Below are 72,089 nucleotides of genomic sequence, written 5' to 3'. Positions count from 1 at the left end.
GAGTCATCTAGTCAGCATAAAATCATCTAGTCATCAAATGCCCACTCTGAGGCACCTCATTAGAAAACTATCAGACAGCGGTCGGAGCGGACCACCATGAATAACAAAGATACTCCTATCACTCAGGAAATCCAAGGATGTGGAGGTTACCTCCCCAGAACTGATAACAAAGATCGGCCAAATTCTTTATTACACACCCCTAATTGGAATCCTTCCTTGGCTTCCTTACTTTGAAAATGCAGACTACTTAATAGGATATTCCAGGGCCTTCATGAGAAGCAGGCAGATAAAATGGGAATTAAAAAAAAAAAAAAACCTCTTTGTAAAGAATGGAAGAGCTAATGCTCACTACTTAACACATAGTAGAAACTCCATAAATTCTTTTAAAAGTAATTATTGATTGAGAAGAAAAAAGGAAAAGGATAAAACAAACAAAAAAGGTAAGTGGCTTAGCTAGAAATCTATTTCCCAGAGTACTAAGAAAATATGAATTTTGCAGAGATGTTGGGAAGAGAAAAACAAAAATAGCATTTATAAACTAAAAAGGGATGAAGACTTTTTTAAGAACAAAGAGGAAAAATAATAAAACTTTGGTCTCTTTTCCATGGTTCTTGGAGATTGAATGTTTTGATTAATAGTTTTTTATTCTGGCTTTTGGATTTAGCTTAGAATCTAAAGATTTGTTTCCTCATTTCTAGACCAACAAATCAGTCTCTCTTGTTTTGGTCTTTTTACGAAGTTACTATATCTAAATAGCGTGAAGTAACATCACTGTAAAATATTAAAATAGAAAAGTTGATTCTTGAAATAGTATCCAGTGTGTACAATGGAGACAGGAGTTAGAAATGTGTATCGTGGGCTGCCTGGGTGTCTCCCTCAGTTAGGTGTCTGACTCTGTATTTCAGCTCAGGTCATGATCTCGTGGTTTATCAGTCTGACACTGACATTGGGCTCTGCGCTGACCGTGCACATTCTGCTTGGGATTCTCTTTCCCTGCCTCTCTGCTCCTCCACTGCTCATGCTTTCTCTCTTCCAAAACAGATAAATAAACTTAGGAAAAAAGTGTGTTGCTGAATACACTGCTAATTTGATATTCTAGATGTCCTACCAAGATATGAGAATAATGTATATAACATAATAAGACTTTCAGATGATACTGTCTTTGCAAAAAAAAAAAAAAAAAAATTGATGCAATTCCCGTTTCTTCTTCCTATTACTTGAACACGAACAGGAAGATGTCAGCTTATTAGTTTTACTATAATCACGGTTACATTGTTTGATTCTATAACTTTGTGTAGAATACAAAGATATAACTATGGAATACATGAGTACTAAAAGAGGATGTATACCTCTTTATGTGACTTTAGATTTAGAGAAAATGAAATCAGGAAGAGCAGTCTCCGATTTTTTTTCATCTCAAAATACCCTAAGATACTTAACCCAAGATGAAATTACATGGCGTAGTTGTTGTAACAAGAATACCATCTATTATTTTCTCCTGTCTTAGAGTTAAAGGATTTTTATTTTTAAAGGAAGTATTTTTCTGCACAATTAATAGTTCAAAAAAAAGTGACTTTCATATTTTAACAAAATATGAATTTAAGAAATTCCCTTATAACTCAGACCCAGGTAGGGTAACTACAAATGCACCATGCATAGATTTGACAAAATTACCTCTTCTTATCTTAATATTGGAAGAAGAGGCAAGACAGGAAGCCAGCCTTGTTAGTAGATGGAAATGAAGGAGACAGGATGAACTCCTATGTATTATACCAGTTTCTCCCCATCAGATTCCTTTACAGCTCCATCCAAAACATGTAAACCTGATGTCAAAATAACATAATATGAACTGATTTGGGCAAATGATTGCAACTACTTTATAATTAAACATCTAGGGAATTATATATATGAAATAGATATCTCTGCACATACTAGGGATTTAATTACATCCTGGATTAAAAGAAATGTTGACCCAAGATTGAAAACAGATGGTCAATCACCTCATGTCCCAATGGTTGCTTTGTAAGCAAGTGACACTGGATTCTGGGCCTCAAGAACGTTTTCCCCCACCTCATTGTTTTTGCCAAATACTCATTAAATAAGAAACACAAAGCACTCCACTGTTAGATTTCTCCTGGGTTTCTTGAATGGTAGAAATCAACAGGATTAGCAATGTTTGATTGGAAAATTGTCTTAAGCATTTACCCTTGTGATTTGTCTCTAATCTGAAAGGAAACAGCAGATTTATTAAATCACCATGTTACATTTTATCCTTCCTACATGGGAAAACCCCAAATCTGGAATTTAGATTGTGGTTTGTCTCATTTTCTACCTTTATGTTTTTAACTTTATTCAAATGAGCAAATAATGTGAGAAAGAAGGGGATATAGTAGATATATATACTCCTTATTTTGTTGATGGGACAATGAGCCCCCCGCCCCAGAAGATGCAAAATGTATTTGAATGGAGAAATATACAAACAATTCTTGTTAATACTTTGTTGATTTCATTGTCATAAAAAACAGAAGTAATTTGAATTTCCCCCCTTAGTCAACGAATTAGATTTTTCCTGTGAGAGGGAGATCCTTTGTTTAATTGCACAAATACATGGACTGAGCCTCAGGCACTATATGGATGTTGGGGATATAATGGTGAACACAACAGGCACATCCTGCAGCCTAACAGTCTAGAAAGAAAGACAGATTTTAAACAAAGTATTCAAAATAAAAAATAATTACAATTGTGTAAAATTGTTCAAGGAAGTACAGTATGTTGGAGCATCATATAACTGAAGGAGAAAAATTATGCAAGGCTTCTGAGGTTAGAGAAACCCTGGCACCTTCGAGGAACTGAAGGAATTCCAATGTGGCCACAGCATAGAGGGCCAAGGTGTGGCTGAAGAGAGAGACAGGGGTCAGTTCACAGAGTAACCTGAGACCATGTTACAAGTTGAGATTGGAGGCTGTGGATAAGGAGAAACAATTGAAACGCTTTTATGTTAAAAAAAAAAAAAAAGTAATCAGATTTGTGTTTTAAGAAGATCATACTGGGGGTAGCATAGAGGCTAGTTCCAGTAAGAGTTGATATGACTTGTGCTGGGGTGCCAATGGTGTCGCTGGAGGGAAGTGGAGGGTTTAAGTTGGGTATAGGAAAAAAAACTGACAGAGCTTGGTGATTAATTGGATATGAGTGGGCAGAAAAACTTTTGATTGGAGCGGGTGGAAGGATAGAGCTGGCTTTTTACAGAGATAGGAAATGCTAGGAATGAATGTGAATGAGAATGTAAAGGGGATAATTGTAGGTTCTCTTTCTGAGTTAATGAGTTACAAGTGCCTGTAAGACATCCAAGTGGAATAAACCTTTATCTTTATGGGTCTGGTGCTCAAAAGTGAAGTCCAGGCTGGAGATATTTGGCATCATTTGGATAAATATGATAAAGAAGCCATTGGAGTGGTTGAGATTACTTGGGGAGAGAGTGTGGAGTGAGAAAAGACTGGCCCAGGAATAGGATGACCATAAATCCCAGCTTGCCTGGGATGGTTCCAGTGAACACGCATTGCCCCAAGGTAATTATTAATTGCAGCCTTTTCATTCTCAAAAGTTGACCCAGTTTGGATAATAAATATATAGTCACTCTATTTAAAGCAGAACCAGAGGAATGCCAACATAAAGCTTGAGTGAAGCAAAGCAAAAAAAAAAAAAAAAAGAGCCAAAAGGAGAAAATGATGCTGATGCTGATGCTGAAGCCAAGGGAAGACAGTGTCTCAAAAAACATTGCATATAGAATTGTACAGGGTTTTCTCTTGGATTCCATGATGATGGAATTGAGGGAATTGTATGACAACCAAAAGCTCTGATAGGATAATAGAGTGGAACAAATATTAGTTCAGGAATTCAGGCAGAGATGGGGGCAGGGGTGATCAGTTCTGGAGCAAGATAAGTGCCACTGGTACTGGAAAAAATGTGTAGGGCTTAGACACTAAAAGTACAAACCAATTTTCTCATCTTGGCAAATATATTGGGGAGACTATTAGGAATGTTAAAAGCAATTAACTGGAATAATACTTAACTGCTTCTAGTTCCTCACTCAAGCCATGCCATTTCTTATCCACATGAGTTTGTTATGATTTTTACCCAGCCTGTGAATCCCTTTCCCTCCATCTTCTTCTCTACTCTCAGGATAATGTTCTGGTGTCACCTTCTCCAGAGATCTTCCTTACCGAGGCAGTTCTCTGAGAGTGGGTTCCCTTCTCTGGTCTAGTGCCCATAGCTCTGCTAAGGTTCCTGCTATTTTGCTGTGAAATTTGTCTCTCTTGTTTACTAGATTATAAATACTCGTTCTTAGACTTTAAATTCCTTAAAGTCAGGGACAGTGTCTTATTCTTATTTATCTTTGTATCCTTGGTCTCTAAACAGGGTTTCTAAGTAGTATAAACTCAATAAATGTTGCATTAAAAAAATGTAGGAGAGAACTCAGAATCATTTTCTTTTTATTGAGGTAAGGTTTACATATAATGAAATGGCTTTTGGATTTTAAATGGGCTTAATGGATTTTAAATGTGTGATTATTGTGTGTGATTACACAAATGTGTGATTATTAAGTGTGATGATTACATAAAAGTAATTCAGTGTAACTGCTATCCTAATAAATAGACCACTTCTGTCATCCCAGAAGGTTTCCCTGTGCTACATTCCCCGTCAATCCCTACTCCTTATCATAGGCAATCAGTGTTCTGATTTGTTTATAGATTAGTTTTTGCCTGTTTTCAGAACTTCATAAAAATGGAATCATATGGTATACTTTTGTGTGTCTGGCTTATTTCATTTAGCATTATATTTGTGAAACTGATCCATTTCGATGTGTGTATCAGTATTCCATTCAATTTTATCGTTGAGTAGAATTTCACTGTTTGAATATGCCACAATTTATTTATACATTCTCTTGTTGGTGGGCATTTGGGTGGCTTCTAGTTTGGGGCTACTATGAATAAAGTTGTTATGAATAATCATAATATATTGTTATGAATAATCCTGTAGAAATCACTTTGGGAACATATGTTTCATTTTTTTAAGAAAACACCTAGGAGGAGACTTGTTGACTTGTAGGGTCATAGGGTGAGTGTGTGTGTGTGTGTGTGTGTGTGTGTGTGTGACTGTATAAAAAGCTGCCAAACTGCTTTCAAAAGTGATTGTACCATTTTTATGTTTCCATCAGCAATGCATGAGCATTCTAGTTGCTCCACTTCTTTACCACCGTTTGGTATTGTCAGTCTTTTATAACCAGCCATTCGAGCAGATAAGAAATTGTATTTCTTTGTGGTTTTATCTCCATTTTCCTGATGAGTAAATGATGTTGAACAGCTTCTTGTGAGCTTGTTGGCCATTCATATATATTCTTTTGCTATGTATTTTAGTCTTTTGACTATTTGAAAATGTGGTCATTTGTCTTTTTGTTATAGGTTTATATATATAATTCTTTATATATTCTGAATACAAGTCAGATTTATGCATTTCAAATACTTTATCCTAGTCTGTGTCTTGCCTTTTTATTTTCTTAATAGTGTCCTTTGATGAGAAAACTTTTTTAATTTTGGCGAAGCCCAATCTACTTTTTTTTTGCATAGTAGTTTTTGTGTCCTTTCTATGAAAGTATCACTTTTGAGAGTTCCGGAAGATGGCGGCGTAGGAGGACGCTGGGCTCACCGCGCGTCCTGCTGATCACTTAGATTCCACCTACACCTGCCTAAAGAACCCAGAAAACCGCCAGAGGATTAGCAGAACGGAGTCTCCGGAGCCAAGCGCAGACGAGAGGCCCACGGAAGAGGGTAGGAAGGGCGGCGAGGCGGTGCGCGCTCCACGGACTGGCGGGAGGGAGCCGGGGCGGAGGGGCGGCTCGCCGGCCAAGCAGAGCCCCCGAGTCGGGCTGGCAAAAGCGGAGGGGCCGGACGGACTGTGTTCCGACAGCAAGCGCGACTTAGCGTCTGGGAGGTCAGAAGTTAACAGCTCTGCTCAGAAAGCGGGAAGGCTGGAGGACAAAGGGAGGGAGAGCTGCTGAGCCCCCGGACGGCAGAGCTCAGCTTGGCGGGGAACAAAGGCGCTCGCCAGCGCCATCTCCCCCGCCCATCCCCCAGCCAAAATCCCAAAGAGAACCAGTTCCTGCCAGGGAACTTGCTCGCTCCGCGCAAACACCCAACTCTGTGCTTCTGCGGAGCCAAACCTCCGGCAGCGGATCTGACTCCCTCCCGCTGCCACAGGGCCCCTCCTGAAGTGGATCACCTAAGGAGAAGCGAGCTAAGCCTGCCCCTCCCGCCCCCGTGCACCTTGCCTACCCACCCCAGCTAATACGCCAGCTCCCCAGCACCACAAGCCTGGCAGTGTGCAAGTAGACCAGACGGGCCACACCACCCCACAGTGAATCCCGCCCCTAGGAGAGGGGAAGAGAAGGCACACACCAGTCTGACTGTGGCCCCAGCGGTGGGCTGGGGGCAGACATCAGGTCGGACTGCGGCCCCGCCCACCAACTCCAGTTATACACCACAGCACGGGGGAAGTGCCCTACGGGTCCTCACCACTCCAGGGACTGTCCAAAATGACCAAACGGAAGAATTCCCCTCAGAAGAATCTCCAGGAAATAACAACAGCTAATGAACTGATCAAAAAGGATTTAAATAATATAACAGAAAGTGAATTTAGAATAATAGTCATAAAATTAATCGCTGGGCTTGAAAACAGTATACAGGACAGCAGAGAATCTCTTGCTACAGAGATCAAGGGACTAAGGAACAGTCACGAGGAGCTGAAAAACGCTTTAAACGAAATGCAAAACAAAATGGAAACCACCACGGCTCGGATTGAAGAGGCAGAGGAGAGAATAGGTGAACTAGAAGATAAAGTTATGGAGAAAGAGGAAGCTGAAAGAAAGAGAGATAAAAAAATCCAGGAGTATGAGGGGAAAATTAGAGAACTAAGTGATACACTAAAAAGAAATAATATACGCATAATTGGTATCCCAGAGGAGGAAGAAAGAGGGAAAGGTGCTGAAGGGGTACTTGAAGAAATTATAGCTGAGAACTTCCCTGAACTGGGGAAGGAAAAAGGCATTGAAATCCAAGAGGCACAGAGAACTCCCTTCAGACGTAACTTGAATCGATCTTCTGCACGACATATCATAGTGAAACTGGCAAAATACAAGGATAAAGAGAAAATTCTGAAAGCAGCAAGGGATAAACGTGCCCTCACATATAAAGGGAGACCTATAAGACTCGTGACTGATCTCTCCTTTGAAACTTGGCAGGCCAGAAAGGCTTGGCACGATATCTTCAGTGTGCTAAACAGAAAAAATATGCAGCCGAGAATCCTTTATCCAGCAAGTCTGTCATTTAGAATAGAAGGAGAGATAAAGATCTTCCCAAACAAACAAAAACTGAAGGAATTTGTCACCACGAAACCAGCCCTACAAGAGATCCTAAGGGGGATCCTGTGAGACAAAGTACCAGAGACATCACTACAAGCATAAAACATACAGACATCACAATGACTCTAAACCCGTATCTTTCTATAATAACACTGAATGTAAATGGATTAAATGCGCCAACCAAAAGACATAGGGTATCAGAATGGATAAAAAAACAAGACCCATCTATTTGCTGTCTACAAGAGACTCATTTGAGATCTGAGGACACCTTTAGATTGAGAGTGAGGGGATGGAGAACTATTTATCATGCTACTGGAAGCCAAAAGAAAGCTGGAGTAGCCATACTTATATCAGACAAACTAGACTTTAAATTAAAGGCTGTAACAAGAGATGAAGAAGGGCATTATATAATAATTACAGGGTCTATCCATCAGGAAGAGCTAACAATTATAAATGTCTATGCGCCAAATACCGGAGCCCCCAGATATATAAAACAGTTACTCATAAACATAAGCAACCTTATTGATAAGAATGTGGTCATTGCAGGGGACTTTAACACACCACTTACAGAAATGGATAGATCATCTAGACACACAGTCAATAAAGAAACAAGGGCCCTGAATGATACATTGGATCAGATGGACTTGACAGATATATTTAGAACTCTGCATCCCAAAGCAACAGAATATACTTTCTTCTCGAGTGCACATGGAACATTCTCCAAGATAGATCATATACTGGGTCACAAAACAGCCCTTCATAAGTTTACAAGAATTGAAATTATACCATGCATACTTTCAGACCACAATGCTATGAAGCTTGAAATCAACCACAGGAAAAAGTCTGGAAAACCTCCAAAAGCATGGAGGTTAAAGAACACCCTACTAACGAATGAGTGGGTCAACCAGGCAATTAGAGAAGAAATTAAAAAATATATGGAAACAAACGAAAATGAAAATACAACAATCCAAACGCTTTGGGACGCAGCGAAGGCAGTCCTGAGAGGGAAATACATTGCAATCCAGGCCTATCTCAAGAAACAAGAAAAATCCCAAATACAAAATCTAACAGCACACCTAAAGGAAATAGAAGCAGAACAGCAAAGGCAGCCTAAACCCAGCAGAAGAAGAGAAATCATAAAGATCAGAGCAGAAATAAACAATATAGAATCTAAAAAAACTGTAGAGCAGATCAACGAAACCAAGAGTTGGTTTTTTGAAAAAATAAACAAAATTGACAAACCTCTAGCCAGGCTTCTCAAAAAGAAAAGGGAGATGACCCAAATAGATAAAATCATGAATGAAAATGGAATGATTACAACCAATCCCTCAGAGATACAAACAATTATCAGGGAATACTATGAAAAATTATATGCCAACAAATTGGACAACCTTGAAGAAATGGACAAATTCCTAAACACCCACACTCTTCCAAAACTCAATCAGGAGGAAATAGAAAGCTTGAACAGACCCATAACCAGCGAAGAAATTGAATCGGTTATCAAAAATCTCCCAACAAATAAGAGTCCAGGACCAGATGGCTTCCCAGGGGAGTTCTACCAGACGTTTAAAGCAGAGATAATACCTATCCTTCTCAAGCTATTCCAAGAAATAGAAAGGGAAGGAAAACTTCCAGACTCATTCTATGAAGCCAGTATTACTTTGATTCCTAAACCAGACAGAGACCCAGTAAAAAAAGAGAACTACAGGCCAATATCCCTGATGAATATGGATGCAAAAATTCTCAATAAGATACTAGCAAATCGAATTCAACAGCATATAAAAAGAATTATTCACCATGATCAAGTGGGATTCATTCCTGGGATGCAGGGCTGGTTCAACATTCGCAAATCGATCAACGTGATACATCACATTAACAAAAAAAAAGAGAAGAACCATATGATCCTGTCAATCGATGCAGAAAAGGCCTTTGACAAAATCCAGCACCCTTTCTTAATAAAAACCCTTGAGAAAGTCGGGATAGAAGGAACATACTTAAAGATCATAAAAGCCATTTATGAAAAGCCCACAGCTAACATCATCCTCAATGGGGAAAAACTGAGAGCTTTTTCCCTGAGATCAGGAACACGACAGGGATGCCCACTCTCACCGCTGCTGTTTAATATAGTGCTGGAAGTTCTAGCATCAGCAATCAGACAACAAAAGGAAATCAAAGGCATCCAAATTGGCAAAGATGAAGTCAAACTTTCGCTTTTTGCAGATGACATGATATTATACATGGAAAATCCGATAGACTCCACCAAAAGTCTGCTAGAATTGATACATGAATTCAGCAAAGTTGCCGGATACAAAATCAATGTACAGAAATCAGTTGCATTCTTATACACTAACAATGAAGCAACAGAAAGACAAATAAAGAAACTGATCCCATTCACAATTGCACCAAGAAGCATAAAATACCTAGGAATAAATCTAACCAAAGATGTAAAAGATCTGTATGCTGAAAACTATAGAAAGCTTATGCAGGTAATTGAAGAAGATATAAAGAAATGGAAAGACATTCCCTGCTCATGGATTGGAAGAATAAATATTGTCAAAATGTCAATACTACCCAAAGCTATCTACACATTCAATGCAATCCCAATCAAAATTGCACCAGCATTCTTCTCGAAACTAGAACAAGCAATCCTAAAATTCATATGGAACCACAAAAGGCCCCGAATAGCCAAAGTAATTTTGAAGAAGAAGACCAAAGCAGGAGGCATCACAATCCCAGACTTTAGCCTCTACTACAAAGCTGTCATCATCAAGACAGCATGGTATTGGCATAAAAACAGACACATAGACCAATGGAATCGAATAGAAACCCCAGAACTAGACCCACAAACGTATGGCCAACTCATTTTTGACAAAGCAGGAAAGAACATCCAATGGAAAAAAGACAGTCTCTTTAACAAATGGTGCTGGGAGAACTGGACAGCAACATGCAGAAGGTTGAAACTAGACCACTTTCTCACACCATTCACAAAAATAAACTCAAAATGGATAAAGGACCTGAATGTGAGACAGGAAACCATCAAAACCTTAGAGGAGAAAGCAGGAAAAGACCTCTCTGACCTCAGCCGTAGCAATCTCTTACTCGGCACATCCCCAAAGGCAAGGGAATTAAAAGCAAAAGTGAATTACTGGGACCTTATGAAGATAAAAAGCTTCTGCACAGCAAAGGAAACAACCAACAAAACTAAAAGGCAACCAACGGAATGGGAAAAGATATTTGCAAATGACACATCGGACAAAGGGCTAGTATCCAAAATCTATAAAGAGCTCATCAAACTCCACACCCGAAAAACAAATAACCCAGTGAAGAAATGGGCAGAAAACATGAATAGACACTTCTCTAAAGAAGACATCCGGATGGCCAACAGGCACATGAAAAGATGTTCAACGTCGCTCCTCATCAGGGAAATACAAATCAAAACCACACTGAGATACCACCTCACGCCAGTCAGAGTGGCCAAAATGAAGAAATCAGGAGACTATAGATGCTGGAGAGGATGTGGAGAGACGGGAACCCTCTTGCACTGTTGGTGGGAATGCAAATTGGTGCAGCCGCTCTGGAAAGCAGTGTGGAGGTTCCTCAGAAAATTAAAAATAGACCTACCCTATGACCCAGCAATAGCACTGCTAGGAATTTATCCAAGGGATACAGGAGTACTGATGCATAGGGGCACTTGTACCCCAATGTTTATAGCAGCACTCTCAACAATCGCCAAATTATGGAAAGAGCCTAAATGTCCATCAACTGATGAATGGATAAAGAAATTGTGGTTTATATACACAATGGAATACTACGTGGCAATGAGAAAGAATGAAATATGGCCTTTTGTAGCAACGTGGATGGAACTGGAGAGTGTGATGCTAAGTGAAATAAGCCATACAGAGAAAGACAGATACCATATGGTTTCACTCTTATGTGGATCCTGAGAAACGTAACAGAAACCCATGGGGGAGGGGAAGGGAAAAAAAAAAAAAAAAAAAAAAAGAGGTTAGAGTGGGAGAGAGCCAAAGCATAAGAGACTGTTAAAAACTGAGAACAGGGGCGCCTGGGTGGCGCAGTCGGTTGGGCGTCCGACTTCAGCCAGGTCACGATCTCGCGGTCCGTGAGTTCGAGCCCCGCGTCAGGCTCTGGGCTGATGGCTCGGAGCCTGGAGCCTGTTTCCGATTCTGTGTCTCCCTCTCTCTCTGCCCCTCCCCCATTCATGCTCTGTCTCTCTCTGTCCCAAAAATAAATAAAAAACGTTGAAAAAAAAAATTTAAAAAAAAAAACAAAAACTGAGAACAAACTGAGGGTTGATGGGGGGTGGGAGGGAGGGCAGGGTGGGTGATGGGTATTGAGGAGGGCACCTTTTGGGATGAGCACTGGGTGTTGTATGGAAACCAATTTGACAGTAAATTTCATATATTAAAAAATAAAAAAATAAAAAAAAAAAAAAAAGAAAGTATCACTTTTCACAAGATCATGAGGATATTCTATGCTTTCCTCTAGAAGCTTTATAAGGCTAGCTTTCATATTTATATCTATCTTGATAAAATTAGAATTGGAGACATTTTTAATAATTTAAAAAGTGCAACTGAGTCACACTCCATTTGGTTGACCTTATGAAAAAAAGAAATGCTATTCTCTTATAAAGAGACTCTGGTATCATTTTGAATACGGTGTAGGCTTTATAAGCAACAGACTGGAAACTCAATCATTGTGGTTTTTTTCTAAACTTTTGTATTAGTTAAAGCTCACTGAATTCACCTTGATTCTTATATCTGAGTTTTTAACTAAAATGTGATGGTATAATCAGCTTACTTCATAACACTGGAATGAGCGTATAAAGTGATCATAAAGCTGTCCTGAAACATCAGACTGTATTATAAATCTGCATCAGGAAATGATAAGTTGTGAACTGTGTACAAGTTGCTTAAATTACAGACTATCCATAAATGTCCACAGAAATCCCAGTTTTGTGCTGGATATCTCTTAGGACTCCAATGTAGACGAAACTAACATCTTTTAAACCACCATAACTGCATAAACTTTCTATGGCACTGCTACGTAATGAACAGTTTCAACCCATAGTCTCCTTTAATGAATAAGGATTGCTACAGTGATGTATGTTCATGATCTTTACTGTCACAATGAACTGAGTGGGAGCCCAATTGGTGATGTTTGCACAGGGCCTTATAAAAATACACCCATCAAATGGCACATTGTCATGGAGTGCAGGACCACTCATTAATAACACTCTTACTCCAGGATCGAATTCCCTGTATAGTATAAAAAAATCTCATTAATCTCATTAATTCAGAACCTACTTTGTAATAATTCAGACCTGGTATATGTGATTCTTATTCAGTAGAAAGGTCACAGTTAAAAATAGAAGGCAGAACTCAGAATGACTGTATTAAATAATTATGGGACAAAAAACAACTGTGAGTTTGTTACTCTTTTTCGATCTTTAGTTTTTAATATGGAATGTGCAAGACATAAGCCCAAATTTATTCTTAATTATAATTTACTGTTCAGCTTTTTCACTAGTTAAGACACCCCTCTCTCCCTTTTCCTGCATTTCTTTTTGTCTCTCCTTTCCCTCCCTCACTTTCTTCATTCACAAACCCAAAGCCCCAGGCCGCATATGACCACACAGACTGACATGTATCAGAAAGAAAGAAAATTAATGTGGCAAGGAGGCTAGTTCTCACTGTATTAATGAGACTTTCTGTGTAAAATTAAAGGCAAAGCTTGAATAAGATGTAAATTCTTCACTTTAAAAAGGAAACCCCACACTCATTTAAAAAACATCTTCTGACATTTGTTTTTTCCTCATTTTTAATATTTTACTTGGTATAGTCTTTTTATTCAACATAAATCCCTCAGAGGTAGGAAATACTTCTTGTGTGACAAATCATATAATATAAAACATTTCAAGGCTAATGCAATGGTTCTTCTGAATGCTGAATAATTTTGCTTTGGTAAGAATGCCAATCTCTCATTGGCAATGAGAGATGGGAGAGGAAAGATCTATATATTATGGGGTTGCTGAATATTCCATTTTTTTATCACATTTTCATAAAGATACAACTAGTGGCATGGCATAAGAGAGAGGGCTTATACAATGTACTTTTTAGTCAGAAAAAAACACAGATTTTGCATGCATTTTAGTGCCATGTGGAAAAAAAATTTTAAGTGGTTCATGATTATTATGTTTGTGTGTATATATATAAGGCTCTTTTGGTTATATCTGTTAAATGGTAAGAAGGCTAGCACATTAATTACTGAGGAAAGAAGTCACTCTAGGGATTGTAGGCCATACTCAGGTACGTTTCATTATCAACTACCTAGGAACCATATTTCCTGTATCTGATTATTAATGCTGTCCTGTTTCTTACACTTAACCTTTGTGTGTGTGTGTGTTTGTGTGTTGGGGGTGCAGGTTAATAAGGAGAAGAACCCCTTTCTTTTTACTTCTACATGTCTCTTGATTGAAACCTTCTGATCGTTTCCTGTATTAGGTCTCACAAAAATAGTATTGAATTTAAAGGTAGATTTGGGATCTTAAGAAAATTACTTTAACCACTACCATGCACATGTGCACAATGGACCCTAAATGGGAATAAAGTATCTTTAGAAGTGTGGGTCATGCTTGTGATCTGCCATACAAGCACAAATTCCCTATGATGGGCCAGGCAAAAGATATAGGTATATAGGAAAAACCAGAGGAGCCAAATCCTCAGATACATGCTCTTTGATGTGAGAAATTTGCTGTTACCACTGACATCATTGTTTCCACTACACGTGGCTTAGCAAGCAGGGTTGGAGGGTAGCATCAGGCAAGATAGTGAAAATCAGTCTCATGAAATCTTGATACCAGAGTTGAGATCCAGTACCATGAAAATCTGTCCTTTTTCTTCTTAAAATTTGGAACTGGGATATTTAAGTAAATTATACTATATTCTTACAGTGGTATATTAGTATTTATTTAGTGTTTTGGACAGTTTTTAGCTAGTAGAATAAAGAGCTGGTGTTCTGCAGTCAAGTCTATTTTCAAACCTTAGCTGTGCCACTTGCAAGGTGGGTTTTTGTTTTGGGTACATTATTTAATATTTTAGAGCACCAGTGTCTTCCTCTGTAAATCATAATACTTAACTGATACAGTTTTTGTATGGATTAAAAGAGATGATGCATCTAAAATTCTTAGCAAAGGGATTGTCACACAACAAGCTCATGTATGTAATCTATAAATATTATGGATTATCATAATTTTATAACAAAACAGCAGGAAACAAACTTTTACATCCATTTCCATCTCATTATGTAGACACATCAGAAAATTTGCACAGAGAAAAAAAAACATCTGCCATCATTCTGTGTTTTTCCACTTCCATTTTGTGTATAGCTAACCGTACTTTGTTTTCTGTCTTCAGGTATGTGTGGTTATCTGCTGTGCTTGTTTAAGAAATTCCTCTTCACTTAAACTTCTCTCACAGTCTAACCCAGAATAAGATGTGCCATTCCTCACTTCTCAGTCTCTCCCCTGGATGATGGCAGAGGCTTCCTAGTGACTGAGAGCGATGATCTACTCTGCCTCTCCATCCTCTTCACTACTGACAAGATGATCTTTCTCATGTTACTCCTCTGGTCATGCACTTTCAACTCTAGAAATGGAATTAAAGCAATGTTGTATGAGCTGTCTTTGGGGAGTCCTCTTCCCCCACTCCATCCTTGCTTCTTCAGTGCAATGCCACCTTATTTCTCACATATTTCGGAGTTTCAAAAATAGATCACTGCTAAAGCAAGTTTCAGAGTCACTCTTTCACAGGATAGCAGGCAGTTTCTTTACAAGGCAACAGAGTCCCTGTGTGCTCTGATCTCTGCTTTCCTACCCAGCCTTCTCTTTATCTTTTCCACCTCCTTACTTTCTGCTTTAACAACTTTGACTTCCTGAACATATTCCCTGATTATTTCACCCTTTGTGTCTTTGCACACATATTTAGCTCTTCTAGAAGGCCTCCCTCTGTTTCCTCCCCTCCCCCGCCCCAATTTTGTTTCCTATCCAACAAATTTAAGCTTAATGTGCCCTTCTCTGTGCAGCATTCCCAGTTCTCCCAGGCATATATCCATGCTATATTTATTAGGATTATTAGTTGTAAAGAGCAGATACTAAGTCAGGCCACCCCAATAAAATATGGTAGAAAGAGAAATACGGGGGCACCTGGGTGACTCAGTCGGCTAAGCGGCTAAGCGTCCGACTTGTGCACAGGTCATGATCTCACGGTCTGTGAATTCGAGCCCAGCGTTGGGCTCTGTGCTGACAGCTCAGAGCCTGGAGCCTGCTTCAGATTCTGTGTTTTTCTCTCTCTCTCTGCCCCTCCCCCACTTGTGCTCTGTCTCTCTCTCTCTCTCTCTCTGAAAAATAAACATAAAAAAAATTAAAAAAAAGAAATATGAATATCATGAGAAAAAGAAAGAAAGAAAGAAGGAAAGAAAGAAAGAAAGAAACCACTGTATAGCTGAGCTGCCTTAAGAGCCAAGGAGCTTTGGGATCAACAGTAGGCTGGTGGCAGATCTTCAGTGACACACGCCCTGTTAGTACAGCAATTCAGCTATCCCATCCTTTCTGGTCTTCTTTTCTTTCTACCAACCAACTCCCTCACCCTCCATATACCTGGGTTCAGATACTTGCACCACCACTTGTCAACTGTATAATCTTGGGCAAAATACTAAACCTCTTTGTGCATCATAGGTACAAAGGTTAGATAAGGAAAGCATTAAGATTCCTGTAAAGATAAAATGCTAGCCACTTTTATCCAAGAGGCACATTTTCAACCGCATTTTAATACTTCTGTAATTGGGTTGCATTGTACAATTACTGTCTACCAGGCACGAGACAAGTGATGAGGTGGTTATTGCCTGACCGTGGGCAGACGTGGTGTTATTCCTGGCTGCATGAGTAGACAACTACAACCTCTTCATGTTTGACTTGGGAAACTATTTAAGGACCAGATGAGGTAGAGCTATGAGTTCTATTGTCTGAAAACCTTCTATTGGCACTTGTGATAAGATAAAAAAAATGCTCCAGTATCAAAACTTGCAGAGTAAGTGTTAGTGGCTTGGAAGAAATTCTGAAAATAATGATGCAGTGTTCCTTGAAGAACTGTTGCATCTTTTAAGAACTTCTGCCCAGTGTTCTTGATGGCCAGAACATTATGTTGTATAGAAAAACACTAGCACTGATGACTGAATCTATAGTGATTCAGAAGAATTAGACTATGAAGAAGTTTTAGGAGCCCTAGTCAACTTATTCTGCATATCTTTTCTTTTCCTGTGTGTATAAGACTGACATATGATAAAAATCTATGTACAAAAGAGCATTAAAAGCCCTATCAATAAATAGAAAACAAAACTCTAAGTGATAAGAAAGCATTGTGTCTTATATTAATCAGCAGTATTTTTTCTTTCATAGTAGTCCATAAAATAAAAGTGTACCATACAAATAATGACATCTTAGATTTGATTAGATGTGGTATTTTGTTTATTACCTAATGATACTCATTTCTCCTAAATTTTATTCACTTATAGTCCTTCATTGCCTTTTGCCTCATGACATCGTAGCTCTATTTCATAAAAATAACTGTCTTATTCTCTCCATAACTACCAGGCTTATAATAGCCCAGCTCTTCTTCTTCTTCTTCTTCTTCTTCTTCTTTTTTTTTTTTTTAGCTATATTTAGGTCCTGAGCCCACCTATAATCCAATCAGCTGTGAGGCATAGTTTCATGGTAGAGAATGTCACTACTAGGGCTTCTGCAGGAATTTGCATCACCAGCACTTAGCACTATACCAAGCACACTACTAATGTACATTTGGTAAATGAATGCACAAACTAAAATGGTCTTGCAAGAAAGGGAAGTCCATGACTTATTTATTGCATACAGTTTCACAGTGAATTGTAAAGTTTTAAATGTTTTTTTCAAAAAATCACAAGAGTATCACTAACTTGCTGTTATAAATCTTTGATCTCAATTTTTTATATAGAATTTGAGATCTTTTATGGCTTTGTTTTCTAGTATTTACACAATCTCCTGACATGGGAGAATTTTTCAAGTAATCTTTTCTATGCCTGAATTGATTAATTCTGGAGCATATATACTGCTTGATGTCTCTGAGATAGGAGCATAATATAATCAAATTGTCATTCCTTGGGTTGGCCAGATATTGTTATAAATATTAGTGATCTCTTATGAACATATCTCTCCCTGAAATTCTTTCTCTTCCCTTTTCTTCCAAAATTGAACAGAAGAAAATGGAAAAGAGTACATAATACCTTTCTAAGTTCTCTGATGAATTATGAATTCTTTCTCTCATTCTTGAAGGTTCATAACATTGGAGGAATTCTGTAAACTTTATGAGCTCAAATATCCTTATATGACTGGTTTAATTAATTAAGTAAGTAAGTAAGCTCTATGCCCAATGTGGAGTTTGAACTCGTGACTCCAGGATCAAGAGTCACACCATCTGCTGAGCCAGCCAGCCACTCCATTACTGGTTTATTTTCAGTAAGTGTCCTTAGTATAACTGGCCAAATTAGGTATATTTTACCATTCTTTAAGGTTTTCTTAAAACCTTGTGGGCAAAACTTCTATCTATTGTTATCATATCATTTAATGACTAGGCGTGCAATAAACCTTCATATTAAGTTAGATCTTGTCCTCTCTCCTCTTTTTTCACTGGTACTCTGGTCCAAGTTCTGTTTACCACTCATTAGGTTACTGTACTCATCTCTAAGGCAGTTATGTGACATTAGCCTTTTCTTGCTGCAATCCTCACAGTCAGACAAATCTTTTAGGAAGAGACTCTTTCATCAGGTAACTCCTTTGCTCTTGATTTCCTTGAGATCAAGTCCAAATCCTCACTGTGGCATTAAAATCCCTCTGAAATTTGTCCTTGCCTTACTTTTCCAATTTTGACAATTATGATTTTACAAAAGAAGCTTTGCTTTCCAGTAACACCGGTCTTGTAAAATAATTGTGATCATGATGTGCCTGTTGCCTATTTTCTCCTTCTGGTGTTTCCTTCTGCCATGACCTAAAGATCGATTTGTCTTTTTCTTTGCCTCTCTTATGAATCCTATTTATTCTAGAATGAGATTCAAGTTCTTCTTCCTATAATAACTAATATCTTTTATAGCAATATATACTTCATGTTATGTGTCAAAGGAATAATTACTTCCTTTCACTGTTGATTCTTCCCACAGTAGCCAGTGATCCTTTAACATTTTGAACAGTTTTGTAATTTTTATTTTGGTATGTTGTTTTTCTTCTGAGACTTCTACTCAGCTTGAGCACTCATCCTACTCCGTATACCGGCTCCTATTGATTTATGGGTTAACAAAATCCAAATCCATCTTCAAAAGGGAAATATTTTTCTAATACTGATATTATTTATAATATATGCACTATATGCACTATACCATATACAGCATTGATATACAAGATTGAGCTTCTTCAAAAGAATGTGATGTGTAGGTCCAGATGCTATTTGTAATCAAGGATTTTAAAGAAAGATTTATCCAATTGTGGCATTGCTGGAAGAAGTATATACCTTTTTTAAGTAACTACTTTGAGTGGGAAAACATCTTTTTGAATATATGTGTTGGTTAAAAGTCAATATCATTATTTTATGATCTTCTCCACTGATATTATAACTTCATACAGGTACAGTAGGTTATTTTTTATCTTTCAGATTCTTCAAAAAGCATCCAATGTATACAGTACATTTTTTGCAGTTTTATTGAAAACTAACACCTTAAATCATAACATAATATGGTAACTTAAGGTAAAAAAGACTATAAAACACTGATCAGTATAAACTGATGGGTCCAACTGCTAGACTAAAGCGCAATATTCAAGTTTTGATTGAAATTTGAAATGACTTATTTTCAACAATAGGTGGCGCTTCACAGGTTTTTTGTTAGTTGAAATTCATTGGCTCCATGACATACCTCTCTGCTATCAATTTTAGAAATTAATACAAACATTAGATTCGTATAGTACTTTGGTAATTGGCAGAAACTATCTGCTACCATATCCGGCATACTTATTATCAAATTAAACATTCTAAGAGATTATCAGAAAGAAGCAAGAGTATGAAAGTATATAGAAGGTTATCTGCTTTCTACTTTTCTATTTATGTTCAATTTTTAAAATGCTATCCAATTACGTTTTTAAAACATATATTTGTTTGTTTAATCCAAATGATCACAAAGAGCTTACAAATTTCATAGAAGATGTTTTTATTATTTGCAATGAACTTTATCTTAACTGAAAGTAAAATGTAAATGATTAAACATTCCAGATAAATGTTAAAGTTATCAGGGTCATAAGCTTTATTATTCTGAAATTATTAGCAGATAGCTCTTCCAAAATCTCAGTTAAAACACACACACAAACTCACACACATACACACATACACATGCACACACGCAGAAATACAATTACTTAAAACTGAGTTTAGCCTTAGAAAAACAAAAGCAAACTGAATTGAAACAATTATAAGATAAATAAATTCATTATTTAGGGATGAAGCACCTAGAAAGAGGAAACCTGAAACATTTCATCATACAGTGTGTCTGAGACTGCTAACTTATAGCTAACTTACAGCATTTATACAGAGCTATAAATTTTACAAAGTACTCCATATACACACATTAAGCCTACAGTAGTGCTACAATTTGGGAAGGTGAAGGATTGTTATTAACTTCAGGTTACTGATGAGAAAGCAGGCTAAGAGAAATTAAGTGAAGGTCACCAAGCTAGAAAGTGGCAAAGCTGAGACCTGAACTTCGTATCATCTGACGCTACATCAGTTATTCTTTTCTCAATATCATGCCATTTTCACACTTGTTGGAGTATTGGACATAGGGACATTATGGGCAAATACGGCATATTAGCTAAAGTTATAGATCATGATATAGAAGAATGATATAGCCAAAACTCAGATTTTCAACACATGTAGCCTATCAATTATTGTTACCACGTGAAATGTATTTGTACGTGGAATTTTTTAAATGCTCCAAGAGAACTGCAATTTAAAGAAAACCAGAGTGTTCAAAAATTTTTTCTTGTAAGTTTTTTTGCATTTTCTTTTTTCAGTATAGGAAATAAGGATTAAAGTAGCCAAGCCCCAGGAGATGTTTTAAGTCGTTTTTATTTTAATGAAAACATGACTTTGTTGTTTTGCTGTTTCATCTCTGGGGACAGTTATAGGTTTTGAATTAACCTGTGTTCTTATGCATTTGTCTCTGAAGATGAAGATAGCAGTAAATGGTTATGGAAATGAAAGATTAATAGCTTTCGCTGACCAGAATCAAAGATGATACCAGATGATCACTATAGGAGGCATTCAGAAGTCAAATCAGGAGAAGAGGCAGATTTTCTTTTCTTGTGAGAAAGAAGAACAAGGCAAGGTTTAGAAGTGAACATTTAATATTACAGAGGAGGAAAGAAGAGAGGATTTATTCTTCAATTGACTAGATAAGAAATGAAGACTGTTTTGTACTGGGGCAAAGATGTTTCCTTATACAACCTTACCATGTGGATTTAGTTACTAAAATCTTTAATATGTAGTAGTGATGCCATTTGTCTGAACTCTTGTCACTTTGATTCTCTGTAAAGGAATATGATACTTAAGGAGTAGAGGGCAATTCAGAGCCCTTCCATGTGCATTTCTTTTTCCTTCTTACAACTTGTGAAAAATAGAATCACTTGTGACAAAGTATACAAATGATTAGTTGTAGAATTATAGAGTGGACAGAAACTTTACAAATCATTCAGTATAATTTACTCAATGTATTGTTTGATTTGCCCACTTCCAGAATTTGAAGCCAATACAGAACATTTGTGTTTCAAATAGGGCAGAAGAATGAGAATTGAGCTTATGAAAATAAAGAGAATGTTTATGGAAAATTTACAGAATAGGTTGGTCTATTTCTGTCAACTACAAAGACTGTTTACAAAAGGAAACTGAAAATAAAATGGCTATCCTTGCCAGTTTTTCTTGGGAAGTATAGTAATACAGTGACTATTGCCCTAAAAGGAAAGTAGAGACTTAGTTTCCATTCCTGGTTCTTCATTAATTTATTAGATACTTATAGGCTAACTTACCAGTTTATGGGATTATTTTGTTTCTCAACAAGATAAAAATTATATTTATAAATATGATTAATTCTTGGAAGAATTAATAAGGAATTATTTTTCAAAAGCTTGGAACACGTTATGATTCTGCTACTTTGGCAAATAAAGTAGATAAATAAGTTAAGCTTCTCAGTACTACACCGTTTTTTGTTTTTTGTTTTTTTAATTACTAGCGGTTGTGAGGAGTTATCAGATTGTTTTTTCATTTTATTTTACTCTTTCTTTCAAAAATCAAATCAGCAGAAGAGATGGCTTCTCTTGTTTCCACACGAAAGTGAACAAGACATCCGGGTCACTCTGCATTCCACTTTATTCTTTTACACATATCTTAATAGTGAACTGAACATTATCGTAAGACTTTCCCATGGATATTTACATTGTTTTTCCTTTCCAGGAAAATTCCATACTTCAGCTATCCATTCCTAGGTATGGTAAACAGAAATTAAACTTACTAAATAAAGAGCAATGTCTATTTTAAACTAAAAGTTTAGAATGCTTACAAATTCTTATGAGTTGTAGGTAATCAAAAAGAGAGGCAGGTTTTATTAAATGTCTTCTAAAAGAGAGGCAGGTTTTACTAAATGTCTTCTAGATCAGGTGGCAAGACTACACCTGTATTTATTTGTAATGTAATAGAGAAAAACATACTGATGTATTTTATTGCTAAATGATGTAAAGGGTCATTGGTCAACCTGTGCAGCCTAATATTTGATTTCTAAATAGAACATGACCCATGATGATGCTGTTACAGTTAAAATTTCATGGATTTAACTTATTATTGTAATTCAAAAATACTTAAATCTCGTGCAAATTGTAATTTAATACATCTGTGGTTGAGTTTGAAGCTTATTTGTTACAGAAATCTTTCAAATATATTTTTATAGGATTTATGGAAGTAGAATGTTCAGTGCTCCCTCTCCTGGTTTTATCATATTGGTGAACTGACCTCTCATCCTAAAATTGTGGTAATAGCTGAGAAGACAATTTTGAAGATCCAAACAGAATACTCTGATATGATTCTATTTCTGATTTGACTATTCCAAGTCCATTCATAATGGTCAAGAAACCTATCCATCATTGGTTAAAGTTCATTACATCCCAAAGTATGAAATCTAAGAAAAAAACCAGAAAGTATGTACAATAATGTTGATTTTATCTTTTTTAAAAGCCCATTTTAATACCGTTTATATTGAGTGAATATGTAGCTTTTTGGCTTCATTCTTGTTCTATATTATTGTCTAGTGATGCTTCCTTCCTTCTTGTTGATGGTCTTAGCAATGCCCTAGGTTCCAAAGAGGTTAATTCCAAATACAACTTCTAATTTTTTTAAGTGCTCAAACATTTGAAAGTCTAGAAAAAAACAGCTTCAACAGAATCACTTGTTATTGTAAAGGAGCTTAAGAACTGAAAATTTCCATATCCAAATTTATACATGTTCTAGATTTTGAGGTTTGTTTTGTTTGCTTTATTTTGTCAGAGACTTTAAGCTACTTCTGATATCTAGTACCTGGAAAACGTACTTCCTCTCCACTTACTATATGTTTTTGGTTTTTAGGTATCTTTTAAGAGTCTCTGTGGAATTTTAAATTTCACATATAGTTATCCTCCCTGAAGCATAAAGTACACAATTTTGATAATAAAGATCTAAAATCCCATAGGTTGTAAGAAACAAAGCGAGTTTCCTACTGATTAAAATATCTTTTTTTTCCAGTAACAAAACATGTATCATTAAGAATTATAAAACTTCCTGGTAATCTATTTTAATTGATTTCCAATTAACTGATTTTTAAAAATAAATTAGTTGGTTCTGGATGGGTTTTTTTTTTTTTTTTTTTTGCAAAATGATACAAATTAATTACAAAATTGAAGAAAGTTGGGGTTTTTAATTTGAGTTTTAGGAAATCATATCCCAAACCAAGACAGAGCACTTGTTATAAAATCTACAGCAGGAAATTTCACCTTTATGAGGTAATGTTATATACGTTTGCAGTAAGTAGTGCTACCTTCTGAACCTTCAGATTGCACATATTGTGAATTTTGCTTCAAATACGAACTGTAATGTTATATTATCATCTTTTACCTGTCAATATACTTTTTCTCTCTAGCTGATCAGAAGTGATGGCTTGGCATACAACTTTTTAATCTTCTTTTATTCAAAAGTATTTTTTAATTCAACCTTAAAAGTTGTGTTCACCAATACTTTCACAGAGATTGATAACTCAAAGGATTCTTCTGTGACAAACTGCATTTGTAGGAATTTTAGAGGTAATCTCAAAGTTTCAGAGGATGTTTATCACAGAGAGTACAGGGCAACATTTCCAAGTTGGTACACATAAACGAAAGAGAAAACGACTGTTGGAGAAATCCTGTTCCAGGTTTTCAGGCAGCCCGCGTGATTGACACATGATATCACTGGAGGCGTGTCCTGGAGTGGAGGTGGAGGTGGAGGCGAGCTGCTGAAATTCTGCGGAGCCGGAGTGGGATTGCTCTGTAAGGCACGCAGTGGTTTGCAGAGTGATAGCAGCAGACCGAGCTCCTTACCCTGGATAAGGAACTGCTACAGTCGCTGTAAATGTGCCTGAAAAGCAATTTCCAATCTTTGCGTTAGGTAAGAACTGTTTCCTTCCTTTCATTCCGTAGATATTTTAGGAAAGATTAGGTGAGAAATGTTGGCTTTTACAAGGACTTAAACATTTCTTTGAACTCGCTTTGGATGTAAGATTACTGGTTGCATTTCAAATTACCAGTAGTATTCCCACTGCTAAAACTAATGCTCTTAAATGCTACTGGTAAGAGAAAAAACAGGGTCCCTTTTTTTTTTTTTTCCCTTATCCGAAGGGTAACAAGTTTAAAGTCTGAAACGGTCGGTTGTGTGAAAAACAGAGTGGTTAATGCCGAAGAGGGTCTGGCACTCGGTGTGTGGACCAAATACATGTTTGTTTAGGCATTGTTGGCGACCGAACCCCGAGCGAAGCAATTGTTTAAAACCTGAATTTCCCGTCTCTGTGTATTGATTTCCAATGCGCAGAGGCGTTGCTTGAACGTTGTTTGAACTCCTAGGCATTCCAAGGGGCAAAAGCACTTCGGCAAAACGTGCAAGACTGCATGTTACTTTGGTTCGCTGCTGACACGCCGACTGTGCGCCGGCCTGTCAATCACTGGAAGCAGCAACAGCCAGCACATGGCAGCGGGCTGCGGGCGGCGGGCGAGCTGGCGAGCGGCCCACCCCGCTCTACTCTCCGCCCGGGCGGCTGAGCGCGCTACGCGTCCAAGTGCCTCGAAAGAAAAGGAAATTAATGTTTTGTTTTGTTTTATTTTCCCATCGATAATCCTCTGTAGCAGGCATTTCGGCCGTAGAACAGGAGGGTCGGAGGACTGGGAGTGAGCGCTGCCCCGGAGAGGCTGACCTGCCAGGACCGGAGTTCCGGGGGACGCTGTGCCCCCCACTTGCCCAGCGTGCAGGACCGGTTAAGTGCCTCGACCTGCGCCGGGGCCAAGAAACGACGCCCCGCCTCTTCCCTTGAGAAGAACCCCCCCCAGCCTCAGTCCTTCCACCGCTACCCCTAAAAAAGCGGGTAAAAAAAAAAAAAAAAAAAAATCCCACCCACCCCCGCCCGGGGAAGCGGCAGCCTCCGCCTCGCAGGCGTGCGCTCCCGGGTTCCGCCGGGGCCTGCGCGGTTCCGTGACCCGCCCGCAGACGCAGGTTCGAGCCCCGTCCCGGGCGCCGCAAAGTCTCGAACGTCCGTGACGTGGATTTTCAGTCGTGAGGGGGCCGCCACTCCTTCCTTTCGCGCGAGGAGCGTTCGGAACCGGAGAAGAACTCACGCGGAGCACGGCGTACCAGCCTGTGGGCCCGTCACGAACTCTTCTCTCTACCGCTCCCCAGCTCGCTTTTCTGGGAGACTCGAGGGCCCCCCAGAAGGGATTTTTTTTTTCTGGTTCGTGGAAGGGGGCTGCAAGAGAAAAGCCCCAGAGGTGGATGTTACTGAGCTGCGCGGCAAACACGAGCTGTGAGAGGTCTGCTGCGCCGGGCCGCGCGCGGAGACTCCGGAGAATTGTCCTCCGCAGCCGGAAGGGGGCCGCGGGGAGCGCTCCTGCCCGGTGGGGGCGGGGGAGGCCGCGGGCGGACTCGCCGCAGCAGGGGCAATGCCTCCTCGTCCTCCCCGCCGCGGTTGATGCGGCGTGAGCACGCTGCCGCCCACACCGGGACCTGGGCCGGGTCGCACGGCTTGGTCCCCAGCTACCGCTTCGACCTAGGTGAGTGTCCGGCGGCCGCTCTCAGCCGGCGGGGGCGGGGGGGCGCGCGCACCCGGCTGGCTCTGCGCGGCAGGTGCGGGCTCCGGGGCTCGGAGAGGGGGAGGGGAAGTGGAGGGGCGACCCCAGCGCGCGGCGCCGCCCCTCCGGCCGCCTCTCTCCCGGGGCGCTCGGGGCTGGGGAATCTGGTGGGCGACCTGCGGCCGCGGCCGAGGACGGTGAGGCAGGGTCTCCCATCCCCAGTTTCCTGCAGTGCTGGCGCGGTGGCCGGGGTTGTCCTCTTGAAGGAGCCCTCTACGCGAAAGATGGATTCTGGGAGGCTTTTGAGGTGTTCCCCGGAGGACTCTGAGGAACTTCGTGACTTGTGCCAACGGCGGGCTTTCTGTGAAGGAGTTTCCTCAGACCGGGGGCCGGGAAAGGGCGTGTGTGTGCGCGCGCGCGCGGGCGCGCGTTTAGGGAGGCAAACCTCGGAATTCGCGGGTAACCCCCTGGACGGAATTAGTCTGCGCCAAAGCGAGCTTCGACTTTATTCTTGTTTTGAGAGCGGTGGAACGGCGAGGGGAGGGGAGAGGGCGCTGCCACTTTAAAAATGGGAAGTCCGCCCTCCTGAGGTAATGGTAACCTCAGCCTCCTCCCCCTCCTCCTGCCCAAACAGAGGGAGAGAGAGAAAACTTGTTTTCATTCATAACTTTTTCCTTTTCCTTCCTCTCCGTCAACTATTTATTCACCGCTTCTCCCAGCTCGGATTGCAGAGGGCGCAGCTCCACCGTCGTAACTTGCAGTGTGGGGACGCTTCTCTGCTGCCCCTGCCCCCGGCTCATTTCTTCCCGGCTCTTTAGGAATCCGGCTTTTCCTTTAAAGTGTAGACAGATCTTTATTTCTGACTCTCCATGCCTTGGGCTTGCTTTTGGCGCCTGCATTAGCTCTCAAGGCTCTCCACGATCTGTAAGAAATCTTGGCGAGATACGCAAAAATGGGTCGGAAATCCACGGTGATCCTTAGGATGTGATGGGACTGTACGAAAAGGTATTGGACTTGGAGTCCTGTTTCGGTGGGGAAGACAGGTTGCCGAGAGCGTGCGAGCGTGTTTGGGGCTGGATCCGAGAACTGTCAGTGCTTGAAAAGGGGCTTTGCTTCAGATCAGAGGTGGCTAATTTTCTTTTTATCTGCTAATCTGATTTACCAGGCAGCCTGAACTTCGTTACGACCATCATTTAAAACGCAGATGAAACATGTGCCTGGTGTTTTTACTACACTCTTCAAATCCTGCACGCCTTTTTCTTAACTGTGGGATCTGACTTAGGACTTGGAGATACTCTGCTTTTAAAGCACTGGGTGAAGAGTTCTTTGCAAGGAGGAATGATCTTGTGTGTGCAGAGTATCGAAGGGGTATTTGAACAGTCCTTAAGGATTCCAGGACTAAACCAGGCAGATCATGAATGTGTTTCTTCTGTTGTACAGAGAAAGGCAGAGTAAAGGAGCAACTTGGGAGATCTTCGTTGGGAGAATGAGAGAGGGCAACTCCAAGAAGTTAACATAGAAGACATAGTCTATAGACAATCTGTTTAGTTAACAGAATGAAATGGACTTCTGTCTGCCTTATTCCTTCAGCTGGTGTTTTGGCTCGAGGTGGCAGTTGAGAATGGGCATTTTTTTCTTTTCATTCTTGACTCGGAAGGGATCTGTAGACTTTAGAAGGAATTTGTGTGATTCCATTGATTGAAATTGGAAATGTTCTTACGTTTGGTGGTTTTTTGGTGTGTGTGAAGAATGCGTTATAAATTAGAAATAACTTACTATTAGTGCGGAAATACAAATGCTTACTTTTATCAGGATATTACTGTACTTATCTTATTTCAAGAAGCACATTGATTCAGAGTTGGAAGTGCTCTTGAGAATCAAGATCTGTCATGTAAATACAGATGTTTAAGTTAGAGGAAATGTGGTGATTAAAATGGCCCAGATTTCTCCATACTGCCTTAAAGGCCTAATACTTATTTGTACATGAAAGTTGTCTTGTTATGTGAGTGACCCCTTAATTTAAACTTTAAAAAAATCCTTTCATGATTTCAGATGAGAATGCTTTTTAACATCACAGCATTGAGTTTTGTGTGTGTGTTGTAGTGGCTGTAAAATACCAAGAGCTGTTGTATTCCTCTATACTCATTTTTTACATCTTGTAGATTAAATAATGGGTTACCTTTATAATCTTGGTTTCTAAGTAAAATGCCCTCTTACTTTGAGATTCCATTTTAGTTTGATGTCTCTTGGATTTTTTGTAATGCGTGAAGTATACCTTGACTAATTTCTCATTGTTAATCTAGTGCTTATAACAGTAAACAGCAGAAAGGCCATTCGTAATTTTTAGAAAGTGGATGTTTTCCTGTAAGGAAAACACTGATGAACTGATACGAGCTTTCTTTAGATGAGAGCTGTTCCAGGGCTTATCCTCAATATTCCCTATAAGGGCATACTCCATTTTAATTATTTGTTAGATTGACAAACAGGAGGGCATTACTTCTTGATTCTGCTTTTTAGAAGTTGAAAACAACGTTTCACTTTTATGGCATGGGGTCTCTTGCCTGCATTCTTCATCTGTGATGTGGTCCTCAGCCTCTTAGAATTGGACTCTGGCCAGGACCCCAGCATCATTGTAATCCGCTGATGAAGGAGATCATTACCAGGTGGTTTAGGCAATTTGTGACTTGACAGGATTCCCCCCCCCCCCCAAAATGCTTCCTGTCATTTATTCTTTCTCTCTCTCTCTCTCTCTCTCTGTTTTGTTTTTTTATTTTTTATTTTTTCATCTTTGATTTCCTTTTAGGATTTCAGATGCATGCCAGGTTTCCACTGATTGCCAGAATTCGAGATCACTACACATGGATCCCCAAAATCAGCATGGCAGTGGCAGTTCATTAGTTGTGATCCAGCAGCCTACATTGGATAGCCGTCAGAGGTTAGACTATGAGAGAGAAATTCAGCCTGCTGCTATTTTGTCTTTAGACCAGATCAAGGCCATCAGAGGCAGCAATGAATACACAGAAGGGCCATCAGTGGTGAAAAGACCTGCTCCTCGAACAGCACCAAGACAAGAAAAGCATGAAAGGACTCACGAAATCATACCAATTAATGTGAATAACAACTATGAACACAGACCTACAAGCCACCTGGGACATGCAGGACTCTTAAATAATACCCGAGGCCCCATTTTGAGCAGATCGACCAGCACTGGAAGTGCAGCCAGTTCTGGGAGCAACAGCAGTGCCTCTTCAGAGCAGGGACTGTTAGGAAGGTCACCACCAACCAGACCAGTGCCTGGCCATAGGTCTGAAAGGGCAATCCGGACCCAGCCTAAGCAACTGATTGTTGATGACTTGAAGGGTTCCTTGAAAGAGGACCTGACACAGCACAAGTTTATTTGTGAACAGTGTGGGAAGTGCAAGTGTGGAGAATGCACAGCTCCCAGGACCCTGCCATCCTGTTTGGCCTGCAATCGTCAGTGCCTTTGCTCTGCCGAGAGTATGGTGGAATATGGAACCTGCATGTGCTTAGTCAAGGGCATCTTCTACCACTGCTCCAATGACGATGAAGGGGATTCTTATTCGGATAATCCTTGCTCCTGTTCACAGTCACACTGCTGCTCTAGGTACCTGTGTATGGGAGCCATGTCTCTATTTTTACCTTGCTTACTCTGTTATCCTCCTGCTAAGGGATGCCTGAAGCTTTGCAGGGGGTGTTATGACTGGATCCATCGCCCAGGATGCAGATGTAAGAACTCCAACACTGTCTATTGTAAGCTGGAGAGCTGCCCCTCCAGGGGTCAGGGTAAACCATCATGATTTCTGGAAGTGCGTTGGACCTCCTGAACTTCTAGCTTTCAAGCTGTGGCTGTTGAAAAGATTCTATGACATACTGGTTTTATTTTCTCTACAATTTTCCCACCTTTCTTCCCCTGTTCCTAAGGTTTGACTCATGGATCTTACTCTTCTCTAATGGATGATCTTCAGTAAGAGTGGACTGTGAAACTGCACCTGGCTCCCACTTACGACAGGAGCCTCTGCCATCCACGCAGGAGGGTATTGAGAGCCAGTGGGCTTTTGTGTAGCCGTTTTGTTCTGCAAGCAACTTTTCAAAAAGTTGTTGTATAAATGAACATACCCACACACATACCCAGTCAATCTGCAGTGATTTAGAGCTGTTTTTGATTGGGTACTCTGGGAGCAGGGAAACTGGTTTTTAAAGAAACAACATTTTTATTGCTTAATTAAGCTATGTGTTAAGTTTGTCTCCAGTTAGGGCTGTCTTCATAGCATTGGCCCCTTAAGAAGCATGGGGGGATATATTTTTGTTATAACATAAAAATTTTCGTTTAACCACTGCCCTCTCCTTGCCCCTCAAAGTTCTTTCTTTTTTTTTCTGGAGATGCCAGGTATTTTTCTTTTCCTATGTAATTTTAGATTTGCTTTACAATATAAATCTTCACATTGGAGATAAATTGGTTGTTTCTTGCTCATCTTTATTCTAGCTTTCATGTTTGTGAAGGACTCAACTACCTTCCTGCCACACCCCACACTTTTTACCAAATTTCTCATCATTGAGGGCACTTGGATAACTGAAGTTGATATTTACAGCTGATCAATCTATGGGTGTCACAGAACTATGCTGCCTAAAGTGATCTTGGCCCTTTAATGGTCCTTTTGGCCCTTTGGTTAGCTAACAGCTGGGTAATTCTAATTTTTTCTGTGTTTTCATTGCCTTAACCACAAATTGTGGTGCTTTTTTGTATATTTTATGTATAAATCACAAAGTTGAATTCTGACTATTTTTAAGACAAAAGTCTGTTAAACTTTTTTATTGTAAAGAATATTTATTATGCGAATCTATTATTTTATGATATTTATTGCAAAAGACTGTTGAAATGTACTCATGTCTGAATATAACAAAATATCAATACGTAACGGAAAGTAAGGTGACACGAAGAAAGTACCTATGTTAACTATAATGCAGAAAATATATTAATTAATGAAACCGTCTCTTGATTTCTTCATTTATTAGCCTGTACTATTATGGTGATTTTTGTCATTTGCTTTGACTCTTCATGCACACCCATTTTATCTCTTAGGTGAGCTCAGATTTAGATGTTTCCTGGGAAATGCATTAATCAAAATTTTGTGATCCAAATTCTCTTTCAACGGATGCCCTAATGAATCACTTTATAAAGTGAACTTTTTTTTTGCAGTTAATATTTACAGTCACTCTCTACTTTGGCTGTTTTGTAAGCAAGAGGTTTTGTGTATATCATAATTTCTTGGAAAATGGAACATATCTGTAATTTATGAAAATGTTTTATTTTCTTGGGTTAGTCAAAAATTAATCTTTATCAGTAAAACTTAAAGAACTTAGTTCTGTATGCATGCTATGAGTCTCTAGCTCTGTCACTTTAGTAAAACACGCTAGATGTTAGAGTGTACCAAGGGAAATAGCTCACATTATCAAAGAGAGGCTTTAAAAACATTTCTGTCCCTACCTTTTTATTTTAATAAGTGTTTAGTATGGCCTGATCAAATGACATTTTGTCATGTTCTGTGGAATAAGATACCTCAGGGCCTGAAACTTTATATAGACAAAATAAATATTTTTATTTTTTGATCTGCTGAAACCACTCATAGCTAGACTCTTTGATCTGATAAAATTTCGTTTATGTGAATCTTCAAACTCAGTTTTACCCAACTCCCCATGCCTAAGTGCTATGTCAAACCTGAGTAATTCTCTGCATTTCAGAATAAGATGCTGACAAAATTTGAACCTGTGATTTAGGCTACCAAAACTCTTTCTTACCAGCTTTTTTGTTTTGGTCATTATCTTTTAGATGATTTGGCTACTTGTTTTAGTACTTCTTTGTAAATGAGCCTTGATTTTGTTTTAATTGGACAAGGCATAAGTGATAGAAACTTGTTTTAATCCTTTCCCCAAGCCAGTAAACCTATTAGTTGGCATTGTGACGTTTGATATAATCAAAAATTTTCTCTATGGTCTGAAAACAGGAGCATTTTTATAAGTGAATATTTGTTTTGGAGGCTACTTCGTAATCTATAGTATTTCAAAATGTGAAGTTATTTTCTTTCATACTCAAGTTATGTAATGTTATCAGTGGTCCCTTAGTATTGGGTTTTTGTTTAAGATTGGCTCCTTAATGAAGTATATAAACACAGACTCCCTCAAAATACTGCATAATTTTTTTCTGTTATTATTCAGACTCTTGGTATAATTAGGATCTGGTGTAAGAGCTGTCTGTAGCTATAATACCCAGACTAAGAAGCTGTAGCTTGTATTGAAAGAGGTTTATAGTGTTAATGAGAATGCGGTATGTTTTGGATTTTTAACTTCTGGCTATATGCAGAATACATTAAAATTATAATATTAAGATGGTGGTCTGCTGCTGCTAGGGCTTTATGTGCACTCTTGCATGATTTGGAAGTAGCAGTATGTTAGACTTTCAGACTTCTGACAGGCTTGTTAGATGGCAAAGCATAAACACTTTGATTCAAAACTTCCTCCTTTGTAAAGGTTTACACCTAGAAGAAAAAAATATTAGGGTGTGTCCTTATAAGTGCTTATGAATTCTAGGCTTTCCAACCTAATACTGATCATCATTTTAAAGTGCTAAGTCTTTGAAAGCACCAGCAAAGCTGAAATTTTTTACAGTGCCCACTACTATTTATTTGATACTTCTTTCTTTTTTAATGTTTGTTTGTTTATTTTGAGAGAGACTGTGCGTGGGTGGGGGGAGGGGCAGAGAGGGAATCCCAAGCACGGGCTCGATCCCATGAGCAGTGGGATCATGACACACAGACTGAGCCAGAGCCACCCAGGTGCCCCTATTTGATACTTTAAATGAAAATAACATACCAAATAGATGGGCTAGCTTTCTTTCCTTATTCCATGATTTTGTCCCTTTCCTCAGCTACTACAGCTTGACAGAAATAGTTCCTTTCCAGCATATTTTCTGACTGCCAATTTTTTCATTTCAGAGTTTTATTTAGATAATTGTGAATAAAACCAAAATGGGATTTCTGTAATTGAGTAGTTTCCTGTCAACAGTTTATAACCCAGCAGGAAAATGAAATGTGAAAAGCAGGTATGATTCTTTTTGTGAAGGCCTAAGGTGAAACCTTAAATTATAGTCTGTAATAATGATTATATGGTTTTCAAAATCCAAACCATAGAACATTCCAATTATTACTAAGAAAAGTGAAATGTAAAAAACAATGTTCTTTAAAGTGAAAGGAAGTGAGTTAAAAACTAGTCATGTTTTTACCTTAAAATTGATATTGGAACCAACTCAGAGGATTCAGTTCCAGAAGATTGATTTAAGTTTTGAAATTGCCTCCTTTTCCTAAATCTACTCTCTTTCCCATCTTCAGAATGATGTATTTCATGGCAGTTTTATGTATAGTTGTTTCGTGAAAAAGTACGATCCCTTTTTGAAACATTGATATAGTAAAACAAAGAACAGAGGGTCTAGACAGTTCTCATCTTAAACCCTACCCTACCTTTTTTTTTTTTTTTTAATTCCAAGAGTTTCATGTCTTTAAACATCTGGATAACAAATCTTTAAATCCTTAAATCCTCCTTTTGGCCAGTTGGAGGTTTTGACAATTGGAGGATTTTTTTCCCCATTATTTCACTGATTTGATATAATAAAAATAGCCAAGTATTTAATAAACAACTTACTGATTCTTCCAATATTCTCTCAGACTATTACCAAGCCATTTTGCTCTATTTATTGAACATTTACCATGTACATTATTCTATATGCAGAATAATTCTAGAGCTAGAAGTAGGTTTGAGTGTATCTTGCTTAATACTTCTCAACCATGTATAAAACCAAATAGGTCACTAGTTAAAAGTTAAAAATTTGTAGGTCTCTTAATAGTTCAGACCTACTATATAAGGAAAATCTCCAGGGGAGTAGCTTTGTATTCTGTATTTTTAAAAACTTCTTGAGTGATTTTATCAGACAATTTTGGAACTGCTTTTTTAGCTTGATGTCTTCATTTTGAGGATGTAGAAACATAAGCCCACCTTGGAAGATAAACTGTTCATGATATCTAGGGTATAGCCAGGAATCTTATCTGATACAGGATTTTCCTCATTTCTTAGCAGCAAGCCAGTACCTTTATGCTGCACATTAGCTTTTGCTGTTCCATTCTCTACTAGGAAGTTTTTACTTCATTATTAATGTATTTGACTATAATTTAGGAAGTGGAATGTTTTTCAGCATATATTCTTTGCCCTTAGCTATCAGGAATAAGTAGCAAATGACTTCATTACCGTGATTATTTTTTATACGTTAATATTAAAGTTAACAACTTCACTTGAAAACTGAGCATGTGTGCTTCCTCTGGCCAGGTTTATATGGTAATAATATGACAAATTGATTTAATCCATTTGTAAAAGGTAATAGTAACTTGGCATCTAGATTAAAGGATTTATGTGATGTTACTTCGTACCATTGTTCTGTTTGCATTAGGATTATAGTAATCAAAGGCAATTTAAATGTTCTATTTTGCACTATTTAAAAAAATTTTTTTTAATGTTTATTTATTTTGAGAGAGAGAGAGAGAGAGAGAGTGTGAGCAGGGGAGGAGCAAAGAGAGAGGGAGACACAGAATCTGAAGCAGGCTCCAGGCTCTGAGCTGTCAGCCTAGAGCCTCACACAGGGTTCAAACCCACAAGCGAGATCATGACCTGAGCAAGTCGGGCACTCAACCGACTGAGCCTTCCAGGAGCCCCAATTTTGCACTATTTAAAAAAAAATAATTTTGTTTAAGTTCATTTTGAGAGAGACAGAGTGTGAGCTGGGGAGGGGCAGAGGATGAGAATACCAAGCAGGCTCCGCAAGGTCCATGCAGAGCAGGTTGTGGAGCTCAAACTCATGAAAACATGAGATCATGACCTGAGCCAAAATCAAGAGTCAGATGCTTACCCAACTGAGCCATCCAGGTACCCCTCTATGTTGCACTATTAAAAAGATTGATGTTGTTAGTCAAATCATAGTAGATATGTTAATAATTCTAATTGCAAAACCTACCAGAGAACCTAGGACTTTTTTGAATTGTATATATTTGAGAAAATATACAAGATTCTATCATTCACTAGTAAGCCAAGAGTTAGTTTTGATAAACTAAATCATAATTTTAGTGCTAGGAAGAAACTTAGAGGTTATCTAATCCATCTTTATTTTTTTTTAAGTTCATTTATTTTGTTTTGAGAGAGAGGGTATGCATGTATAAGTGGGCGAGGGACAGAGAGAGAATCCTAGACAGGCTCTGCACTGTCAGTGCAGATGTGGGGCTTGAACTCATGAACCATGAGATCATGATTTGAGCCGAAGTCAGATGCCTAACTGACAGAGCCACCCAGGCACCTAATCCATCTTTAGAGATGAGAAGCCTTATTCAGATGTTAGTTACCTAAAGTTGTGATCTAGTAGCCAAAAACAAAAACTTTGTAGAAAACTACTTACTGTATATGACCATGTGGTAAATGGTTGGAAGGAAGGAGAGGTTGGTTGGAAGGGGAATTTGAACAAAAGTTTCAGGTTAATTTATAAGTTATAAAAATGAACAAATGTGTTAAAGCATAATGGATGAATGTCAGTCCAAGGCAGAGAAATACATGCCAAAAGGAGGGAGTCAGACAAAACTAGCTGAATAGATTTGATGTAAGAAAACAAAGTGGGTGTTAGAAAACTGAGATCCAGTTTGGCTAGCAGTGGTTCTCAAATTTAGCTGTGCTTTAAAATCATCTGAGTAAAAACAACAACAAACAAAACCTGTGTCTAGATCCCATCTCAGGCAAGCTCAATCAGAATCTCTGGGGGTAAGGCTTTGGCATTTGTTTTTTTTAAAAGCATTGAGATGATTCTAAGGCACGTCCACAGTCCAAAACTTCTGAATTCGATTATAGGTATGTGGGGAATTGTGGGAGATTAAAATGGGAGGTATTAATATAAGCAGGCCAATTTAGAAAAAAGAAAGCCAGAGGTATTAAGAGTCATAAGTGGCTTGGAGGTTAGTAGGCATGGAAAAAGGGGTCAATGTGAAAAATAGTACAAATGTTAAATCCATAGTAGGACTTTGCAGTTATTTATAACATGGGTTTGGGATAGAGGAAAGAATTGAAAATGATTCTGAAGCTTTGGACCAAGGTGAATAGGCAAATGGTATTTCTGTTAAAAGAAATGGTTGGTGGGGCACCTGAGTGGCTCTGTCAGTTGAATGTTTGACTCTTGATATCGGCTTAAGTCACAATCCCAGGGTCGTGGGATGGAGTCCCCATAGGGCTCTGTGCTGAGCGTGGACCTTGCTTGGGATTTTCTCTCTCCTGCCCCTTCCTCTCTCTCTCTCAAAAAGAAAGGAAGGGAAGATGAAGAAAGAAAGAAAGAAAGAAAGAAAGAAAGAAAGAAAGAAAGAAAGAAAGAAAGAAAGAAAGAAAGAAAGAAAGAAAGAAAGAAAGAAAGAAAGAAAGAAAGAAAGAAAGAAAGAAAGAAAGAAGAAAGAAAGAAGGAAAGAAGAAAGAAAAAAGGAAAGAAAGGAAAAAAGAAAAGAAAAAAAGAAAAAGAAGGGAAGGAAAGAAAGAAAAAGAAAGGAAAGAAAGCAAAGAAAGAGAAGAAAAGGAAAAAAAGAAATAAAGGAAAGAAAGAAAGTAAAGAAAGGGAAGAAAGAAAAAGAAGGAAAGGAAGGAAAAGAAATGGGTGGAATTAGTTTCGGAGGTATGTGGTGAGGGAAAAGTTATGAGTTATGTTGGGATAAACTTAAAGTGTGAGTGAGTTGCCAGCAGGTTGTTGAATAAAAAGTCTAGAGTTTGGGGTGCTTGGCTGACTCAGTCTGTAAAGCATGCAACTCTTGACCTCGGGGTTGTGAGTTCAAGCCCCACATTGGGCATGGAACCTATGTAAAAAAAAAAAAAAATGTCTAGAGTTTAATAGAAGTGGGTGATGGCCTGTCATCCACTGTCATCCACATGGGGTTGATGGGGAATCTGTAGCATAAATCCCTAAGGAAAGAATGGCTAGAGACAAAACCTGGAGGTACATACCTATATTTAGGGGATGGAGGAAATAAAGCCAACAGTAAGAGGGGTTGTCAAAGAAGGATAGGCAGCAAGAGATTGATGTGTTTTAGAATCTAAAGGAGACTTTCAAGATGGAAATTAGTTAATTAGATGTCAAAAGCTGTGGAGAATCCAAACTGAATTTGGTGGGTGGTATCTAGGTGAAATTGTAATCAAAGGATTGCAAGGGATTAAGAAACAAATGGGTGGAAATACAGTAGGTAACGCTTTAAGTCTATTCATTCTAGAAATTTTGAGATGATAAGAAAGTAACTAGAGGCAGGTAACAGCTGAGGAGGATTTTTAGAATAACAAAAACCTAAGCCTTTGTAGAAAGAGAGGAAGGGTATTTGAGAGAGCAATGGAGGGAAATAGCTGGAGGAAGAGTGAGCACAAAGGGGTGCTTTAACACTGCAAGAATGGTTGTTCTAGAGTAAAGAATAAAAGAAGAAAGAAAAAGATATAATGGAATTTTAAGAGGGAGAACAAGGAAGGAATTTTGATAAATCAGTAGTGAAGACCATCTGGGACTGAAATTGGTTCTTGAGGGTAGAGGTCTAGAATGGTTAGATATGGGGATGCTGTTGCACAGTCAACAGAACCGATGAGGTGAAGAACATGCACAGAGCTCAGCTCAGATTGAACAGAGACTGTTTTTGTGGCCTTCTAAGCATTTTCATATTTCATCTAGATATTGCTTGCAGCTGGTTAAAGGGGCACTTAAGCCAGAGAATAAGTGGCCAATAAGAAATGGTGAATTTGGAAGAGGTTAGGAATTTTAGGGCAGTAGTTGCTGAAATGACTGACCAGAATAATTGAATGAAATTTCCAATGAGGATGAAATATGGGTTTACAGAGAGCACCTAAACAGGAAAGGTTGACAGCTAAGAACAGAGGTGAATTTTCAAGTCAAAACGTTAGAAGGTAGGCAGTTTTTAATTCCTGAAGAAATCTGGGGTTTCTTTGTGCTGATGAGTAGCTGAGGTAGAGAGGAGATTTTTGAAGCTGAAGATGAAGAGAAGCAAACAGCCAATGCATTAAAAGAGTTGTTCATTTAAGTATTAAAAGGCCAGAGGTAGAGGTAGTGAGGAAAATTTAAAGGCTGGTGTTTGTGTTTGGAAAGGATGATTTTAGACCGTTTAACTTGCTTTTGGGCTAATGGATTATAAATTAAGTAATTAAGATCTGATAAAAATGTAAGATTTCTTAATAAGGAATGGACTAGTGGACCAGAATTTATTTCAAATTGGATGTCCTCCATTTGTAAGCCAAATTGTTAACAAAATCAGTTATTGAATAAAGAAAGTATCTTCATGAAAATTGATTGACTAGTCAAGTCAGTCGAAATAATACCCAGAGCCAAAAGACCTTTTGCTTTTCACATTCCCTTCTTTAAACTTTTGTGCACTTCAGAGGCACTTCAGAAAGCAGAGGAATTGGGTCCAAGATCTTAGTGCTGTCAACTTCACAGAATTTGCATGTTGCAGATTTGCAGTAGAAGCTGTGAGTAAATTTGATTCCTCAATGGAAGGACATTTTATTCTTCTGGGCCACCCAGAATCTGCCTTGTACTCCAAATGTAGAGGGGTTTTATCTCCTTGAAGAAGGCTGCTGGTGTCAGAGTTATCTACTGAGTATGTGGAGTTCTAACTGGTTAGTTTGTGGTTTATAGACCTGCTCTTGGAATTACTTATCATTTCTTCTTTGTACCTGTCTTTGTCCGTTCTTTGGCTTTTGCTCTTTAATACCAGGAATACAATTCGATTAGGGAAGATAAAGTAGAAAATGATGAAACCAAAATGTATCAGCTTAACCCCTTGCTATCCAATACCTAGAACAGTGCCTGTTGCAGTAGAGTAGAAGCTTAACAAATATTTGTTGGTTGCCTTGCTAGATTTATTCTTAAAAGCTTCAAATTAAGGAAACGTGTGGCGATTAATAACCAAATTGAATTTTTGTTTCCACAGAGTTTTTGATTGTTTCTATTGTCAATAATATAGGCGGTTTTGAGAGAAAAGAAGAGTTGCTTGGCTCTGTTGACCTTTTAATCATTTATCCGACACTAATACGTTAGGTGCTAAGGATCCCAGTCTTTGCCTAGTAATTCATAAGTTTTTAGCAATGTGATTGGTGCTATTATGTCGGTTGATGACTGGGGCTGTGGAAACACTGGGAGGAAGCAGCCACATCTGTCTTTGCAAGTCAGGGAAGTTTTCATAGAAAAGACATAAAAGATGAGTAGTAATTCATCAGGTAGACAGGAGAGAGAAAAGATTTCAGATAAGTGTAAGGCATGTAAGTGGGAATGGAAATGGCATGCTGGGAAAATTGCAAGTAATTTCGTATGTTTGGAATGTAAGGTGCCTGTGGGAAGGATAGGAGCCAGTTATGGAAAGTGAATGTCACGTTAAAGAGTTTGAGCTCTATCCCATGGGTGATAGGGAGTCACGGACAGCACAGATTATAAACAGGAGAGTGACATGACCAGATTAGAGTTTCAAAACAATTCTTCAGGCAGCACTGTGGGGGATAAACTAGAGTGGAAAGGGGAGACCAGCTAGATGGTTAATATAATGATTGGTATGATTAATGTCATAAGGACAATGGAGATTGAAAGGAAGGGATGGGTTTCAGATAAAGGTTGAGATGAGGGAGGAGGAATCTAGATGACTCAGCACTGGATCCACTTATTTCTGGTAACATAAGGCAAAGAGAACATTTGTATAAATGAAATGTATAAAAAAAACCAAGATTTTCTCCACTGAACATTCTACTAATTGTGTAGATTTAAGAATCTTTTTTCCCCTAGACCACATCTCTCCCAGAACAGTTAATGAGTAATGAAGTAGACTGAATGCAGGAAACAATAAAGCAGAGAATAGAATCAAATGCTATGAAAATCAAACAGCAACTAAATTATTATTTCTTCTACCTCAGCTCCCTAGACAGAGTTCATGGTCTATCACTCAGAAAAGTGAATTATTTGAACTTGTTGTCAGAAATACCAAATTCCAGAACTAGAAAATTCAGCAAGCCAACCATGTTCTCCTGATTTTCTGAAAACATTAACCCCTATTTCCTCAGCACTCTGCCTCCTTCTTCCCCTAGGCCTTACGTTTTGTATCACTGACTTTAAAAACAGTGTTTGCAACTTCAGTGTCCTGTTTTTCCTTCTCCCCTGTGTTTTTCTCTGCCTGTTTGTCAAAGTCAAAAATGGTGGTGACAATGGTAGACAAAGGAAGGAGAGTGGTTGGGATGTATTAGGTGATCGGGAATTAAGATTACAGAACAATTTGAAGCCACTCAAAAGCAAACCTGGAATGAACCTTAAAGACTACTTGGTTTTCCCTTCCTTCATTTCAAAGTAAAGAAAGTTGACTTCAGAGAGATAAAATGACTTACTCAAGGATAAATATCTAATAGGAAAGAGAACCAGAAGAATGAGAAGAATATATGAAAAGTACTTTTTTTTTTAATTTTTTAACGTTTTTGTTTATTTTTGAGACAGAGAGAGACAGAGCATGAACGGGGGAGGGGCAGAGAGAGAGGGAGACACAGAATCCCAAACGAGCTCCAGGCTCTGAGCCGTCAGCACAGAGCCTGACTCGGGGCTCGAACTCCCGGACCATGAGATCATGACCTGAGCCGAAGTCGGACGCTTAACCCACTGAGCCACCCAGGCGCCCCAGAATATATGAAAAGTACTTTTAAGACACCTGTACTATAGACCTTGTCTCTACTTGAAGACTGGGAGTTTAATACGCAGTTCCTAAATAGAGTTCACCATAACAATCGGGGAGGCAGTAAAATCCAAATTCTTGCAGAAGCTATATAAAATGAAGGACAAAATAATTTCGGGATTATAATTGGTCATTTTTTTCTTTATAGTTTGAAATGCTTTTAAGTGAGAGTATTGGAGTTAAAAATTTTCTACATTTTATAGGTGGTATGTGGCACATGTCGAGACTTGGAAATGCTTTTTTGAGAGGTGATCATTATAAAGCAGAATAACTTGAATTTGAGGGAAACTGGCATTGCTTGATTTCAAGAGTTTAGTAAAAAAAAAAAAAAGTCAAGTATGAAAGCTCACATTTCCTTGCATTCTATGTAGATAATAGGATTTCTTTTCTCCTTGGCAATGAAATATGTACCATGTGGTCCCTTAATTTCTTAACTAAAAATTTTAATTGGAGGGGAGTCTCTTAATCCTTAGGGAAATATGCTTCATATGGATTGTAAAATCTGGCAAATTTTGGAAAGAAGAAAAGCAGGCAGTACTCTTCAAAAAAAAAAAAAAGTGGTCTGCTTGAACTTGCCTTTCTTGAAAAAAAAAAAAACAACAAAACCCAACATTCTTTCATAAAGCATTTTTTTTTCAAAAGTATTTGCCCTTGAGCATTTTTTCCTACTTACCTATGCTTATCTTTCAAAACAAACATTTATTTCTTTCTACTATAGAGTGTGGTGAGGAAGTCCCTTTGAGGTTATGCCCTACAAACATATCCAAGCAGTAACTGTCACCTCCTTCCTATGGCACAACAAATGACTAACTCAACCACAGGCAGCCCCGAGCATACAGCGGTGATTTCACGATGGGGGCCGTTCAGATGTTGCCTATGGGGAACAAAACACACATCTGTATTTTTGTGTGCAAATAAAATTTTGGGTCCCTTTGACCCAATGGAAAATGTGTGTCTGTTGGTGGCTGCCTAGTTGGAATATGATGATTTACACTTGGAAACATTTGTGTCATTTATCATATGATGTTACTGGCCTACAGCATGACTGCATAACAAATAACCATATTAAAAATTAATCTTTTCCAGTTCATCAGACTGTATGTCTTTCTGAAGCCCCAAGTTTTCTCTTTCCCTCTTGCCCTATCCTCTGTTCTTGCAGTCACCCTATGCGTTAACTACAGGATTAAGTGAAAACTCCTGTACTAGGCTTTCATAGATGTGCTGTCAGACCCCCAACCAGCCTGTTCACTCTTCTCTCCTGCTTTTCTGCAACTTAAGTCTTCTATCTAGTGGAATTGGTTCACTCTCTGTCCCTAAAACACACCTTCAAACCTGACCTCAGAGACTGCCTTTACCTTAAACAATTTTTTTTTTTAATATTTATTCATTTTTCGAGAGTGAGAGAGACAGAGTGTGAGCAGGGGAGGGGCAGAGAGAGATTGGAAGACAATCTAAAGCTGGCTCCAGGCTCTGAGCTGTTAGCACAGAGCCAGATGCAGGGCTCGAACTCATGAACCATGAGATCATGACTTAAGTCAAAATCGGACACTTAACCAACAGAGCTACCCAGGCACCCCAGTCTTTACCTTTTAAATTCTATTCTTTTATAGCTAGGTCTAAATTCTACTTCAACTGAATCATGACAAAATAATCTCTCCCAGAATTTTTTTAGTGACAGCATTGTGTAAACTGCTCATTAATTTTCATGTTTACTTTTTAATGTTGGAGAGGAGGCAAAACTTCACCACTACCCTCTTAAGATCTCTGGCTGGGCCTGAGAATTAAATTGGCATAAGATGGATCAACAGGAGAAAAGCATACAGATTTTTAAATGTACATGGAAGCCCCCTTAGGAAAATGAACACCCAAGGAAGTGGCTAGGCCTAAGTATTTATATACTAGGTTGAACAAAGAGAGACAATTGTGGAAAAGTAACTGAGACATATGGGGAGACTAAAAGAAGATGAATTATCTTAACAAGGTCCATTTGTATAGATTTCTCTGGTCTCCACTCCCATCCCTGGTGTTAAGAATATTCGCTTCCTCCTAGTCCAGGGAAGGCATCTTTCCCAAGGGAGTTTCATCGCTTTCAGGAAGAAAATGGGAGATCAGAGCACCCTTTATCCAAGTGCTGTTTTTTAGTGCTTTTAGCTCAAAGTAATACTTATGCTAAAGCAGCATATTTGGGGGTGGCATTTTCTGACGCTTAACATTTATGTCTTGTCACTCCTTTTGTATTGCAATTCTTTGAGATTGAGATTATGTTGTAGACCTGTTGGCACTCCACAGGTGCTTTGCTCATACTAGGCATTCAATAAATACGATTTTTCCTGCATTTTACAATTGAGTATAAAAGCCCATATTTGGATCTCGTTTTTCTGATTGGGGGGACTATGGTAATATACATTCTGATATGATACATTCTGACTTTTTTTTTGTTTGTTTTTTAGAGAGAGTGCGAGCCTGGGAGGGGAGAAGGGGCAGCAGAAGAGAGAGAATTTTAATCAGAGTCCACACTTAGCACAGAGCCCTATATAGGGCTCAATCCCATGACCCTGGGATCATGACCTGAGCTAATATTAAGAGTTGGAGCCACCCAGGCACCCCAATATGTAACCTACTTTAAACCATCTTAGTCTTGCATATAGTAAATAGAGTTCTAAAAATATTGTGATTATTTGCTATAGAATATTTTTGTAATATCACTGATTATGTTAAAGTTTCCAGAAGAGAATAGTTTTTTAAGAATTGGGGCAGTACAGTTTTGGCACTGGAGAAGACAGACATTAGAGGCCGTTGAATCATCTTACCTTTTACCCACTGTACTAATGCATCCTCTCTATAACATCCCAAATAGGCTGGACATGGAAGTGCTTGGAATTACTCCTTCTTTACTAATCTATTCTTAGATATTCATAACATTTTCATTAAGAGTCAGAAATATCCTTAAGAGTAATTAATACTGAGTTGATTTGGGAGTCTTGGAGAATGCCAGAGCCCTTCTCAGCTTCTTAGGTACTAATGCTCTTTCTCCTAGATACTAAACTACTGTTTACTCTTCTCGCTGAACTTGGCATAGTCACAAAACTCGTCAAAACATCACCTTTTTCAAATGCACAATGGCTATGAATGCTTTTGAATCCTCTTTGGGTAGAGCTATAATAATATTATATAATTCAAGTTATTACTCAAATCAGAACACTATTCTTAGTAAATACCGTAATATCTTGAGTTGTATATTACATACAATATTTTTGTTAGTACTTGGGTTTATAAAGTTTTGGTATTTCAACAAACTTGTGAGTTAAGGAGGAGTCAAATGATTAGCTTAGTTTTATAGATAAGTTTGACACAGGGAAGAAATAAGATTTTCCCATTTATTAGTAAAGTTAGGATTAAAACCTAACTTCCCTGGCTCTGTTCATTAATTCTGCTCTCTCTTCGATGCCCACTATGTAAGAACAAATGGGTATGCCATGCCTGCTGGTGATGTAGCAGTGTTCTGTCCGTGACTTATGCTGTGATGGAGCATCTAGTTGAAAAAACTATCCTTATATTCATACTTGAATTTTACTTGAAATTTAAATCGTGCTGTTTCGACTGAAAGATACTGACCAATTTCTTAATTGCATGCCATTGCTATGGTTTAGAAACAATGTTGTTGCATTTAAAAGAAATGCATATAGCCCAAATACACAAAAGCAATTAAAATTGTTTTAGATTTTGATTATTTTAGCATACTAGTTGATTATAACTCAGCTATCTGCAGTGAACAGTTGGCCTTTTATTATGTTGTCCCCTCTAACTCCATCCCTGCTCAAATCATTAAGTGGAAATTCTTCTAATTGTATAGTCTCATTTTGGGGAAAATTGGGAAGGTGGAAATCTAAATGATGCGTGTTACTCTCAGAGCTAGGAAACTAGAGCCAGGTCTCTTGGTCCTCTAATTAAAACTTTTATTTCTACAGATTTATTCTGTGGTCCTTACTGAACAGATCTGCCTTGGGTTTCTGCTGGTGAGTTTTTCAGCAGGAATGCGGGCTTTGTTTCTTTGAATAGTTGAGTGCAGATTAGTGGTATGCCAATTTCCTGTGGCCTTTCAGAGCTGCAATTTGAGCCCTGTTTGCTCCTGGCCCTTGCACAATTGAAAACAATGGGTGACTTCTTTTAGGTTTCACTTCAGGGCTCTTAGAAACAGGGGAAGTGGCTAAAGCCCTACTTTACAGGTAATTAACAATAGATAATGTTTGCTCTGCATTTTTAGAGCCGATAAAAGGTAGATGAACATATTCAGCTCCTGATTTAGACACTGTGCGGTGGTTTTATGGATACAATGGCTGTCTCAGCATTAGCAAGGTGGCATTGAATATCTGGGTCACATATATGATTGAACACAAAACTTGTAAAAATGAAAAGAAAAAAGAATATTATTGAAACACTGATGGGTAACTTCAAGAAAGCACTCCTTAGCGAGGCTAAGGAAACTGTATCGCTTTAAGTCATGTGTTTTGGTTCAGGGTGCATTTATTATATCTATATCTGTTTTATGAGGTGAACAATTTTCATAACTTGATCCTTATTCAAAACAATTTTTTATGTTCTATGAATTCAACTCTAGAATCCATTTGTTAGTTAAGATGATACCAGCTTAAGAAGTTTTTATTTGATATCACATTTAATTATTAGCCACATGTATTCTTATGAAATGGTCTTAAATGCCTAACATGTTGTAGAAAACAGTATATTTTGACCTTTCATTGTATATTTGGTAGGGTTTTTGTTTTAAAACTCTAAATAAATAAATTTTTTTAGACTATCCTTCTCCCTGAACATACTACATTGATTTCATGACAAACTAGGTTTGTAGCTATATTGGCAGACTAATTGACTTTTTCAATTTGTAACAGTTATAAAATACCTACTCTGCCTCACATAGTGGCCAAAGCATTAAAGATGGAAAGACGGGGGTGGGGGGGGGGGTAGGGGGGAGGGGGGGGGGACCTGGCTTTAAGGAGATTATGGCAATCTCTTTCCCAGCACTGTTGCCAGAAGTGGACACCACACTCTTTGGGAAAAAAGTAATCTCAATTTTAATACTTAAACTGTACATCTACAATTGTAATGTGGAGGCAGCATCCTTGATAAAAATCTAAAGACTGGGCCATGTCTGAGAACGCCCAACCATCTTACTTTTAGAGTGAATCTTAACTCTAAACCAAAAGATAGTGGCTTTTTGTTCTGAGCAACTTTGAACCAACAACATGAAAATGTCACCTTACTCATCTGCTCCTAAGAGTTGATGAATATAAAGAAGTTACTTTAGTGGAGAATTTCTGTACCATTTAAAAGTGTATTTAGATACTCTTGAGAACAGTGTTTTAAGTACAGAGGTGTGTAAAAGTGAAGGAACACTACATCAATTAGACAGTGCAGACTTGGTGAATACCCAGAACGTGTTCAGTGCTGTGCCAGGAGTGTGAGTTTAAGGAAAAAGTATAAGCTCCATATCTTCACTAAGAGCTGGATCAGGAGGCTGACCTGGCAACCAGAAATAGAAAAAGCACTTAAATCCTCTTTTCTGCTGATAAAAGTAACATGTGTTTATTGTAACACTGTTTTTGAAAATTTAGAAAAAGTATGAGGAAGAAAACAAAAGTCACATAATCCCACTACCCATTTCTTAGTTACAGACGGATTTTAACAATTATTTGGATACTCTTTACCTATCTCTTAGTTTCTTTGCCAGCTAAAATAAAATTAAAAGTAAAAACACTTATTGTACTTATTGTACTTTTATCCTCCCTTTATTATTTTCTATTACTCATTGAATCTTTTAGACTAGAGGAATTGGTTCCAAAATATGATATAGACCAGAATAATCTTTCTGAAAATAGTCATTCTGAAAAGAAACAGAATTTGTATTTTATTTCATTTACTTCCTTCTTTTCTATCTTTTTAATAAAGTGGAGCTCTTTCAGAGAGTTGTGAAGGGAAAAAAACTGAGTTTGTCCTTTTCAGCTTTCCAGTAGTAAACCCAGTACTTAAACCCAGCTGAACACATTTACTGGAGGAAAACTAAGACACTTGATAAGAGAAAGAGCTTAAAAATTAGGATCACTGAGGGCTCAGTAATAACAATCTATGATTTTTATTTAAAATAAACTAAAATTATTTGATATTGTCAATAGTTATAGCAAAATAATCCTGTAAAGAAAGGACTTTAAAAAATAATGTCAACTGCAGCTCAGCTATGAGAGCTAGGTTCCTTCTCTTCCCCATCCCCCCACTTTTTATGTTAACCACATTAATAGTGCTAGTAATTTCTCTTAAGAAACTTTGTCTCTGAAGACTAATGCTCATCATTTTCCTGAAGGTGACTGGCTTGGAATTACGTAACCAACTTTATTATCACTGTCATTAAAATCAGTGTATATTTCATTCCGGTTGTACAGGAAGTGATTACTTAAAGTATCCATTTAAAAGATGACTTAATGTTTAGATAGTGAACTTGTATGTTTATCATGTCAAAGCCTCAGAGGACTATTTTGTTTTCCTTAAGTGCTCTAAATGACTGCTCAGTTGCCTACAGTTGTGATTAGCTATGTATAGCCACAAAGTTATCGATATTAAAATAGTACCATTATGATACTATTGAATGTTCAAGTTCTATTATTCTCTTGTTCCACGAATTAGAGGAATTTTCTGAGTTGTGAGCTAAGTAACTTCTTAAGTGTACATCATTCTCACAGGAGAATGCTGACATCTTTCATCTTTTCCGATGAAGGAACTCATTTGCTGAGACAACTTAGGATGCACTTAGGAAGAAGTGACGACCCTATTTTTATTTTATTTAATTAACCTTTTACAATGACTCCTAGATAGGTAAGTCTTCTACCAAAAATTAAGGTATTTGAAAGTAGCAGTGAGCTCACTTAATTTCTCTATTTTAAACAGAGTGCTTTTGATGGTTTACTAGACACGACATCACAGTTTCCTGTTTCATATTTGAGTTAAGCAGGGTTGGAGAAAACCATTTGCCCTAGGTTTTGAAACTTTAGGCATAAAAAGCCCCTGACCAGAGAAGCTTCAGAAGCACAGTAGCCCTTTTAAATTGTAAAAGAGAATTAAGACTGCAATACTGATGAACGAAAAAATATCCAACCTCCTTCCTGATGTCCCCCAAAAGAAGGGTAAAACCTAAAATATGAGATTGAATGATAGAAATGATTATTTAAGCCTTTCACTTGTAAGGGCTCACAGGTTTTTATTATTTCCCTTTTTCCTAATAACAACTAGCCTAGCACTCTGTATGTTGGCAAAATTGTTTTGTGTTCTCAATTGAGAAAGGGAAATTGAAAGTAGAGTTAAGCTTTTAGGTTCAATAAATCACTTGCAGTTAGAATTTAGTGTTGATGGCGGTTTCGGGACTGAGGTGTTTAATAGTGTGGTAAATAAAGAAAAAATATTGAATCTTTTCTGCAATCCGTAGGGAGTAAAAAACATATTTGGCATTATGTATTACTCTTGTGCATGCTTACTTATTATTTTATTTTTTTTAAAAGGCAGCAAACTTAATTACTCTACAGAAAACGAGGCACTTCTGAAACCTGGTAAACGATTGGTTTCTTAAGATTTCTAGAGAGGTTCTAATGTGTGATAAATTAAAGTTATAAAGTATGATCATTTTTAAAGGGGGAATATGATCATTTTAAATAATTGAGGAATTTGGCAAAAATGGTTTTTAAAGTTTTATTTAAATTTCAGTTAGTTAACATAACATAACATAACATACATGTAGACCTCAAACTACTATTATACTGTGTGTTAACTAAGTAGTGATTCAACACTTGCATATGGAGCCCAACATCTACACGCCCATAATAGGAATTAAAATGCACTAAATTGTCTAAGAGCAGAAAACTGAAATACTGAGATTTTGGAGAAATAAGTGATTATTTCCTGGGATAGAGCTGAGGGAGCGGACATGGGCCAGCTTCTGAGGCTGTGCTGGTGAACAAGATAGACCTATTGCTTCCAGTCTGGTCTCTTCTCTTAATTACAGAAGCAAAAAGACTTTTTTTATTTTTTAAACCTTTATAAATTCAGTACTAGTACCTTCCTAGCTCTGTATTCCAGATATCACCACCCTTAAGAGATGAAAGTGCTATTTCTCTTCTGAGATTTCTTTTTTCTATGAAATTCAAAAAGACTAGCCGTTTCGTCTTTTCCATACAGGAACCCAGGTCACAGAGTAGTGGAGATATCGGCTGGGGTTTCCATCATTTGAGTTCTTATTACCAAATATGACATTTGAACTCATTTATTTTGTGATTGTTTCCTCAACAAAAGGCTACTATCATTGTTCCTGTAATCTCCTTTTCCTAAAGTTTTAGTTTGTAAGGTATATATTTATTCTTATGCATGTTAATATTCATTCCCATATAATTTGTTTCATTTATGGTTTGTTTTTCTCACTGTATTGTAAGTTCCTCCAAGGTATCCTCTCTTTTTATATCCTTTCATTATTTTCATAGCTCAAATTTACTGACTGCTTACTGTGTGCTGGGGTAGCTGGGTACTGTTCTTTTATGATTTATTTGATCTTCTTAACAAGTGTATGAAGTAGGTACCATTATTATCCTCTTTTATATAAGATGAGATAACCCAGGTGCAGAGAGGTAAAGTAAGTAGCCCAGGTTCCCCAGAACTAAAACTTGGGGAATCAGAATTTGAACTCTGGTTATCTGACCCAAAGACAGTGCATAATGTATGACTTTAAGATCTATCTTTGATTGTTTTACCCATAGTTTTCTAGGAGTGACCATTGCTACTTTTCCTTAGGAATCGAAACTAAGTGCTATAGACTGTTTATGTTCCTTCCAAATTCATATGTTTAAATCCTAATGCCCAACATGGTAGTATTTAGGAGTAGGGCTTTTGGAAGATGATTAGGTCATGAGGATAAAGCCCTCATGAGTGGGAATAATGCTATTATAAAAGAGACCCGAGAGCACTCCATTGCCCCTTCTACCATGTGAGGATACAGCAAGAGGAAGGCCATCTATGAACTAGGAAGCAGGGAATCACCAGACACTGAAATCTGCTGGTGTCTTGATTTTAGACTTCCCAGACTCCAGAACTATAAGAAGTAAATTTTTGTTGCTTATAATCACCCAGTCTATGGTATTTTGTTGTACTAGTCCAGACAGACTAAGACACCAAGAAACCGAGATCAGTGCTCAAGGCAAAAGAGAATAATTATATCTTTTATTATTTAAGAATAGGTTAACTGTTTTTCTTTTTTTCAACCTTAAAACAATGTAAACATGCTTTGTACTTTGGCCTGTACTACCTTACTTCCTTGGTTTGTGGATGAAAATGAGGGGTGTGAGGGATGGTATAAGTTTTAAAATTTGTTTCCTTCCTTCCTTCCTTCCTTCCTTCCTTCCTTCCTTCCTTCCTCTCTTTCTCTCTTTCTTTCAGTTTATTTATTTATTTTGAGAGAGGAGAGTGCACAGAGAGAGGGAGAGAGAATCCCAATCAGGATCCGCACTGACAGCATGGAGCCTGGTGTGGGGCTTCAAACTCACAAACTGTGAGATCATGACCTGAGCCAAAATCAAGAGTCAGATGCTTAACCAACTGAGCCACCCAGGCACCCCTGGGCTCTCTATTCTATTCCATTGATCTGTGTGTCAGTTTTCCTGCCAGCACCATATGTTTTGAGTACTATAGCTTTGTTGTAAAGCTTAAAATCAGGGAGCATGATACCTCCAGTTTTTTTCTTTCTCAGGATTGCTTTGGCTATTTGGGGTCTTTTGTGGTTCCAAACAGATTTTAGGATTCTTTGTTTTAGTCTGTGAAAAATTACATTGGTATTTTGATGGGGACTGCATTGAGTCTGTAGATTGCTTTGAGTAGAATAGACATTTTAACAATATTAATTCTTCAACTTCATGAGCATCATATATCTTTCCATTTATTTGTGCTATCTTCAATTTCTTTTTTGGTGTCTTGTAATTTTCAAGTCTTTTATCTCCTTGGTTAAATTTATTCCTAGGTATTTTATTCTTTTTGATGTAATTATAGATATATAAATAGATATATACTTCATATAGCATGATGCTCAGAAATTGCTTAACTGAGTTTGGGTTTACCATATTACCAGATCAAGGAATCCTGGTAAAATACGGAGTATATATAATTTGATTTTTTTGTCTAGGTTCCATTTCTTCTTTGGAAGCTATTACAAAATTAATTTAAATATGTAGATTAATTTAGCACATTTCTGTTACTCCTAGTATTGAATCATTATATTAAATAGGATCACGGGGCACCTGGGTGGCTCAGTCGGTTAAGCATTCGACTTCAGCTCAGGTCACGATCTCGCAGTCTGTGAGTTCGAGCCCCGCGTCGGGCTCTGGGCTGATGGCTCAGAGCCTGGAGCCTGCTTCCGATTCTGTGTCTCCCTCTCCCTCTGCCCCTCCCCCGTTCATGCTCTGTCTCTCTCTGTCTCAAAAATAAATAAACTTAAAAAAAAATAATAATAAATAGGATCACTGACTTTCTCTGAAAAATGTTAAGCTAGGTGCTGTACTTATAACATGTTCACTTAGGTTACTACAGTGAATGGAGGCAAAATGAATATGGGATGTACTGATGCTGCAGCCATTCTTTTTAGATATTTCTCTCATCATCTAAGTTGGAATTGAGTCATTCAATTTAACAAAATTATAAAATTTTTGTTAGAGTTCTGGTGATATAGCATTGAACAGGATAGCTACAATCCTTTCCCTCACAGAGTTGATGCTCCAATAAGAGACATAGATGATAATAAACAGACACACTGTATGTTATAATAAGCATCATTGTGCAGTGAAAATAGAGTGTGAGATATGAGCACAGTAGACAAATGAGCAGTAGGTTTTTTTCCAGGATCTTGGCTTTCCTGTCATGACATATGAAAAAATAAATTTGTATATTTTATATATTTCCTTAGTCCATTTGGACTGGTATAACAAAATACCATAGACTGAGTGGTTTATACACAATAGAAATTTATTTTTTACAGTTATAGAGGTTATAAAGTCCAAGATCAAGGTGCTGACAGATTCAGTGTCTAGTTGAGGACCTTCTTCCTGGAAGGCCATCTTCCTACTGTGTCCTCACATGGTGGGAGGCTTAAGGGACCTCTCTGAAGTCTCTTTTATAAAAAGGTACTAATCCCATTCATGAAGGCTAAACCCTCATGACCTTCCAATTATCACCTTCCAAAGGCTTTACCTCCAATTATCATCATGTTGGAGATAAGCTTCAATATATGAATTGGGGGGGCATACAAACAATCCACAGCAGTAAGTGTGTATTTAACTTTATAAGAAACTACCAAACTTTTCCAAAGTGCTACATAATTTTTGCATTCCCACCAGCAATAAGTGAGAATTCCTATTGTTCTAAGTCCCTGCCAGCATTTGGTATTCTGCTAACTGAACACTTTTGTGTTTTCTAATATGCTTCAGGAATTATTCTCTCCCATGTCATCTTTCCTATTTGTTTTAGAAGGTTTTAGATAGGGAAGGTAATTGCTTATGTTCAGTCTTCATCTTGACCTAATTTTCCATACAGGGTTTAGCTTAGTCTTTCTTACCTACTTTGTGAAAACTTATTTTCCCAGAGACTTCCTATCACTCCCCTATCAGAATGTAAGTTGCTTTACTTATTTTTTTCCCCATTTAGTTGAAACCACAGTACAAGGCAGAGTTTTTATGGAGGTCTGTCATATTTGTGAAGAATTTCAGGAAGACCTTACCTAGTTTTTTGTGTTAGTTTTTCTTTGTTCAGCAGATCCAACAACATATTGTTTTCTGACATTCATACATGATTGATAGATTTTAAATATTATCAACACATGTTGCTGATATTTTGTAAACGCATCCTCTGGACTTTTACACAATATGTGTACAACATTTGCACAACATAGTGAGACATGTTATTCCAATGCACTAATTTTGTACCATGGTAAAAAAGAGCTAAATATTGTAGTTTATGATTTATTTTACCTTTCCTTTCTAGAAACTACAGTTTCTTTCTAAAACTTAAAAAACTCAGTTTTTCCACAGGCATGAATCTTATTAGTGAGAGGCCTTGAAGTCACATCCTAGCACATGTCGAGACTCCGAAAGGGCATCTGTCCTTTTCCTCCTGGCTGCCATGCTGCTGGTGCTTCTTTTGTTTACTCTTTAAAAAAATTTTTTTTAACGTTTATTTATTTTTGAGACAGAGAGAGACAGAGCATGAAGGGGGAGGGGCAGAGAGAGAGGGAGACACAGAATCCCAAACGGGCTCCAGGCTCTGAGCCATCAGCCCAGAGCCCGACACGGGGCTCGAACTCACGGACTGCAAGATCGTGACCTGAGCCGAAGTGGACGCTTAACCGACTGAGCCCCCCGGGTGCCCCTTTTGTTTACTCTTTAACCTGCACAGTCCAGTGGTCAGCCACGACCAGAGAGGTACAATGCAGAACAGTGCGCCCACATCAGCAAAAGGGTGGAGCTTATTTCCTATAGACTATTGCTAGCTAAGATGATACACTACTAACCAGTATAAAAGTTAATTTGTATATAATGGCTTAAAATTATATATTGATTCTGTTGGAAGCTTTATCTTCCACTTTTAAATGGGTTTTGCTACTCTTGAAATTTTATTTTCATATTCATTGCCAGATATTCATTTTCCTGGGTATTAAGAGTGAAAACTTAAAGATAAATTAGAATTCTCTTCTTTGGTGGCCACTATTTTTTTTTTCTTATTTTATACGTGTTATTTTCACAGAAACTGGTATCTGCCATCTTATTTTTAAAAATCTGGCGTAGCGGCGCCTGGGTGGCTCAGTTGGTTAAGCGTCGGACTTCAGCTCAGGTCACCATCTTATGGTTCGTGGGTTGCAGCTCCACATTGGGCTCTGTGCTGACAGCTAAGAGCCTGCTTCAGGTTCTTTGTCTCCCTCTCTCTCTGCCCCTCCCCCACTTGTCTCTCCCCCCCAAGCCCCAAAATAAAAATCTGATTTAATTTTATAAAGATACTTGTAGTGCCAGGGATTTGTTTAAACGTTATCTTTTTCATGAAAATGTGTTTTATTGAGGCCGCTAAAAAGCATATTAAGAGAATTTTTACTAAGAAAAGTACTAAGTGAATCAGGATGAAAAGCAAAACATGTAAGAGGATGGTTGCAGACATAAGCAGTTAATAGGTTTGCTATGTTTGAACTTCCAATATGACCCAAAATTTCCTGCCAGACTAGAAGAAAAAGTGAAAATATTATAGTATGAGTTTCTTGGCATTTTAAGGAATTACAGGAAGTTGTCAGGGAAGACAGATTTTGCCCCTGGCACTAAATTCTAAAAGACAAATCTCGCACAGAACTTATGTAGAAGGAATTGAAAATTGGGAATAGACAATATCCCTAAAAAAGGGAGAAATAGTTCATGTGACAAACTTTTATTAAAGCTAGAGACATAAACCTAAAGCATATTTCAATGGAGACTGATTTTTTTTTTCCCCCAAGGAAACTTACAAGGGCCTACATTTTGTGGCCTAAGTATCATAGTCTTCTGGTAGTCTTAGTCCTCCATAACTCTCTCGACTTAAGGTATGTATTAGGGACTGAATTATATTCCCTCCAAATTCATATGTTGAAGCTCGATCTTACAGTATGACTGTGTTTGGAGACAGGGCAATAAGGAGGCAATAAAAGTTCAATGAAGTCATAAGGATGGAGCCTTATAATCCAATAGAACTTGTGTTCTTATGTGAAGAGGAAGAGACATAAGAGAGTGTTCTTTCTGTTTCTCTGTTAGCACAGAGGAAAGGCCATGTGAGGACATAGTGAGAAGGTGACTATCCATCAACCAGGAAGAGAGGCTTCACCAGAAACCAATCCTGCCAGCACCTTGATCTTGGACTTCCAGCCTCTAAAACTGTGAGAACATAAATTTCTTTTGCTTAAGGCACCCAGTCTGTGGTATTTTGCAATGACAGCCTAGCAGACTAATATAGTATGGCTTCTGGATAGAAGATAATCCTTCAAACATTAGGATAAGGATTCCAATCTGTAGGCACTTCAGTCACTTACCTGCATGCAGAGGTAGCCAGTGTCTTAATATCAGACCTCCATTGTGCTAATCCTCAAATCAGTATTCTAGGTGTGCAGGATGGTTTAGTGTTGATCTGGCTGTATTTCACGGGCACGAGATGCAAAAACAACTTCCATGCTATTCTGCCATCTTGGCTCTTCCCTATATCAAATCTCCATTAGGCAGCTCCTCCACTTTCACAAGAGGTTATCAGCCCTACCAATGCTCCTGATTTCCAGAGCAAATGGATTGCCTTCAGTTGGCAATGTAATGTTTACTATACGTTAGTTCCAACTCTTTAACTAGTTAATAAGCTTCTCAGGAATGGCTCTGGGCCATATATAACTAATCTTCACCATGCTAAACACTCTTCTTCACTATTCAGCAGGAGAAGGATTGTTGAACTGCATGTTTTCTGTATTGGTGATGTACTAAGATAGGGAATAATATATTTTTCCTTCCATACTTTCATCAATGAGTAAGTAGAGAGACCAAAGAGATGGAAGCAGGAAAAATAAGCCTATGGCAAGAAGTTGTGACTTTAGCCTTCTTAATTCTCCTCTAATCTTTTGAATAACAGATTGCAAGAAATAAGAATGCACAACGTATCATAAATCTCTCAGACTGGGTTTTAAAAACTCTTGTAAATCGCTGTGACCTTTACTATTTTATATTGCAAATATTGGCAGTAAGGTAAGTTTTCCCAAGTTTACTGAAAACAGAAGAATTTGAGTCTGAATTTATACAAACCTGAGACTAAAATTGTGTTAAATCTGGAAAAATTTTGACAAACTCAAAAATGCTAGGGGAAAAAAATTTAATAAAATGGACATGTTTTGACACTTTCAATATTACTTTATTAACTTTGTGAATGTCAGATATGGCCCTTTCCACATAGTAGCTATTTTCAATGTGCAGGTTATAAATATATCTGGTCTGTTGGATAAAGATGGAAGACTTAGGGTATAGTCTTCCCTAAATCTCATGGTGGTAAAAGGCACATTGTTTAGCTACCTGTCTGTTTCTCTATCTTTCCATCTGTCCCTCTATGTGTTTTTATCTACAAAATTCTTCTTCCTCACTGTGAAAGGTTTGAGTTTAAGTATTTGTGCAGTAGTATAGTTTACAACTTAAGTATCTAGAATAATGTGAACTATATAGAGAAAATATACAAAAAAAAACCCCCATATACACAGAAAACATAACAAAGTTCCCTCAAACTTTCAGTACTGGAGCCAATTATTAGTGAGATAGACAGGGGAAGGAAAGGAAAAGGCTCTTGAATAAACCCCTAAAATAAGTGTATCAGGCCTTGATCAATTGCTAATAAGTTTTGCAGTTTATAGCAAAAAATCCCACATTGATTTGGCTTAGTTTGATTGAAGAGCTTTGTCAATGTCTCACTAGGTAGATTCAAGCAGATAAAATGTAGTCTAGAAAATAACGATGTGCTTGTTTTGTCTTATAGAATGAGAATTACAGGACTAGCCATGCCAAAACCATGCCTCTTTTTCTAGACTCATTATAAGTTGTGAAGTGGCATGATGCAATGTGAATGTCTGGACAAGTATCCCTTTTGTTGTTTTCAAGGGGGTTATGTCCTGGATTTGTTCCTTTGCAAACTCTCTGCAGTTTACATAGCTGGAGAGACTTAACGCCTTGGCAGGCCTTGGCAGGGGCACAGGTTTTATCTGCGAATTTACCCTCCTAGAACGGGAGCCAGTTAGCCTATGTAGGAACTGTATTCTTTTTGCTTGTGGTTACTCTTGACATTTTATCACTTATTTCTTCTTTTAATCACATGAGAAAAATAATATTTTCTATGCCTACTAGGCATTCTGAAAGAGAAAACAAGGAAGAGAGCTCTTCTGGATTTCTCCTGTCCTCCCTAATCTTTCCTTCAACACTCAGTTCCTCTTTTAAGAATGTGCAACCACAGATTTGATTAAATTCTTTGGGTATTTGAGCATTTGCTATTGAGAATACTAGGCCATGTACTTTATGTTTTTGGGTGAGAGATGATAATATCGCAAGCCTTTCTGAAGAGACATGTTCATGAAGCACACATGTTCTCCATGTTCCTTATGGGTCATTTTCCCCTTAAACACGTTGTTGTTGCCACAACCATCAATGCTTTGGTCAAGAGCAGAATCAAAGTCACCTTGAAGAGAAATTGTGAAAATCACTAAGTACCAATAAGGATTACTGTATTAACTGTGAGACAGTTCTCTGTTTCAGTAGCTACTTTGTCAGTCACTTTAATGATCTGTTTTAGAGTCAAGATTGTCTTAATCTGGTTAATACTTCTTCTGAAAATCTAGTTGACAAACTCAAATAACCAGTATATCTTAGGTGAAATAAATTTGCCTTGCAAATATTCTAACATGTTTCTTTTGAATTTCTATTGTATTTCCAAACTAAGCAGTTTAAGCTAGATGATATTCTCTATATAGTTAATTTGATGTTTTAATGACTAGGTTAGAAACTTTCAGTGTGTCAGTGATCTTTGATTCCCCCATACTATTTAATGTCTTGACTCAGTATTTTGAAGTACCTGGATTTCAGGCAGAGGTTGGCTTCCAGTTTCCAAACACTTTTGTGAACGTGAAGAACAGATCCTTGAACACCTATAATAATTCTTTGGATCAAAGCCAGTCCACTTTTTTTCGTATGAAATGTACCCTGAAAATCTTATTTTACTTATAGTCATTAATTATCTGATGTTCAATACTCAGCAGTTAGAAGCAGGATGAAAGATGATAGGAAGAAAGGGTTGTGTTTGTTTTGTTTTATTTTGTTTGTGTTTTTTTGTTTGCTTTTTGCACCAGAAAAATGAGAATAGTAACAAAAGAAGTAACAAATGACCTAAAGATGCCCTTTGAGTCTTGGAGTGAAGGATTTGAGCAGTTCTGAGCACGAAAATTTTTCCTGAGAGTATTGGTTTAGTGCAATGCAGTATGATATTTTATTTTCATGATAAATTATCTTGAATATATAAAAATTGTCTTTATATTTTATCATAAAATGACATATTTTAATTTTTTTTTAACGTTTATTTATTTTTGAGACAGAGAGAGAGCATGAACAGGGGAAGGTCAGAGAGAGAGGGAGACACAGAATCTGAAACAGGCTCCAGGCTCTGAGCTGTCAGCACAGAGCCCGACGCGGGGCTCAAACCCACAGACCGTGAGATCATGACCTGAGCCAAGGTCAGACACTTAACCAACTGAGCCACCCAGGTGCCCCATAAAATGATATATTTTATTTTATTTATTTTTTTTTTTAATTTTTTTTTTCAACTTTTTTTTTTTTTTTTTTTTTTTTGGGACAGAGAGAGACAGAACATGAACGGGGGAGGGGCAGAGAGAGAGGGAGACACAGAATCGGAAACAGGCTCCAGGCTCCGAGCCATCAGCCCAGAGCCTGACGCGGGGCTCGAACTCACAGACCGCGAGATCGTGACCTGGCTGAAGTCAGACGCTTAACCGACTGCACCACCCAGGCGCCCCAAAATGATATATTTTAGATAAAGTTCAAAATAAAAATGTTAATACTTAGGGAAGCAAATTTCAGTTATTCAGAAAATCATCCTGTATGTAGTAACTTATCTCAAATAGTGTTAATAATGAGTGATTGAATTAATTAGTTCAAAACAACATAAAATGCATATTTTTTAAAAAGTTTATCTATTTATTTGGAGAGAGTGACAGAGAGTGCAAGCAGGGGAGGGGCAGAGAGAGGGAAAGACAGAATCCCAAGCAGGCTCCATGCTGTCAGCACAGAGTCCAACGCAGGGCTTGAACTCATGAACCATGAGATCATTACCTGAGCCAAGATCAAGAATTGGAGGTTTAACCAACTGAACCACCCAGGTGCTCCAAAATGCATAATTCTTAGATAAAATGATAATTTCTCTGTTCAGGTATCTAAGATGGCTCCTATTCATCTTGTATATAAAATCTAGATGATTATTTCCCAAATTGGTTGTAGTAGTCATCCAATAACGTAGCTGCTGGGTTCAAATCTACTCGCCCAGTGGCTATCTCCATCCTCCCTCCTTAATTTGGGCTTTTAATGGGGTTTTCTCACTTCCTGGCCCAGCCACAGTAATTGGGCTAGGGGTTCAGCATGTGACCAGGTCCAATCAGTCTTTCCCCAGGAGTTTTTCATTTTTTTTTTTCAATATATGAAGTTTATTGTCAAATTGGTTTCCATACAACACCCAGTGCTCATCCCAAAAGGTGCCCTCCTCAATACCCATCACCCACCCTCCCCTCCCTCCCACCCCCCATCAACACTCAGTTTGTTCTCAGTTTTTAAGAGTCTCTTGTGCTTTGGCTCTCTTCCACTCTAACCTCTTTTTTTTTTTTTCCCTTCCCCTCCCCCATGGGTTTCTGTTAGTTTCTCAGGATCCACCTAAGAGTGAAACCATATGGTATCTGTCTTTCTCTGTATGGCTTATTTCACTTAGCATCACACTCTCCAGTTCCATCCACGTTGCTACAAAGGGCCATATTTCATTCTTTCTCATTGCCACGTAGTACTCCATTGTGTATATGAACCACAATTTCTTTATCCATTCATCAGTTGATGGACATTTAGGCTCTTTCCATAATTTGGCTATTGTTGAGAGTGCTGCTATAAACATTGGGGTACAAGTGCCCCTATGCATCAGTACTCCTGTATCCCTTGGATAAATTCCCAGCAGTGCTATTGCTGGGTCATAGGGTAGGTCTATTTTTAATTTTTTGAGGAGGCTCCACACTGTTTTCCAGAGTGGCTGCACCAATTTGCATTCCCACCAACAGTGCAAGAGGGTTCCCGTTTCTCCACATCCTTGCCAGAATCTATAGTCTTCCCCAGGAGTTTTTCAAATGGGACCAAAGGAAGAGCTCTCTTTTGACCCAGTTGTGAAAGCATAGGAACGTATGTATAAAATCCCATTAGTCATATTCTTTAGCAGTTGGAGAAACTACTCTGCAGAAATGGCAGGTCAGACGAAAAGAACTTGATATTATTAGACAACAGCTTAGTTCCTGTTGTTCCTTTTGCCAGCATCTGGCCTTGCCCACCCTCTTGTTCTTTGCTTCAATAAGTCAATAAATTCCCTGAGGTACTTCATTTGTGGTTCCATTTCTTGAAACCAAGAATCCTGGTTAATTATTATTCTAAGTGGTGACTTTACATTATTTCTTGTATTTATAAACCTGTATTGTGAGGGTCATTATCTGTATTCCATAGCTGAGGAATTTGGACCTCAAAAAGTAAGTACCTTGCCCATAGTTATATGGCTATTAAGTGGCAGACATGGTTTTAAAGCTAGCTTTGTTGATTTTGAAGCTCCCTCTGTTTTCTTTCTAAAGTTTGTCTTAGTGCATTCTTTTTATTGTGATAAAACATACATAACATACAACTTAACATTTTAACCATTTTTTAATAACTGTATCATCCAGTGGCACTAAGTACATTTACTTGGTTGTGCAATCATCACTACTATCCATTTCCAGAAATTTTTCCTCATTTCAAAATGAAACCCTATGCCAATTAAATCATAATTCCCCAGTCTTACGCAGCCCCTCGCAAACATTATCCTATTTTTTGTCCCTATAAATTTGGCATGTCATATACAATGTATCCCCTTTTGTGTCTAACTTATTTCACTTAGCATAATGTCTTCGAAGTTCAAGAGTGTGGTAGCACGTGTCAGAATTTCCTTTCCTTCTAAGACTGAATTATTTTATTGTATGTATGTACCACATTTTGTTTATTCATTTTTCTGTTGATGGGCATTTGAGTAGTTTTCCATCTTTTGGCTATTGTGAATAATGCCATGGATATACAACGTTCCGTTTGAGTCTGTGCTTTCAATTCCTTTGGATGTATACCCAGAAACTGGATCATAAGATCATTCTATGTTAAAGTTTTTGAGGAGCCACTGTACTTTTTTTTATTTTTTATTTTTTTGTGTTTTGTTTTGTTTTGTTTTAGTGGCTGCACCATTTTACATTCCTACGAACAAACAATACATAAGGGTTCCAATTTCTCCACATCCTCACCAACACTTGTTATTTTGTTACTTTTAAAAAATAATATCCATCTTAATGAGTGTCTTGTGATTTTGATTTGCACTTGAAGCTCATGATTTTTATTTTTTTATTTTATTTATTTATTTATTATTTTCTTTTTTATTTTTGAGACAGAGAGAGACAAAGCATGAACGGGGGAGGGTCAGAGAGAGGGAGACACAGAATCTGAAACAGGCCTCAGGCTCTGAGCTGTCAGCACAGAGCCTGACGCGGGGCTCGAACTCACGGACCGCGAGATCATGACCTGAGCCGAAGTCGGCCGCTTAACCGACTGAGCCACCCAGGCGCCCCAGAAGCTCATGATTTTTAACCTATAACCTTCTGTGTGTCCTGCTCTCCAGTAGACCTTGCTCCCTAGACTGTCCTCATCTATTGTATCTCCTCAGTTTAGAGCATCAAGTCCAGTTAACCAGATATTCTCATCCCACCTTTAAACTTCCTTGGCTAGAAAAGACCAATGTCTTCTCTACTCTGCCAAAGCATGTGTTTACCCTTCTTTAAAATTCTGTTTGAAATTCGTTTCATCATTAAAGTCCTTCCCAAAGGAACCCCCTGATCCAGAGTACAGTGTACTCCCGTATCCCTTAAGCATTAAGAAACTATTAGTTTTGGGCTTATCTGTATATTCTTTTGCATGTTTTCCAGGTGGGTTTATTCCACCACTTTTAGATGATAAACTCCTTGAAGAAATGGATTCTGGGTACCTTTCTGTGGCAATCCCATTGTATCTCCTGTTCAGTGGTTGATGTGTATTGACATATGATAAAAGTTGACCACGACCACCATTATCATATTACTTGTTTATGTACAGTGTGGCATTTACCTATGACAATATTCTTCTTGAGAGGAAATCTTAACATATTTTTGTGCTATAATTTCTTATGACATTATTTAAATATTTTCTCATGGGGCGCCTGGGTGGCGCAGTCGGTTGAGCGTCCGACTTCAGCCAGGTCACGATCTCGCGGTCCGTGAGTTCGAGCCCCGCGTCGGGCTCTGGGCTGATGGCTCAGAGCCTGGAGCCTGTTTCCGATTCTGTGTCTCCCTCTCTCTGGCCCTCCCCCGTTCATGCTCTGTCTCTCTCTGTCCCAAAAATAAAAAAAATAAAAAAAATAAAAAAATAAATAAATATTTTCTCATAATTTTTTTCTTATGATTACGAGGGTGTCAAAAAGCAAGTTTCAGTTTTATCTACCTTTCTATTTCCTACTTATATGAAATTTTCTCTGTAGAATAATTTCTCAGTGTGTTCTATTGGGACAAAGGTTTAGTTGTCCTAGGAGAAAACATTTAAAGCTCTATTTCCTTCCTAGCAGTACCGCTGGAATTGTTGGCAGACATTTATTCCAAATCCCAGTTCTTGAACAGAGCCATTTTTAAGAGATGTTCGTATTTAGAAACATGAATATCATGCTGTGGCCCACCCTGAACTGTCTCCAATCAGCTGGCCTGTTAGCTATGCTGTACTCCTCTAGAAAAAAAAAAAAGAAAAAAGAAAAAAAAAGTCTGAAAATGATTGGGCTTCCTGTCCTGTGGATTTTGAATTACTGTAATTAGGATCTCATGTTTGCAGCCACACAGCCAGCAGTAGTCTCTCAGCCTGGGTACTTTCTATTTCAGTTGGTAATTACTCAGTGGTTAAAAAAAAAAATCAATCACAGATGAGAAAATTGAGGACATAGTTGACTTGGTACTGACTCTTTTGGGGGGGGTGTGGGGGGGGAATAGGGTACACTGTCTGTAATTCTGGCTTTCTCTAGACCAAGGCATCTAGGCTGACTGCAATAGGGCCCTTGACTTACCTTGTACCCATTCCAAGGTGCTTCAATAAGAACAAGTGAGAAGACTACTACTGTAGGAAGAGGATTGGGGAGGGTGGGGAGGAGAGTGGTAAACTAGAAGGAGGAGGGAGGAAGAAGTTAGTACCACTGTATCATTAAAAGAGGATTTCATATTCTTTTAAAAATTATGTGTGTCTCTGTGTGTGTTTTACCTTAAGGTTAACTTTAAATAATACTTAAACTTTATTTGCTGGATCATCTACTTAGTACTTATCAAGAGAGTTTGTTTACTGAAAAGCAATGCATCCTCCAGTTAGCATTTGTGGATCTATCTCCTATTTGGGAAAAGACTTATTTTCTCTCCCTCTCTCTCTCTCTCTCTCTCTCTCTCTCTGATTTTTCTATGCCTGGGAAAGCTGGTTTTATATTATTAAAAAATTTGAATTGCACAGCCCAGAGTCACTGGCCCCTTTAAAGGGGCTTTCTCTCTAGTCTTAAGAACAGACCTCGGAAGGAGCCAGATGGTTCCCGTCTGCTGCCTAGAGTCAATGCACTTCCTCCCACAGACGGGAGCCCTTTTGCCCTTCTTCCTTCCCAGCTCCTCCCCACTTTCTACCCCCCACCTCTGGGCCTCTCTGTTTTGTCCCTAGAAATAATCTTTTATTGCCCAGTTGTTCGGAAGTGACCTTTTGCCCTTGATTAGATAGCACCAGGCTCTATCACCGGATTGCTTTTGAGCTGGCAGTTGCTTTTTTGTGTTGGTTGATCTGGTGTCAGGGAGAACAATGCAAGGCTTTGCAAAATTTTAGTATAGCTCAGGCCTTGGGTGGAATAGGTGGGGGTGGGGAGATTGGGGGTTATATAAAGCAGACCAGTGGATCCTGGTTGCAAAAATATCTTTTCTTTAGTAAACTTAAAAACAAATGATATATTTTAAAATTCATTTGTACATATTTAACTCACTCCTGTTTAATAACCATGCATTTCAGAGGAATAGGGGATTACTTCAGGATTTCAGTAAATAGTGTTTAAGTATATTAATATACTATTAAACTGACTTGAGTGTATAGTCTTATATTAAATATTAATCAAGTGGACTGTTAAATTTCTTAGAGGGCCATTTCCCAGAAGCACCCAATTATTCTAAGTAACAAGTGTAATAAACCATATAATAGGGAATGTGTTTAATCATTAAAAGCTAACTCATTTTTAAAAATTTTAAAAACTAGGGAAAATATCCATGACTTTACATGCTTCCTGGATTAAGTGAAGGAATTTATGATTTTGAATCCTTCATAACAGTTCTCAAATTCTTTTGATTTCAAATTCCCAGGAATATCTGCTAGAACTGTAGAGTGGCTTAGTTTGAAATTTTTGTTTTGAAACTTCCAATTTCTTTCTAGAGGTGAATACTATGCTATACAAGTATAGAAAAAAATTAAGATTTTTTTTGAAGCTTATTCATTTATTAACATCTAAAATTTTGAAATTTCTTAGCCCTCAACCTGAGGAGAAAATATCTTCTCTTCCCCAAGTCCTACCTTCCAACCCATGCAACCCTAAATTTTTGTTATAGGCAATTCTTTTTTTAAAATGTTTAATGTTTATTTATTTTTTGAGAGAGAGAGTGTGCATGCATGAGGGAGAAAGAAAGAGAGAGAGAGTAGGGGAGGGGCAGAGAAAGAGTGGGACAGAATCTGAAGCAAGCTTCAGGCTCTGAGCTATCAGCACAGAGGCTGACACAGGGCTGGAACTCAACCACAAGATCATGCCTTGAGCCGAAGTTGGAAGCTTAACCAACTGAGCCACCCAAGCGCCCCCTGTTCTTAATGCTAATGACCATACTCTTTCTTCACTCTTGGCCTGCCAGTTGTGGTGGCTTAAAATGAACGCCACCTTTCTGCTTTATTTCAGGTGGTATGTTCCATTTCTTGTTTCAAAGATTTGTAATGGTGGGCTATTCCTAAGAAGTTATTGTGACTGTTTTCCATAGAGGAACTATCTTTGTTACACAGTATGGAAATATGTACATCAGCCTCCACTGCAAAGGAGGTTAAAGATGTAAAGTGCTGAGTGAGTAAGTATTACCAGTTCCATTTTATAGACAAAGCAGCAGGAACCTTCATAGTCATGCCAGTGTCTAGAGGGACCCAGAACAACCTTAAGGTTCCTCTTAATTGCCTTGTTTCTATGCTGTAAGAATGACTGTTCTCATAAATATTGTGTATAGGGAGGTCACAAAGAAAAATAATTTTCAGTTTTTGTTATTTGTGCTTTCCTGTCATTTCTCTCAAAAAATCAACATGAAACATGCAAAATTTACCAATGAATAATTTTGAGGATGTGGTACATATCTCTGTGTGTATACATATCATATGTGTTTGTGTGTGTGTGTGTGTGTGTGTGTGTGTGTGTGTATCCATTTTTTTTATTTGAGAGAGAGAGAGAGAGAGTGAGCAGGGGAGAGGGGCAGAGGGAGAGAGAAAGAATCACAAGCAGGCTTCACACCCAGCATGGAGCCCGATGTGGGGCGTGGGATCATGACCTGAGCTGAAATCAAGAGTCCAACGTTCAATGCCTGAGCCACTCGGGCACCCTTATATCTCCCACGTTTTTAAAAGAGCAATGGCTGTGGTTAATTTTCTTTGCAGAAAAGATGAACAGTTTGCCGGATAACTTGCCATTTGGGAGGTTTCTTGGTTGAGCCTGAGAAAGTGGGAAATGACTGAGGAAAGATAGATATTTGAGGCATCATTGAGTTAAATGAAAACATGCCATTCATGTGTTTGTAGATCTCTTTTGGTTTCAATCATCTGCCTATTAGCAAAGGCAGACCTCTGTATTTTTCTAGAGGGGTAATGGTAGATTTGAATGGTAACATTTGAGTTTTTAAAAAGGATCAGAAAATGGTTCTGAGTTTTTTCACTTTTTTTTTTTTTTTTTTTTTTTTCAAATAAGAGTATCCTCAACTCTGGTACTGTTCTGGGACTTGTTCAGACTGCAACAGATGAAAGGGAAGAATATTGGAATGTTCCTTAAGGACCTCTGGGTGGGTAACAAGGGAAATGCTATGTGTTTATCATTGTGGTTTACAGACAATAGCAGACTGGGTTGTAATAGTGCTTATTGCATTTTATTTTCTTTTAAACTCTTCCTGTCTAAAATAAGGATACTTCTCTTTATTTTATGGGGATATTGTGGAATCGTTTCATAACTAGAATAATAAATTCTTTATGAGAGGAATTTAGCTTGTATATGAACTTCAAAAAGAGTAGACTCTAGGATTCAGGAGACCAAGATTCTTCTGTTGATCATCTTTTAAAAAGACTAAATGAGCACCTGGGTGGCTCAGTTGGTTGAGCATCCAACTCTTGGTTTTGGCTCAGGTCTTGATGTCACAGTTTTGTGGGTTGGAGCCCTGCATCAGGCTCTGTGGTGGTAGCGTGAAGTCTGCTTAGGATTCTCTCTCTTTCACTGTCTCTCTGCCCCTCCCCTGCTCATGCTGTCTCTCCCTCAAAAATAAATAAATAAAACTTAAAAAAAACTAAAAAAATTCCCCTAATTTATACTATCATTAAAGTAGTGAGCAAGATATATATGCTGTTCCTGACAACCACCATTAAAGCAACAAAAAGACAAAAACAAATAAGCAAACAAAAAAACAGTATAGTCATAGAGTCCAAGCCAACAAACATTTATTATATTAATATTAGTATATTAGTATAGCAATGCCATAAAAAGTTTAAATCTGTGTTAAAGCTGTAGACTATATTCTCTTGTTGCCATACCCAGAAAGATGATTTTTCTGCATATTAACATATCAATGTCTACTTTGGACTTTAATAGTAAATGCCATGTAAATGCAAAGATAAAATTATACTTCCACTGAAAAAAGTGATGTACTAGCAAATTATTGATAAGGTTGACCTTATGACTTGCCCAAAGGCTTGGTAATAAAGGCGACAGAGCAGATTTACTGATTATTATATATGTAACCATAAAAAGCCAAGGTAGATTCTTTTGAGTAGGAAGAAAATTACAATCCATTTGAAAAAATTAATTGAAAGTAAAAGGATAAATTAGAAATAAAGGCATGGTAAAATATCATATAGAAATGGCTGCCTTCAGCCAACTAGCTGGACATTATTTTTATCATGAAATAAGCAAGGCATTTATTAAATTATTATAATTGCCAATATTTCTTACTATTTAATTTCACACATGCCACTCTAAATTTGAGTTTCATTGCCATCACCGAACTGGGTCTCTGAAGTTCTGGGACATCCTTTGGCAGGTCCAGTTCAAGATCTCTCTGTGATTACCCCTCTGATCCCCATATCTTTCTTCAGCTCTGTACTTTCTATCACCCACATAAAAGAATCAGTCATTTTACTAAGTCAAGCTGGTCAGGAACTTAATTGGTACATATTAATGACACTTTATTTTTGCCACACATTATGTTCCCTTGGTATCTGAGTTATGCCTTAACAATAAGTTAGGCATTTAAGATGTTAAATATATTTTGGTGGTACTGGGTAGCTAGATTTACATGGTCATAGGGAAAATGGGGTTTTATTTTTGCTTCTTTATCTGATATTTCTAAGTCGCAAAGTTTGGGAACTTAAAGTCCCTTTTAAATTTTATTGACTTAAAAAATACTTATGAACCATTCATAACAAACCAGGTAGCACTAAAGATAGATGATAAAGAATATAATATCGCTTCTCAAATGGAGAAAAACCTGTCTGAATCCAAGAACTTTAAACTCTAATGATATTTGGGGAAGAAAATGACAGTTCCTTTCTAGTAAGAGTGACCAAACAATAATTTTTAAAGATTCAAAATCCTCAGCCCAATATAAATTAATTTGAACATAAATATGTCACATTAATTGTTAAACATGTTAGAGAAGTAAATTGATCTTTCAGAAAATAATTCAATTTTATTTGTTGTTTTTTCCCCAGATTATTTTGGGTTATAATGACGTTTTTAAAAAGGGAAAAACTTCAAATCTATGATTACTAAATTCTCTTAAATTAAAAATTATTTATTAAGGAATTCATGCATAGTTAAATGAAAAAATTCACATGAAAGTAATTGCAGAAATCAAAATGATTTCCATACATTTACTTTGTAAGCCTAACTTTCATTTTTTTTTGTTTTGTTTTAAATCTTCAAAGTAGGTAAATTCTAAGTGAGGCTTTTGAAGATCTTTAAAAGCAAGCAATTTTAACCCTTCTCATGGGTTTTTGATGTCCTGGGGTTACTTGAATCCATTAAATCAACCAGTGGCAAAATTAAACCATTCAGAATGGAACAAACTGCGTGTGATTAAATGATAATTTCCTAAATTGAAAAAAAGTTTTGCTACATCAGATAGTAGGCGATATCCACTGCTCACTATCAGACTGAGGAACCCACACATGTGCCATTCCGGGAGGGTTGCCAATGCTGCTGTCATCACTGGTAGCTAGAAAAAGGCATCATTAAAAGATTTGCTTGTAGTGTTGCTCATCATTAGTAATTTGTATATCTGGTAAGTAGACATAAACAAAAGCAGCTCTCTCATTGATATTTTTACTCTCCTCCATGCTCTCTGATCCCCTTAACCTCTCTTTGAATCTCCTTAAAGGTGTGCTGGTCTGCTGGAGCTGGTATTTTAGTCTTTGCCAGCATCATTGAATGCTTGATTTATGCACATGCACCCTGAGCTCATCCATTCCTCCTGACCCTCTAAGCTAATCTACTTCCAGCCTCTATCACAAGCTTCACTTGTCTCCAGCTAAAATTTATAACATACTTGATGTGTTAGAAAGTGTTTTTCTGTCATAAGTTAGGTGGAGTGGAAAAGATAACGGCAATGAAAAGGTCAGGTCAATTGCTAGTGACGAACATTGCCTTTGTACAGGTTAGTAGAAGTGAGGAATATCTTATGAATAAATTGAGAAGGAAGATCTACAAAAAAGGAAAATGGTTTTGTTAAATAATGGGAATGAAGAAATTGTGGTGATTTTAGAATGGCAAAAATGTAGAACGACTTTTTTTTTTTTTAAATTAAAGGCATCTGAATGAAAATGAAAGAAAAAAATGGACTTATTGAAGCAAAGGGGGGGGGGGGAAGTTAAGTGAACACAGGCTAAAGAAGGAATCTAGTTTATGTACAGCTTTGAGGATGAGGAATGAGTTAATGAACCATTCATGGTACATGTAAAATGCCGTGTGACGCACCAGGGAACTGCTGTTAGTCACAAAAGAAAAATTATGGTACATCTTTCAGGCTCTGAAGGTCCTGCCGGAGCCCCTTAGCTCTGTGCCAACTCCCTTGTGAGAGGCAGTAGGCAAACCTATTTAAAACCTCCCCCCCATCCCCCCCCCGCTGTAAGAAATTGGCCATGTGGGACAAGGAATTCCTGCTTCTCTTGAGGACCCTGGAGATTTACAAGGAGGTGTAAATGGTACTACAGCACCCTGATGCAGTTATTTCTAGTTTTTTCCATGTTTTCTGACACAGAAGGTAATGGGACACTTCTGAGTCCACCTAAAATCTATGTTCTTGGGGGACATCTGGATGGGGTTAAAAAAGTCTAACACTGTTAAAAGCAGATTCTGTAGCTCTGTTTTCTTCCTCAGCAAAATAATACAAACCATTCTGAGGAGAAGTTTTCTGTGCTTTAACTTTTTTTTTTTTTACTTCAAGAAGTTCAAAGTCCTTTCCAGAACACCATAGCACATTGTTTGAAATCTTTGTATCCTTATAATGCACATAAGTTAGAGATAAGTGATAAAGATGGAAAGGATGGGCTTAGGTTTGGACAAATACAGGTTCAAGACCAGTCTTTGCCACTTGCTGGGGCCAGTCAGTATCTTCTTTAATACGACCCTCAGACCCGAGTACCCAGGTCCTATCTTGGCACATTGCCCCTCCCCACCTCAGAAGACCTTGCTCTGCCCTCCTCTGACCTCATCTCCCATGTGGCTGAGAGTTTGTGGGTCCAACAGGATATGGCCATTCTCCCAGAACCTATACCTCCCCATATTCTGGGTACCCTCGACCTCAGGGTTCTGGACCCAAATAGCAAGGCTTACCTTCAGGCAATTATAGGACTCTTTCTCAGGGCTGTCTTCTCAGGGTAGACAATGGGGCTATAATGCTGCTACCAAGGGAAAGGGTTGGCAGAGGGGGGATGGAAATAGATGGAACTGGGACATGAGGGGCTTCAGTGTCCATATGCATATGTGAGATGCTTCTGACATAGGACAGAGCTGGGTGTGGTAAAGAAAGATCCCTTGGTTTATACTCTGGACCCCACCAACAAATATTAGAAGTGGGCCTGTCCATCTAATAAAGTTACTGTGATGTTTAAATGAGCAATACATGTAAAGTGCTCAGCACAGATTTGTAGAATGTGGGTATTCAGTAAGTCTTTTTGTTCTGGGACAGCTTCTGTTTTAAATTAAACCTGACTTAGCTTCTTCTAAATGCCCAAGAAAAACATCTATTTAGAAACCCAAAATAAAATGAAACCTCTTTAACAACACTGATGAATAAGACTAATAGCCATCATATTGTCAGAATCCGGGCAGAATCTATAGACAGTATAAAAACTATAGAGCAGGATAAAGAATCAAAATGGGTGTTTAGGGTCATTTTACATTGATAAAAAGCACAACCCACACTTTGGAAAAATAAGTCATAAATCTTCAAAAACTGAGTTACATAGGTACTATAATAAAAATCAGTATATAAAGTAAAAAATACCAGAAATACATAGAGCAATGGACAAAAACTTAATTATTGTGGAATAATACACTTTCTTCCCAGCTTTTGACAAATCAAGTAGGTAATATATAGACATAGAAAATTAGAATATAGAAGTGGAATTTATAGCTAATTATTGAAATTTGCACAATTCAAACGAAGAATATACTTTTTAAAAAAATATATGTGAAATATTTTCAGAAATTGATGACATTGTTCTATAAAGAACATCTCAATAAATTCTTTCCATGTAGAAAGTGAATAGGCTAGACTGTCTGATCTTAATGACATAAAACTAAAAACTGATAATGAAAGATTAAACAAAATGATCAATTGTCCTGGAAATTAAATACCAAATTTTTGTGAAATTAACATACTTTTGATTAGCAGACACATCTCAACCTGAGAGTTCTGAAATGTGCAAAAAAGTGTTTTGCCATTGATGAAATGCTTTATCTTGTAAGTCAAAGAGAAAATGAAAAATTTGCCAAAGAAACAAAAAATACTGACATGACTATGGTATAGGACCAAAGCTATACAATGAGGCATATTCATAATCTTCAAATGCTTTTGTGACAAAGAAGAAAGAAAATAAATGAACTAATACTTTATTCAAGAATAGTTTCATCTTGCAGTAGAACCACCATTTCCTTTCCTCAGAGACTGATATTAAATGTAGTCATCAGGTCAGATTTCTTTGTGAGTTTCTTTAATGTTAGGAGCCCCATTGTCTTTCCTTGAAATTGGATTTCTGTTGTTAACTTTTCCTCCTTCCAATCTATCCTTCAGGCATATTTTATATGGTTACCTCAATTACATAAAAAATTTGGATTTTTAAATAATGACAACTGATAACAATCGGATGATATAGCTAGACACTATCATGGAGTGAATATTACTTAACACTACATGCTGTCTTACATAAGTTTCCATTCTAATTCTATAGAAATCCTAAATGATAAAGAATTAATATCCCAAACCAAAATTCAAGGTAAAATTTAACAATGAAACACTAGATGCCAAATCAGGAATAAGACAAGGATGCTTCTATAAGTCATTACTTAGTATTATTCTGTTTGAAGTAGAAATGGGAAGTACAACTTACAAAAAAGGAGATTCATTGTTATATATGATGATGTATATCTGGAGAAATATAAAGAAATCAACTTTAAAACATTTAGTACAGGAAATTTCCATAAAGTGACCAGGTAATGGATACATAATGAATAATTTGCAAGAGAAATGTCCCCAAATTAGTTTTCCTATTTGATAGAAAACAACAACAACAACAAAACAACAAAACAAAACAAATAAAACAAAACAAATCCCACCCCAAATGAAAAACAAAAATCCAAAAAACAAAGAAAATACAATGGGTAAAAGAGTTAATCAGTAATAGTAATAAACATCTTCACGAGAGCATTAGAGAAACATGAAAGTTTACTTTGCTTCTGGATGTAAAGATTTAATATGAAAGAGTTGGCAATTATTTCCAAATTAACTTACAGAGCTAATGCATTCCTTATCACAAGACCAACATGGTTGCCTTTAGGAACTTGAACAAATTATTCTAAAGTTTAAGCATGTGAACATGTTCAAGATTTA

At 37.9% G+C, this 72,089-nt stretch overlaps 1 protein-coding gene across 3 annotated transcripts; it reads left to right on the top strand.

The window, feature by feature from the left end:
• The first annotated feature begins 24,034 nt into the window (after positions 1–24,034).
• Positions 24,035–54,668, top strand: SPRY1 (sprouty RTK signaling antagonist 1). Of its 3 annotated transcripts, XR_009259331.1 has the most exons (3): positions 24,035–24,222; positions 24,954–25,871; positions 54,583–54,668. XR_009259331.1 is itself a non-coding variant. In XM_058721437.1 (2 exons), the coding sequence occupies exon 2, from the start codon at positions 28,748–28,750 to the stop codon at positions 29,705–29,707; it is 960 nt and encodes a 319-aa protein (XP_058577420.1). In that variant the 5' UTR covers positions 25,759–25,871; positions 28,693–28,747; the 3' UTR covers positions 29,708–30,901. The 3 variants fall into 3 exon arrangements, 2 of the variants coding, with proteins under 2 accessions (XP_058577420.1, XP_058577421.1); XM_058721437.1 differs by lacking the exons at positions 24,035–24,222; positions 54,583–54,668 and adding an exon at positions 28,693–30,901 and having other exon boundaries at positions 25,759–25,871; XM_058721438.1 differs by lacking the exons at positions 24,035–24,222; positions 24,954–25,871; positions 54,583–54,668 and adding exons at positions 26,494–26,894; positions 28,693–30,901.
• Positions 54,669–72,089: the final 17,421 nt, after the last annotated feature.

Source organism: Neofelis nebulosa, chromosome 3, assembly GCF_028018385.1.
Source record: "Neofelis nebulosa isolate mNeoNeb1 chromosome 3, mNeoNeb1.pri, whole genome shotgun sequence".
NCBI classification, from domain to species: domain Eukaryota; kingdom Metazoa; phylum Chordata; class Mammalia; order Carnivora; family Felidae; genus Neofelis; species Neofelis nebulosa.
This window is presented reverse-complemented; position numbering and strand designations above follow the sequence as displayed.

Excerpts from the sequence above, each read along its gene's own strand:
- SPRY1 (XM_058721437.1), top strand. The coding sequence starts at position 28,748 with ATGGATCCCCAAAATCAGCATGGCAGTGGCAGTTCATTAGTTGTGATC.